Genomic DNA, 72,089 nt, shown 5'->3' with positions numbered 1-72,089 from the left:
ATGGGGTGCCACCATAGCATGGCTTGAGGAGCCGTGCGTAGGTCCACGTCCAGGAGCCGAACCCACGAACCCCTGGCAGCCAAAGTGGAATGCCTGAACTTAACCACTATACCACTGGGCCGGTCCCCTCACTTTTGATTTTCAAAAACCTGGATCCTTGTTGAAATAGGAAGGGCTCAAAGCAAAGACAAAATATTTTGGAGAATGTTTTATTAAGAGCAAACTTTCTTTCTGCCCACTCTAAGAAAAAAGAGAGCTAAAGAAGAATTCAACAGTGGTGGGTCCCACAGAGAGGATATCTGTGCCATCTTCATTGGCTGATTGCTGGACAGGTGGGGTAGAGTGGCAGAAAATCTTGAAATAGGTTTATGTCCCAATGCCCGGATAGATACTACAGAAACAGCAAGTTCCAAAAATAAAAATGCTTTGTTTTGTCTAGGTCTTCTATTTCTCCATCGAATTTCCCATATCTTAGCATTATGTTATAGGAGCAACAGAATAATCTCCATGTGCGCAAGAATGCTACTCAAGGGTAGGTAGAAAGGAAGAGAGCTACCAGACATGAATGGACCGTGCGTATGAAATTGACTTATATGACCTTGGTAACCTGTGCGGACCAATGATGGAGACCCCAACAGGACTATGGATGTCTCTGCAGATGATCAGTGTGGGCAAAAGACTCAATGGTCCAGATGCCTGTGGCTTTGCACATTTGCTTCATTGTCCAATGAGACTGCTCAAACGTGAGCTATCACACTTGCTTTCTAGCCAGTAGGAAAAAGGTATACCTTTTCTAAGTTCCACATCCATCGTTTCCTTATGTCTCATCAGCCAAAAGAGCCATATAGTCATACCTAGCTGAAAAGTGGGCCAGGAAATATAGTGTTTAGCTGGGTGACAATGTGTCTGGTCATTAAAAATTAGAGTTCTTATTAAGGAGTTCTTTTTGAGGGTTCTTGTTAAGGAATTCTCTTTCTGTGCAGTTCTCTCCTCTCCAATACTCTTTCCTGAGAACCCTAGACATCTTCTCCCCAGACTGTCAACTCCATCTTCTCAACTCCAGGAGTATACTGCGCTCACCCTCCCTGCATTACAACCTAGACTTCTTCTCAAGTCAGTAAGCTGGGGCAATTGTAGGGCTCATCTTGTTTGTTTCCCATCTTGAAAGAGACACTTTCCTTCATTGTCTGATATCCAGTGTCTGAAAACCTTTGTTTCATATATTTTCCTTTTGTTTTTTTTTTCCTGTCTGTGTTTCAGGTAGGAAGGGTTAATCAGGTCCCTGTTATTTGTCTTGGCTAGGAGTGGAAGTTCCTTACCCAATTCACTTTTTTCCTCTATTTATTATTATAGTCATCTCTCTCATCCACCTGGGGCTGCTTTGTAAAGTATTTTGGTATTCTTTGCAATTTGCTGGGATGTAAGTGAAGTTGGCATATACACATTACTTCTTACCAGAGATAAAAGTGCTTTTGAATGGTCCCATCTCCAGCTATGCCTCCTGCCCACAGAATTTGAACCTGGGGATGCAGAGGGGGATTACCTCAAAAAGAGAATGTGTCTGAAAAGTAAAACAGTGTGGACCCAGGAAAACAATAAACAACATCCTGAACAAGACTGCTTTGTAGAAATGACCAAAGCCAGGGTGTGTAATGAGCAGATTAGACTGGAGTACTTATTGGATAACACTCCTGCTGACTACTGCCTGATCCAAATTAGCAACAGTTTTTGTATAAGTTTTAGCAATTAATGCTTTATGATAGAAAAGGTGCTGAATTGAGGGGATAGGCAGTCAGATAATTCAGGTCAGGGCTTAGTTATGAATGGCTTCATTTTTTGGCATAAATATTTTCAAGGTAGATAATCTCTCATCTCTAAACCTTTGTTTCCTTTTCTTGTATATGGAAGGGAATAAACTACTTGATCTTTATATGCTAAATTTCTATGTTTTTGTGTAAGGTTTTCTGGTTTAGATGAACCATATTAAAGTTTCTGCAGACATCAGAGAGCCACTTTATCCCTGAGCTTTCCCCTCTCCCAGTCCTTACAATTCCTGCTTACATTGAATTTTCCATATAAAATTTCCATTGTAAACCCCAGGATTTGTGTACTCTGGAAAGTTAAAAGAATCACATTTTGGTGAGTATTTGGTTTGTTGCACTTTCTTCTCTCCTACAACACAATTTTTTTGATAAAACAACTACAAAAAAAAACCCACCAAAAATTGTCACATAATAGAATAAGGTGCCCATGATCGAAATGCAGAAGATTTCAGGATATGAATTGAATTAAATATAATGACTAGATACTTTCTGTTGACAAATTATTCTTTATAAATTTTGGGGGGGGGGATGTGCTTGAGTGTTTAATCTTAAGGGTACACAACAGTTTTGTAGATATGAATTCTATTATTGCATTTTTGTTTCTAACACATTTTACAGAAGCAAAATGTCTTCGTACCACTAAACAACATCTACTTGCAAGTGAAGAGGGAACAAAAGCTCATAAAACTGCAATAAAATATTTATTTGTCTTCAGCAATAGGATTAATTTTATCACTGTGGATTTATGACCCCAGAAATTCGTTGCTGGATATTTAATATATCAAAATAGCAGAACAAGGAGCTTGTATTAAGAAATGTGCTGTGAAACTTGTGATCTACCAGAGAGAACAGATTTCTTTTTTTTTCATAGGATTTAATAAAACAGCAGCAAAATTGAATTAGCTTGGCATAAAGTTTAATTGCGTGATGAAAAAATTTGATATTGCTATTGCATTACTGTTTGTGTACAACATATATTGGACTTGTGGATCATCACCCTCCCAGACCTTCAGACTGACGGGGGGAGACAATGATGGCAATAGGATTGTAGTGTTAGTGTCTGGGAGTCTTCCTTTTGGTTGCCTTTTCTTATCATAAAGGAGGAGAAGTTCACTGTACTGACCTTTCCAGAAGGGAAACAGGGCTTTATAACTTGCTGCTCCCCCAATGCAATTCTTTTGTTGAGTATCTATCTCTGCAGGAATTCCATAGTTCTTCCATGCTGTAGTACCTTGAGATAGTGTGCCTTAGTGACACTCAGTTTATGCATCTGGGAGCTTTTTTTATGATGGAAATGGTCTGATAGCAGAAAGTCATAAAAGAATATAGTAAATCTACCACCTTCAAATTTTCTCTATTTTGAATTGTGGCTATAGCTATGAATTACTCTCTTTCGACTCACATTTTTTTTTTCGTATCTTTTGAGCTCCAATAAGAATTAGGTACACACTTAGGAGAAAACACAGTCTCTTGAGATTATCATGTGGAAGCTAGACATCTTCATGTTCAGAAAGGTTAGAGGAATATGGTCTGGCAGAGGCAGAACAACTTCAGTCCCCATAATTCAGCTAGCACAGAATTTGAGAATAGAGCCACTAAATCAATGAAGTGGCCATAGAGTTTACAACCAGAGACCATCGCAGTTCTTATCCATAAAACTTATAATAGCTAACCTTGTTGGAGATTGCTTTGTGAATTTACAATCAGAAGGACAGTCCCCAGAGGGTGGCTAAGTCTGGATCATTGTCATAGAAAGTAATTGAGTGAGTGAAAATACGTATCATGCAGGGGAAAAAAGCCAACAGTTTCCTTTTAGTTCAATTTGAATGAGAAAAAAAAATGGATTATTTTCTTCTATCCTAGTGTCTCCCAGGGTCTTGATAATTCATGTTTCTAAAATGCATCATTAAGAAAACCATTTGCTTTCCCTTCACACTTTTGATTTGCTCTCTTGTCCCACTGCATGCTCTTGGTAGTAGAAACATATGTAAATTGATAGAGTCTTCAGGAGGCCAGCATTTTCAAGCTTTCAGGCCAAGTCATATCCAGTGACCTTATTTCCACCCCATCTCTGTTTATTGATTATTTAGCCAGAGAAGATGCTAAAGATAACACAAAATATAAACCTGACTGATTGACAACTAACCATTAGGCTTCTATCTGTAAATCTTACTGGAAATGATTCATCAAAAACCAATGATGAGATTTTCGTCTAGGAAATTCCACTCAAGGGTTAAAAAAAAGATTAAATCCATGAAACCTGCATGAGTTTATGGCGAAAAATAGGTTATCTATTAACTTCAAGGTAACAGTTATATGAGTGCCAGTGCCTCTCTTTCTGCCTCTCAGATCCTGATTAAAATGACCAAATAAATTTAATAATAGAGAAAAACTCACGTCAACATCTCTTACTAAAAGAAAAGATTATGAAACTGTACCATATAAAAGAAAAATAAAATTATATACTGTTGAAAAAAGTATTCACAAAAGTTAAAAGCAAAAGATGAGAAAAAATATACAACACTCATTTAAATAAAAAGAAAGTAGGGGCAACAACATTAATGCCAAACAAGGTAGACTTCAATGCCAAACATATTAAATGCATCAACAATATTGTATTATTGATGAAGGGCACAGTATTCAAAGAAAACATAAAATCCTGTATCCCTTGCATAAAAATAGCTAACATGAAATTACATAAAATAATCAAAATATGCAGTTGGTAGAAATCCAAGAGAAGTTGAAAGAAATACAATACTAATGGAAGATGAAAATATTTTCTATGGTCCTGGAGATATCAAGACCACACAAACAAATTAATAAATTAACCAGCATCCTATAGAGAGTTAACATTTCTGTCTCAACACTCATAAAACACTTGTAAAAAGTTGGTTATATATTGAGCAACAATGGCAGCTCTAAAACCTTGCAAAATCCTGCCATTGTAAACGATACATTCTCTGACCATAATACAATACAAGAAGAAAGTAATAACAAAATAAAATGAACAATATTCAATACCTTGATCCTCTCCTGAGTTTTGCAGGATTGTGTTATGACTCTCCTTTCCATTTGTATACAAGTATTTCTTTTATATTCTCTCAGAGAATTTCTTAGTCTAAAGCCATTCTCTGTGGCCATCTCATTGACATCATTCAGTAGTTTTCTATGTGGTTAATAACCTCTGTACTGTGATTCTTTCTGGCCACCATATATCCAAATCGCTCTAACTATGGTAGCACAAGACACAGCCTGTCACGCTTGCATTAAATAGCATGTGCCATTTTCAGGACTAAAATGCCACTGAATTGTGCTCCCTTATTTATTCTTATCCATATCCCTATTTTCTAAGCCTTTTTCATTTTCCAATATTTAAAAATTAAACTGACAACTTTCCTAAATAATTCTTAGACAAAGAGGAAATATAAATGTAAATCATATAATATGTAGAAAAATGTCAGCAATAAGAACCTTACATATCAAAATTTATGAAAGATTTACAAAGTTGCACTCAGAGGAAAGTAAATGTCTTTAAATGCCTTAAATATTAAAGAAAAAAGGGAAAAATTTCATTTAAGAAGTTACAAAAAGAATATCTAAAATAAAGCAGGGGTTAGCAAACTATAGTCTGGGGGCCAATTTCAGCTCACCATCTGTTTTTGTAAATAAGGTTTTATTGGAATATAGCCATGCTCATTCATTTATGAGTTGTCTATGGCTGCTTTTTTGCTACAATGGCAGAGTTGAGTAGTTGTGATAGAGACCATTTGGTCCACAAAGCCATACAGCTCCTTATTGTATGGCCCTTTACAGAAAAAGTTTGCTGGTCCTTAACTTAAGGTATGCAGAGAAAAGAATTGTTGAAAATAAAACTATAAACTAATAATTTGAAAAACAGGAAACAATATAATTGATAGATATATCACTTGCTGTTTTAGAACATAAAAAACTGTGCAATTTATAAATCTTATTTTGTTAGCATTGTCTAATGCTAAAACATTGAGTAAAAAGCATAATGAAAAAAATACAGATAAATTTCTCACATACAGCTGAAAAATTATAAGTAAATATTAGTAAATCTAATTCAGCAGTATATTTAACTATTAATAACCTGCAGCCAAGTTAAGATTTATTCCAGGGATGTGTAAATTATTTACTATAAGGAAATATGTTAATATACCTAATCACATAAAATAGGTCAAAACAGAGAAACTGTATATTAATTTCAATAGATAAAGAAAAAAAGTTGGATTTTTTTATGATAGAAGGATATTAGACTAGGAATAGGAAGGTATAATCTTAGTATAACACCAACAGCCAGTGTTATTCTCACAGTTGAGAACATCAAAGATAATCTCATTAAAGTCATAAGAAATATAAGAATGCCTTCTATTTTCATGACTGTTAAAGAAAAAACAAAACTAAAATTTCTAGCCAGTGGAATAAGACATGAAAAATAAAAAGGGGGAAAACACGAAATTACTATTTTCAGATTATATGATTGTATTTCCTGAAAACAAACAAAATCAGGAAATTACCTATGATCTGATTTTTGGACCCCAATCAAATTTCTTCAATTGGCAAAAAGATCCTATTCAGTTTTACATGTTGCATTTACTTATCGTGTCTCTTTATTTTCTTTCAGTCTGGTACAGTTCCTCATTCTTTCCTTGCATTTCATACCTTGACACTTTGAAAATTATAGACCAATTATTTCACAGAATATCTCTTAATTTGGGTGTGTCTGACATTTCCTCATATTAGATTCCACTTACACATCTTGGGCTGGAATATTTCAGAAATACTATTGTGTTCTCATTACACCCTCATTCTATCAGATGTGCATATTTTTCCCTTTGTTCTGTTACTAGTAATGTTTACCTTTGATCAGTTGATTAAAATGGTGTTGGACCGCTTATTCCATCCTAAAGTTACTACTTTTTCCTTTTTAATTGATCAGTATTATATGTGGAGATACTTTAAAACTATAAAAATATCTTGCTCCTTATTAAACTTTCTACTTATTCATTTATTTATTTATATCAGTATGGATTCATGGCTCTCTCTTTTATTCAATGATTACAACTTGTTTTTATATTTAATTTAATGCTCAAATTGTCCCAGATTAGCCAGTGGGAGCCCCTTCAGTCTGACTCCTGCAGCTCTTTGATGTGTCCCTATCATTCTTTGGGCCCTTTTTAACTTTCTGACACAACGATGTATTCTGAGCTCATCTTGTACTTTTCCTTCCTCAGCTGTGGAATCAACTTTTTTCTAAGGTATCTGGGTTCCTTTTAGTAGAATCAAGACCTAGGTGCTAGGTGCCCTCTTTACTGTTAGGTTATTCCTGCTTTTAATCTCTTTCTCTCAGTGGAAAGAGCTGCAAGGATTTTTATCTCTGTATTCACATACATCACCTACATCTATATTTATTTCTCTATCGATCTATATGAAAACCATGAGTGCATACTGACACCTCCAAGACAATCCACCAGTGCAGAACTCATAATAGTTTCTCCCTGTCTATATTTATAACTCCTTTCTCTAATAATGAGATAACTGACCCCCATTACCCTTAATTTGTTGATATGATCAATCCCTTAATTTGTTGACATGTAACAAATCTCCCAATGCTGCTGCCATCCCCTCCCTTACAGACTTTTCTTCACCCCACCAGGGTGCATCTCTCCACCTCTGCACTCTGCATCTGGCTGCCACCTTCCTCACCTTGCTGCACTTTGATGCCCCACACACAGCTATCCCATCATGTGAACCCTCTTTACCCATACTGGCTCCAACACTCTATGGTGAGCAGCTCATCTATATAGTCACTTTCCTCACCCCAGTGGCACTCTGCCTGACCAAACCAGGCTGCCCTTGGACAGAGGTAGCCTTCTTTCCTGCTCCGGCTCTGCCACCCTGCTCTGGGAAGCCCTTCTGCATGTTCACCGTGTTCATTCTTCTTGGGCTTAGGTACCCTGCTGGAGCTGTTGGGGCTTCCAGCTCATACCCCCACTCCACAGCAGATGCCTACCTTTCATGACACCATCAATATCTTTATGTCAGAAAAGGAAGGAGAATGAAAGAGGAAGAGGAAAATGATACTATCTTCCTTGAGAAAGAATCAAATAAATGAAAATGGAATAATCAATTTCTCACATATGTCAAGAAAAACATTTCAATGGTTTTGAGAGCCTAATGTTAAAGAAAAATCGTAATTATAAAATACAAAAAAAGTGAACATTTTCCCTACATTAGGGTGTTAAAGGTGTTGAACCAGAGAGCAAACATTCAAAATCATGACAAGTAAAAATCAAAAGGAAAGAGATTATTTATAACAACATATATTGCATAAAATTGTCATTACTATAATTATATGAAGCATTCTTACAAATCAATAAAAAATAACTTCATGGTAAAACAAGCATAGGTTATGAATGGAAATTCACACACATTAAAAAGTACAAACTACCAATGATGTGAAAGAAATGTGCAACCTCTCTAGCAAAAAAAAATTTAAATAAGAGTGATAATAAACCATTTTTCCTTTCCAAATGACATACTGAAATGAGAAACAATTAGAATGGTTGGAAAATATGGATAATCTAATGCACTACTTGACAACATGCAAATTGGAAAACCATTTTTGAAGCGAAATTTTGTATCAAATGTATTAAAAATATACATAGCCTTTGAACTAGTAACTCTACTGCTAGGAATTAACTTTAGCAAATAATCAGATGTGGACAAAGATTTATGATGATGTTTATGTCAATATTATTTAATATAGGCATAAAGTAATATGACAGATATATAAACATATATATTTAATATAGAATTTTTTTAAAAAACAGCCATTCATTTACAATAAGGAATTGGTTAAGTGAATTATACTATATAAATGGATAGAATATCTTGTAGTAAAATTAATGATTTTTGAAAATCATAAAATAATTATATTGCATGAAGAAAGCACAATATAAGATGATCAAATAGAGTGTGATTCTGTGTGTGTGCATATGTGTATTTTGTGTTTGTATGTACAGATGGATTTACATGTCGACACGGATGTATTTAAGAGAAAATACACAAACATGTTAACTATAATTTGCTTATGGTTTATTTCTATTTTCTTCTTTACATCTTTCCCAGATTTTCTATCATGAACATAAATTGCTCTTATATTAGTTTCTTATAGCCGCTGTAACAAATTACCACAAACTTAGTGGCTTAAACAAACACAAATTTATCTCTTACAGTTCTGGAGGCCAAAAGTCCAAAATCAGTTTCACTGGCTGAAACCAAGGTGTGGGCAGGGCTGGTTCCTTTTGGAGGTCCTGAGGGAGAATCTGTTTCCTTGCCTTTTTGACTCCTAGTGGCCACCTGTATTCCTTGGTTGGTGCCATCTGTACTCCTCCATCTTGAAAAGAGCATCACTCATGACATCACCTTCTTCTCTGACTCTGACCCTCCTGTGTTCCTCATATAAGGACTGTTGTGATTATATCACCCCGGATTGTCCAGCCCGGGGGATAATCCAAGAGAACCTTCCATCTGAAGATTGGTAGCTCAATCAGACCTGAAAGTTTGTTTTGTCAAATAAGATAGCATTCACGGGCTCCTGGAATTAGGACAGGGTTCGGATATATTTGGGGCCACTATTCAGCCTACCTCAACTGTTACTTACTGCTATTAAATTATTCTTGTAGAGACATAAGCTTCACTATGGCAATCCTTGATGAGGATTTTATTTTCTTTTAAATGTTCTGGAACATAATACGTGTCACTAGAAGATACAGGTGAGGAAGAGGGAAAAATATATTCTGAGGAGCTCACTATATGTTTTGGAGTTCAATAGGGGGAGAGTTACAGAAAAAGGACACACATAGGAATTCATGACTGAGGAGAGAGATTTGGGAATTCCAACCAGTAACCTCTGAAATAACTGCCACCTCCAAGGAGAAAACTTTGGGGACTAGGGCTAGCATCTCATTCAGGCACTGAGGCCTACCACACTGATGCCTACTAAACACCCAATGATACTTTTTATTCAGTAATATATATCTGCTTCCAGGAAAACGATCCCTGAGACAGCTACTGAAAACCTGTCAGATGGCCAGTATCTGCACTAAATATGTAAAGACATTCCCTATTCAAAAATACCAGAATATATTATTTTCTGGCAACGATTTATACGTAGTGGTATCTAGAGCAATGTTATATATAACCACAAAAAACTGGAAACATCTCACTGCACAACGTTAGAAGAATTAACAAAAATTTCTCTATCATCATGTATAGTGGACTGTTGTATGCTATTATGTTACTCATTACATCAGAAAACGCTTGTTATAATAAGAAAGGAAGCGAACTGACTGGATGCAAAATTGCATATATTATGATCTCAGACATGTTGAATAATAAAAAGAAGCTAGAGGGAGTAGAAATGATATTAAAATATATATATAGTAGATCCTTTGAATGGTGGAGTTATGAGTGACTATTATTTTTTGGAGTTTCCAAATTTTTCATTGGACATACTATGCTTTTATAATCAGAAATTTAAAAAAAAAAACAATAAAAAGCATTGAATCAACTTCCCACAAATATTGATTCAGTTATTGGCTATGGAAAGTTTTATTACCTGGGCTTTTCCCACTGTGCATCACTCCACAGGAGAAAAAGTGTGTCAGCTTTTTGTTTATGGGGACTGGGCAGGAGGGTGCACCCTTAAGTCTACTAAGGGGAGATAACGATCATTATCTGCTAGGTGACCTGGAAATGGTGGAGATCCAGTAACGCAGCAACTCTGGATATATCTACTACACAAACATTAAAAGAAATCTGTCCTCATGTCCTAGGTGGGAAATACGGCCCCGAAAAAGGTGTTAGATCTAAACAGAGAGAAATATGCAGCATAAACAACAAAAAATAAAAGGCCTATATGTTACAAGTTCATTACTCTAAAAAAGATACAAGACAGTATGTTCCTCTCCTATGTACTGTATTTATGGGGTCATTCACGCTTGCCATAAACAAACAGTAGATGCAAAATTGTCTTATTCTTTCTCTTCTAGTGTTAACATAATATGATCCTCTATTGAGCTTGTACTAAAAATTGGTATAGCAGGGCCGGCCCAGTGGTGTAGTGGTTAAATTTGCATGCTCTGCTTCAGCAACCAGGGGTTCACGAGTTCAGATCCTGGGCGTGGACCTACACACCCTTTATCAAGCCATGCTGTGGCAGCATCCCACATAGAAGAACTAGCAGGACTTGCAATTAGGATATACAATTATGGACTGAGGCTTTGGAGAGAAAAAAAAAATTGGTATAGTAATTCATTATTCATTTACCTGATTTTAATTTTCTTTGGATCTGATCAGGATGACAATACTTAGTGCTTGAGAACTCACAATGAAAATTATGAAACCTCAAGACATAGCTACTTATTCACAATTAAATAAATCAACCTTTTAATCCTTTAATCTACTCCAGAAACTGAGTAATTGAGCTAAAACAGGGATTGTTCCATCTGATTCAAAACATTTGGAGGTCAGAGTCTCAGAAGAGAGATTTTTCACATGTTTATTTGCTCTAATTCTCATAATTGGTACATTAAAATGAACAAATTAGAAACAAGCAACCAGAGGGTGCTGGATTAGCAGGAGTCTTAAAAGCTTTGCAGCTTCTTCATATAATTATTGAGGAGGCACGTTTAATTAGTATAGCGCACATTAGTAACAATTAAACATAGCCAAGGTCAGGAAATTAACCCTTTTACAATTTAAAGTTGGCATTTTAATTTTATAGTACTCTCAGCCCTGCAGAAATGTTAATTTATTTCAGTGTAATATTCTGATGCTGTTATAACATTAAAAGTCACTCTTTCTGATATCACTCTAGTACACTAATTTACAGGTAGGAAATCAAGACTTTAGTTTCTAGAGATATCTCTATAAGACTCTCATAAATGTGAAAGTTCAGTACTCAAAGGAATGAAGATGCACATACAATTTCAAGTGACTATGCTTTGCTAGCTGGACTCTTTCTGAGCAGAGTGAAAAATAGAATGAGGAGACTTAAATAGTTGCTCCATTTCCTAATCCCACATCTTGTACCTCAATTGAAAGGGGTTAAGAGCCCATTAAATTCTCTTCTTGGTCCATAAGCTTCTTTTCAGTACCTTTCCCAGGTTGTGAAGAACATTTCCTGGAGGTTAGCCGTTAAAGATTACTACACTCCTGAAAATCCTTGACTTATATCTTGAAACATGGGGTCATTTTAATTATCTATGGATGAAAGACAGTGGTTTGACTCCAACTGACTTTAGGTGTCTCTTATGATGTATAACATTTAAGGTTCTGCAACACTGACTCCCTTATTACAACATGAGAAATGCTGTATTTTCTCAGCTTTGAGTTTTTATTTCTACCCCGTGTAGTTGGTTACTTCTAATGCATCAATTCTAACTTCTATGGATAACGGAATGAGAAAAAGAAAACAACTACAAATCTGAAAAGTAGAGCATACGGATGTTGTCTTTATAGTTTCCATAGTGAAGGTATGCTCTCTTGGGTTAAAGCCGTCAAAGTTACTCTCACAAACTATTACAAGAACCAGAGGATAAAGAAGGTGATGGAGATATGAAAGTACTTTGTAATCATTAATGTTTATGAAATTTTTCATTTGAATGGTGATATCTGATTTATTTTCTCAAGCTTTTTTAAAGACAGTTTTCAGATGAAAGAGAGATCATGCATTTCTATTAATTACATAAGTAAGACATTTAATATGTATGAAATATATGTTTATTACAGAGTTGTCCTATGTCGATTGTGATTAATACTTGGTCTTTACTTTAGAAGCTTAAAATAAGAAATCAAGGTAAGATGAGTGTGTGGGGGCATATGAGCAAAAGAAGACTTCCTTTCCTCTGAGGCTGGTATCTGTCACCTGGACGAATTTCCCAAAGCCCAGAGTCTTTCCTTCAGTTCTGGGTCTTGGAAATATGAAAATTTTAGGATGCTGAATACAATTTCTTTTCTCAGGGTAAGACTCACATTAAGTCAGCAAACAGAAATAATGGATGACAACAGAAGGTCAAGTTATGGATGTAATGATAAATAAAAAATAAAGAAACCACAATATTTCATATCTCTTTAAACTGTACTTTCTCTCCCTTTAGGCTGGCTAATCTAGATGTCAAAAGTAATCAGGATTTATGAACTTTTCTGTATGTATATTATACCTCAACACAATTGACAAAAACAAAGTGAGAAGATGAGTATGAAATCAGAAAAGAACAAATCCAATGTTTGATGAGGACAGACTAATATAAATGGTGGCTTACCCATTCATTCATTCAAGAAATATTTTGTGTGTGTGTGGTCATTAGGTACCAGGCTCTGTGTTAGTCCCCAGAGTAACCTATGGTGAGCCAAATGGATGTCACCTTTCAGAAGACAAATAAAAGCAAAGTCGACCACAAAAATATGTATTTTCAAAGTATTAAGGTAAAACAAACTGGATGCTAAGATGAAAAATAACATTGATTTGGGCACCTGATTTTGATTTCAAGGAAATTTTCAGTGAGGAGATAGCATCCAGCCAAGGCAAGAAAGATGCAAAGCAGCCCGCATGTGAAGAGGCTGGGCCAGGAAACAGAGCTGGAAGAAGTTCTGCGTGGCTAGAGTGTGCATTGTATGAGCAGGAGAGTGGTCTGTCTTTTCAAAGTAAATTCTACTTCCTTTTTATAAATTTATGACCCTTCCCCTCTACCCCCTAGTCTCAGAAAAGAGCGTGTCTCAAAGGTTCCCCACTTATTTCCAAGACAGTCTCAAGGTACCTCCTTATGTGTGCCCAGGAACAATTCTGGTGACTTCCTTTTACTCAGCCACTTGGCACTGCCACCACACTACAGCGATCGGTTCTAGAAAGACTTCTGAGATCCCTCCACTGGGGTTGGCTGACTCTCTCCAGTGACAGCTATTGTAACAGATTCTCCCCTGCCCTGCTTGGCTCTATGTGTGAGCATGGGCTTTCTCATGGTTCCCCTCAGGTAGCTGAGATCAGACTAGTCAATTTAAATGTGACTTGACTGAAGCTTAGGGATAATGGAAGAGATTCCAAACTATTGCATAACCTCAGATCACCCTAGGACCTCTTACCAGGCTCTGGCTCCTGACTTGTCACCATTTGTCCAGGGACAGACAATTTACCCCTCAGTATCAGATACCAGATCTGCTGTAGAACCTTTCATGTCTTGGACTTCAAGCCAAATTTGTTCCTAGCTCCAAACACAAATGGTGTCCCCAATCCTATTGTAAGGCCTAATTCCCCTAAGTCTTAATTCTCTATTGTAGGATTAATCTCTTGTTAGGATGATTAATAGTAGAAATATCCATTGCACAGATGTGGTCTAGCTCCATAGTCCTTATTAAACCAGATATCACAAAATAATCTTATATTTTTAATATAGTTCCCAAAGTCTGAGTTTTTCAGTACTGTCAACACTTGCCTTTTATGTTATGACAGCCAAAGTGGTGTGGCCAAAGGAAGGAGAAAACTGAAATCCACTGGCCAGTTTAACTCTCACCTGGCCAGTACTTAGATGTGCACCGCCAACTTTCCTCTCTAGTTCTCTATTTTTCCTACATTTTTAGAGATGACTAACTCTCTATTTTTGAGTGGCATCTTCTTTTCTTATATATGGTAATAAAATAACTTGGTTGATTAATCAGATTACAGTCAAAATGTACATCCCTGAGAGTCCTTTCTCATTCAGGAGACAAAGTCTTTTGTCTTGTCTTTCTCTACTCGATTAAAAAAATGTGATCTCATAGTTTAACTCTTAATTCTCTCTCCTTTCAAGTCCTTGGGAGATATCTCCTTGTTACTGCCATGGACTAACACTCTTTCCTTCATACACCAAAGCCAATATCCTACAGAAAGTTCCTTGGTAGTAATAAAATCCCCTGACTTATACCTGGAGATGAGAAAGACGTCCAAGGGTCAAGAGAATCGCGCAACTAACTAGCACCCACCACCCTTCACATTAAGCTTTTTTAATTTCTGAAATAAGAACATTGAACCAAATGGTTTTAATTAACCATACATCCTGCTCTAAATCTAAAAAGCCATAGGAAAATATTTTAGTCTTTGTGTATCCATTTGTAATTATTTGGGAAAAGTTTGAATGTCAGGACAATTACCATGTTCATCAAGTTTCGATAGGGATAGCCTCAGTCTTTTGTGGTTCTATGTTGCAGAAAGGATCAAATCATGCTTATTTTTCTCATTACATGTGATGCTATATTTAGAAAAATCCATAAAATCTCTGAAACCTAGGGGCCAGAGATCTACATAGTAAACAATAAGAGCAATGCATTTCTCCTGGAACTTTGGGTGCCTGTTTCTAAGGACAAACGGCAACAGCCATAGCAGTTGTCAGTCATGATTTGGAATTTTAATTTCAGAATCATAGATGCATATGTTTGAAAGGAACTTTAGAAGTTTAGATAAGTGGCCCAAGAAGATCTTTCGTTTCTGAGTAGTGAGGGTGACCCTCTAACGATTTATGGTTTTTCTGGCAGTTGCCTGAGGTAAACTTTCTCACTTCATTTGGCAAAACATTTACTGGTCTTTCTTCTAAACCAGAGGTCAAGATCTAACTCCTCCAAAACTTCCCCAGTGATTTCTATTTATTCCAAATCTCCTTGACTCTACTAACCTCTCTTACTCAGAACATCTCAAAATAATTGTAGTTTAAACTTGGACTTGTAGTTCTCTGAAAACTTGACTCATGTATTATCTTGCTGGACTATCAGCTCTTGGAAACTCCAAAGTATTGAGCAACTGGTCCTGGTCATTTAGAACTACTCTATTGCTTCTCAGTTGTGTGATCATGGGCAAGTTGTGAAACTTCGCTAAGCTTTAGCTTCCTTATCTGTAAAGTCAGGAAGTTAGCACCAACATGTTATTATAAGAATTAGGTGAGATGTGTGTGCAGTGACTGTCATAAGCCTTTAGTAACAGAAACAACAGCTTGATCTCTGTCCTTTAGTACTGTCTTATAGATGTACAATCAATTGAACTGACACCTCTGTGGGATGATGAGGTTCTCAGATAACAAAGAATCAAGTCTCAGCTGGTTAATTCTCATTCTCTCCATAATTTTGCTTTGGGATAAGAGAAGGGAGATTCAGAATGAAGCAGGGATAAACCACAAGAAAACTGTCCTCAGAACCTGTCCACATTTGATCAGGTTTGCTGTGTGTCCCAGAGAATGTGGAATAAGACTCCTGCAACTCTGGTGTAACTGTGATGTTAGTATATTTCCACCTAACGTTAACCAGAGGCTCTGTTTTAAATGCATATCTCTGTTTTCCTTCATTGTTATTCTTCTCTCTTTTTAATGAATTATCAACCTCCTTTCGTTTTGTTTTTTTCTCTAGAATTTGTTAAAGAAAGTATGGATTTAGGTATCAAATGTATTCATTCAAATCCCTGCCCTGCCACTGGCTGGCAGTTATTCAACCTTTCTGCAGGTCAACGTACTCATTTGGAAAATAGAATATTAATAATACCTACCTCATTGGGCTGTTTTGAAGATTAAAAATGGGATAATACATGTGAAGTACTGACATATTATAATCAAAAACAATTATTGTCTTCAACCACAAATTTTACAATGCTCAAAATATCAACATTCCACAAACACTTAGTGAATTCAGGCCAATCATGGTATTGTCTTTGTGCTCCCCACTTCTTTTCTTTCAACTCCTTTTCTTTCTTCTTTATCTCTTTTGCACCTTTCTCTTGACTTCTCCTTCTTCCTATCTTTTATTCTACTGTCTTTCTTTTTTTCTAAGTCATCTGCTTTCAAGAAGATCTCCTCTATGGAGACTGTTCTGATCCCATAGGCAAGATTTAATCTAAAAACCCCCTTTACTCTCCCATACACTTCAGTGAATACTTTTATCTTGGCATTTATCTCACTTTAATGAAAATTTCCATTTATACAGGTCTTCGAAACACACACTGCAAACTGTTGGAGGGTAACAACTATGGCCATGGTTGGCACATTTTAAATGTATGTCATGTTAATATTTGAGTGTCTCCTGGCCTTCCTTCCCTTTTCCCTGTTTCTTTGTTTCTTTAATCCAATTTTCTCCCTCCTTTTCTTCCCCAACCTTGTCTCATTTTTCTGCTTTCCTTTTTGCTGCTTTATTATTGCTTTCTCTTTCCCAGTACATCTACCATTCTTCATCTTATTCTCCTTCTGACTCCATTATTAAGGCCAAGCAAAACCATCTCCAGTACTCCTGTGATCTCCGCTTTCCTTGACCTCTTCACTGCCACCCATAAACTCTTACAAAATGTTCTTGTTGACTCTCTCACCTCCTAGCATATCCATGTACTTCATGATCATTTTAGAACATTTGAAAGTTAATTGGGAATTTAAAAAATATATAATTTCAATCAGTTTTTTTTCACCTCAAGCATAAGACTTTTCTTCCTCAGCCTGACCTTGCTTAAATTGAGAAGTACTCAAATTCATTGGTCCTCCTTCCCCCATATCCAGGCAAAAAACTTGTGAAATCTTAGCCCTGTTTGATACTTGAATTTGTCAAAACATAGCAACAGTAATTCTGCCCAAGGTAACCAGAGAAGAATAGAGATGCTATGGACAGAGATTTAGTCCAATTTTATGATGGACTCCAAGTACCTAGTTAGGTGCTAAGTAACCATTAACTACTTGATCATGATATAAGTGCGAGCCCATGGAACAAACTGACATGTTAATTCTTTAGAAACTTAAATTCATCATTTCCCAATGTAGCCAATAAACTGCATCCAATTAGCTTAAACAACATGAATGATGGATTTTCCTTGGCATATAAATCGGGGATTTCTAAGTTTTTCTTTTTTCTTTGAACAACTCCTGACTACCACCTCTCTTAGTCACTGTACTGAAAAAGGATGAATAAAAAACACATTGTCTCAGTATCAGTGGAGATAATGTCCTGGTATTCTACAAAATTTCTGAATTCTTAATCTAAAAGATCTGTCAGTATCTTATTTCCTTATCTTTTACCAATATAAACTATCCAATCTCTGAAAGTGTTAATATCTTATTTCCTTATCTTTTGTCAATATAAACTACCTAATCTATGAAGGTCTCAATTTCCTCATCTGGGATATGAGGTGGATAGATTTGCTAATATCTTGAGGTCATTCCAACTTTAATATTCCCTAAGTATGAGAGATGAGCCAAACACAATGGCTTCTTTAATAATTAACCTGGGTCATGAAAGTTACCAGCAAGATCTACCTGTGGGAAATCAAACATATTTGCATATGCATTTATATATATATATATAGCACATTGACTTTTACAGTTCTCAGAGTAACACAATATAGAATAAGGTCACACTCACAGAATAAGGTCACTATGGTACAGTTTTAGGATTCTCTTTTTTCCTAGGCAGGGAATGTAGATCAATGGATTTCTTTCTCTGCTTTTTTAGTAATATAAGCCTTTCTTTATCTCTCAGATCCTCAGAGATGGGTAGAGTTTTGGCAAGTGGAGGTTAGGAGAGGCATTCCAGGTGGCAGGGACAACATGAGCAAAGGCAAAAGGAAGAAGGGATTTTGAAAATGGTGTATGATTTTATGTGGTGAGAGCATCATTTCAGAGCCTTTGTCCAACAGAACACTGGTCTTAGATGATGTTAATGTAGTTCTGAGGCAAAATTATTTGGGAAAAGCGGTACATCATGTCCCTTTATGAGATTCAACTTACATATTGTTGCACTATAGTCTCAGAAGTTTTGGGGGAAGTAGTTGATTTAACTTTGTTTAATTCAGTCTTACTTAAATTTGCTTGATAACTGAACCCTTTTCTCAGAGCAAACCTTTAATCAGCTGATGGAACTGTATTTTGTAGAAGGCCAATTTGAGAAATGCTGGGGTGGAGCTTAAGATATTTCTATGTTGGGACAAGCACGTAATTATTTTTTCTTATAACTCTTCACTAATTCATGCCCTAACATTTGTTACCTTCCAGGACTCAGCTTTTAGCCTTCTGCTTTTATTTTATCCTTTATGTGCCCTAAGGAGCTCAACAATTCTGGTGGCTTTATCTTACATGTGGTTGTTGAGAGCTCCCAAGAATGTTTCATGGGTCCTGGCACTCTTTGTTCATTTCCACTTGATTTCTTTTTCTGACTTCAAACTTCTTATGAATATGAGCTAATTGTTTTTTCAACCTTTAGTGTCAAAACCAGCTGCCTCTCTCATCTTCACTTTCTCAGTATCAAGATGCAATCGTAAATAAGTTTACACGTGTATAAACACAGCTTAGGGATTGACAAGCATATGCTTAATAAAATTGTATTTCCTTTCTCTCTTTGTTCAAAGGTATCCAAACACTGCCAAAGCTCTTAAATTGAAAGTAGAGTCATCTAATTTATCCAGCTCATTCAACCATCAAAATTGGTCTTTTTTCTTAGTCATATTGCCCCTTATTTCCAATAGTAACATTCTCGTCCACAGCAACACATTATAAGTTGCTACTGCATGAACACATGGGCTATTCTTTGACTAAAATTTCATTTGTACAATTGACAGCCTCATTATCCTAACGTATTTTTAAAGGTATACATACAAACAATAAACACCAATTGCACTGATCGTAAATGAATTTTTACATCTTTATACATCCATGGGTTCAACACCAGATCAAGATATTATAAACATTTCTAGCACACTAAAATGTTCTCTGTTACCTCTTCCTACTCCATATTCCTCAGAGGTAACTCCTGTACTGATATCTATTGCCATATATCATACACATGGAAACACACGATGTGTATTCACTTGTGTCTGGCATCTTGGTACGTATCAAGCATATTACTAGTTTGTTTCTTTTGTTGTGTCCCCCTGATTATTTTAAAGTAGACATTCATATAGTGTCAAAGAACCACAGATTCTTAATAGTATCATGCTGATCTACGTCTCCAGGGGATTTCCACAGTCTCTGCCTGTCTTTCCATCCACTTCCTCTTGAATCTAATTCTATTTTATTGAACCAACCTCAGACAGCCTCATTCCCATTATTTCGCAACACATACCACTCCTCTGTTCAGCCAGTTTTGCTCCTTATTCAACAAATCCTCTGTGCTCATTTCTGACATTGTGCCTGTTGCCTGCCTTGAAGGTCGTTTGTTCTCCTTCCTACCTATCCATTTAAGACTCAACTCAAATCCCACCTCTCCTAAGAGGTATTCTCAGAAGAAGCCAGCGCTATTTGAAATTTTTCTTTAATGAACTCCCATAGTAAGTCTACTCTGTGTTCCCTGATCTGGTAATTAATTATCCATTTTTCACATCGTTTAGTGTTTATTTTCCTTGTGTTATGATTGTTTACACAAGCAGATTACAATGACGTGCACCAAGAATCAGTCATTTTCTTTTTCATTTCAATGCAAGGCTCTGTGATACTAAATTAGATTAAATTGCTTTTCCCTCACTTCTCATTTGCCCTGAGCGCTTGTTAAACAAAAAGCACAAATGAAACCCATTGGTTAGTAGGTTTTCTAGTCCTTGCTTCTGGTCCCTAGGACTACCCTGCACTTCTGTAGTGTTAATTTGACTGCTTTCTTATCATCACACAACTTAGGAATTAGCTAAATCATTATAAATTTAGAAACATAGAAGATATAAGAAAATCAAATGAGTACCACAACTTAGGCCAAGGGGAGAGGTGTTGTGTGAAACCTAGGTTGATGGGGCTCATACTCAATGATTTGCTCTTCCAAGTAATTAAGGAAGGAATATGTAAATATATTATTATTTAACAGTGTTGATAAGAGAAAGAGAGAGAGAGAGTGAGGGAGAAGGTACTTTGAGGATGTTTTGGAATTTACGACCAAATATGATGGGATGAGGATAAAGAAAAAACAAGAACCACCGGCCAACAAATGAGCTCAGGAAAGAGAGAAGACCTCATCTGGTATGCAAGTAGAGAGGTTTGACCTGCAGAATCTTAGAAAACTTCAATAATTTGAGCAGTGTTGGCAGGAAGCAAATTAAAGGGCTTTGGGAAATGCTACAAAACCCTCACACAGAAAAATTTGGCATGATGCTCATGATGGAGCCATTCCTGACAGGCAGACATTTATTTGAGTAAAGTCAGATCTTTGCCATAGCAGGTTCCTTATTTGGACAACTGGGTCAAATCAAGAAAGACCAACTTAGGCTGCCAGAATCAATAAGGAGAAGAAAAATAAAAAGAACAAGATCTATCACTCATCAGTGATTTCCCCGATATATGTAGCCTTCCAGATAACACCTTACCTGCCTCCTACTGGTAATGCAGGAACTAGATTGAACAATCAAGTAAGAAGTTTCTATAGAAAGTGAGTTCATATAGAGAATCAAAAATAATTTAAACATAAAAGTCTAAATTTTGTTTCCAGGGAAAACTGAGGTGATAGTTCAATAATAAAATAAGATCAAGTGGGGGCTGAGAAATATTAGAAAAGCTGGACGAAGTAAGAAAACGTCTGTTTGAAGGCATCAGAATGTTAGAAAGACGGAACGACATGTGGGCCAAGTTCTGGAGAGAAGAGAAACACAGACATGAGCTTGACATTTGGCACAGCTTTTCTCCTTGGAACATTTGCTGATTCGAAACTTACAGCTGAGGGGCTGAGAAGCCAAGGAATTGAAAGGACTGTAAGCACAGAAGCCAAGTGGCAAGAGCTCAAGCAAAAAGCAACTAAGAGGCTGACAACCTAAGCATATCCTTTAATCGTCTCGTAGGCTGGGGGAACGATGACATTTAAAGCCCAACAAGTAAAATGGTACTTGGGTACGGAGTAAATCTAGACTTTCAAATGGTAATCCCAAAGGCAACATCCTAAGGGTAAGGACAAGCCAGAAAGAGACCAGACTTCACAAAGACTGTTGACCAGCTTTGAAGGAACTCAAACTAAGGACGGACAAAGGTTATCAGTCCCTATAATAACCCTATGGAATAAGCAAAAGTAAATCTTCTCAAAGAAAGATAACAACATCCAAAATGTAAAAGTAACTCTACAGTTTTCCGAAGTAAATTACACTCAGTATTCAATAACAACAAAAATTACTTGACATACCAGGAAAAAGACTAAATAATCAAAAACCAAGAAGTTAAAAAGGCAATAAATAAAGACACAAGAGGATGAGATGTGGGAGTTAGGAACTGGATTGAAAAAAACCGAAAAACTGTGATTTAACAAAGGAAATATACAGATGGCAAATAAGCTTTTGGAAAGATATTACACATCATATGTCATAAGGGATTTTAAAATGAAAACAATAAGGAGATACCACTACACATCTATTCGAATGGCTAAAACCTCAAAACTGAAATAGCAAAGCCAGTGGGGATGTAGAACAATAGGGACTCCCATTCACGGCTAGTGGGAATGCAAAATGGTACAGCCACTCTGAAAGACGTTGGAAGTTTCTTACAAAACTAAACATTTTCTTGCTACATGATGCGGTCACGACCTTTGATATTTGCCCAAAGCTAACTCCTAAGTTGTGTAGTATTTACCTGAAGGAGTTGAAAAGTTATGTCTGCATAAACACAGGCATGTCGATGTTTACAGCAGCGTTTTTCATAATTGTCAAAAGTTGGAATGAAGCAAGGTGTGTTTCCATAGTTGAATGGTTAAACAAACTGTGGTAAATCCATACAAAGGAATAAAAAAGAAAAAGCTATCAAGTCCTGAAATGACATGGAAAAAACTTCCATGCATATTGCTAAGTGAGAGAAGTCAATCTACAAAGCCTACATATTGTATCATTCCAATCATACGAAATTCAGGAAAAGGCAAAACCATGGAGACAGTAAAAAGATCAGTGGTTGTCAGAAGTTTGGAGGAGGGAGAGAGTGATTAGTAGGTATAGCACGAGGGATTTTTAGGGCAGCAAAACTATTGTGTATGATACTGTAATGGTGGATGCATGTCATTACACATTTGTCAAAAACCATATAATGTACAAAACAAAGAGTGAACTCTAGAGTAAACTATAGACTTTAGTTAATAATAATGTATCAATATAACTGTAACAAACATTATTACACTAATGTAGGAGGTAATAATAGGGGAAACTGGGTAGGGAGGTATGTGGGTATATGGGAACTCTCTGTACTTTCTGCTTAATTTTTCTGTACCCAAAACTGCTCAAAAAACAGTCTACTAATTTTTTAAAAAATAGTGAGACCTGCACACAAAAACTTGCATACAAATACAACCATAGCAGCATTATTCGTAATAGTCAAAAAGTGTAAATAACCCAAATGTCCACTAACTGATGAATGGATAAATAAAACATGGTATGTCTTTACCATGGAATATTATTCAACCATAAAAAGAAATGAAGTACTGGTACATGCTAAAACATGGATGAACCTTGAAGACATGTGAAGTAAAAGAAGTCAGTGACAAAAATCCACATATTTTGTGATTCCCTTTGTGTGAAATGTCCAGAATAGGCAAATCTATAGAGACAGAAAATATACTGGTGATTGCCTAGAGTTGGGGTAATGGAGAGGAAGTGACTGCTAATAAGTTTCTTTTTCTTTTGTGGGGGCGTGAATTAAATGTCTAGTATTGATTTTGGCAATAGATATACAAAACATTAAACTGCACACTTATTTATTTTTTATTCTTTTTTTACTGCAGTAACAGTGGTCTATAACATTATATAAATTTCAGGTGTACATTGTTATATATTTCAGTTTCTCTGTAGATTACAAAATGTGCACCACACAAAGACTAATTACAATCTATCACCACACACGTGTGCCTAATTACCCCTTTCACCCTCCTGCCTCCCCCCTTCCCCTCTGGTAACCACCAATTTAATCTCTGTTTCTATGTGTTTGTCATTGTTTTTATCTTCTACTTATGAGTAAGATCATACTGTATTTGACTTTCTCCCTCTGATTTATTTCACTTAGTATAATGCCCTCAAGATCCATCCATGTTGTCACAAATGGCCAGACTTCATCATTTCTTATGGCTGAGTAGCATTCCATTGTGTATATATACTACATCTTCTTTATCCCTTCATCCCTTGATGGGAACCTGGGTTGCTTCCAATTCTTGGCTATTGTGAATAATGCTGCGATGAACATAGGGGTGCATGTATCTTTAGGCATTCATATTTTCATGTTCTTTGGGTAAATACCCAGTAGTGGAATAGCTGGTTCATATGGTAGATATCTATTTTTAATTTTTTAAGGAATCTCCCTACTGTTTTCCATAGCGTCTGCACCAGTTTGCACTCCCACTAGCAGTGTATGAGGGTTCCCTTCCCTCCACATCCTCTCTAACACTTAATTGTTTCCTAACTTGTTAATTATAGCCATTCTAATAGGAATGAAGTGATATCTCCTTGTAGTTTTGATTTGCATTTCCCTGATAGTTAGTGATGTTGAACATTATTTCATGTGCCTGTTGCCTATCTGAATATCTTCTTTGGAGAAATGTCTGTTCAGATCTTTTGCCCATTTTTTAATTGGGTTGTTAGTTTTTTTGTTGTTGAGATATATGAGTTCTTTATATATTTTGGATATTAACCCCTTATAAGATATATGGTTTGAAAATATCTTCTCCCAGTTGTTAGGTTGTCTTTTCATTTTGTCAGTGGTTTCCTTTGATGTGCAGAAGGTTTCAGTTTGATGTAGTCCCATTTGTTTATGTTTTCTATTGTTTCCCTTGCCCAGTCAGATATGGTACTTGAAAATATACTGCTAAGACTGATGCTGAAGAGCATACTGCCTATGTTTTCGTCTAGAAGTTTCATGGTTCCAGGTCTTACATTCAAGTCTTTAATCCATTTTGAGGTAATTTTTGCATATGGTGTAAGGTAGTGGGCTAGTTTCATTCTTTTGCATGTGGCTATCCATAAACTGTACACTTTAAATTGTATGGAAAATAAATTATATCTCAATGAAGCTACTATTTAAAAACTACGATTAATGTATTCACAGCAGTAAAGGACAACATAGACAATTTAGGCAAAAAGTATCTATGAAAAGCAATTAAAGGAAAACTCTAGAATTAAAAAGCAACAGCTGAAATTAAGCACTCAGTAGACTGGTTTAACATTACAGTAGTCAAAAACAAGAAAGGACTATTAAAGTCAATACAAAAATAACCAGACTAAAATCCAGAGGAAAAAAATGATGTAAAATAAAGAAATAAGGATGTAAGCAAGACATATGGAGTATACATAGAATACTGTGATTGGCCGGTCCTAGGTTATGGGGGTAGGGAGGGGACAGACAACCTACCTGAATCACAGGGACTTCTCCAAAGGAAATATGAGGGCCTGGTGCCGGAAGTGGAAGGAATGAATTACAAAGAGAAAAAAACAATGGTGAACTATAATCTAGATGCACCAGTAAACACACAGCCTCCATGCAGGTTATGATCTTGTACAAACAAGAAGAAAATGATGCAACTCACGGTAAAGGCTGCTAGACATGCTGAGGAAAAATGTCCTCGGGTGGAAGAGTTTATTTACTTATTTAACTTTTTTAGAGTCCATGTATAAGTGATACCGTGCAGTATTTATCTTTGTCTGGTTTATTTCACTTGGCATAATGCCATCCAAGTTCATCTATGTTGTAGCAAATGACAGGATTTCCTTCTTTCTTAAGCTGGAACAATATTCCACTGTACGTATAGCACATTTTCTTTATCCATTCACCTGTTGAGGCACACTCAGGTTGTTTCCATACCTGGGCTATTGTGAATAATGCTGCAATGAATAGAAGAGTGCAGATATCTCTTCAAATAATGATTATGTTTCCTTTGGATATATACCCAGAAGTAGGAAGGAGAAAGAGTTTATGACACAAACTGACCATGCTTAAAAGATGTTGTAGGAATGGAAAACTCTGGACACCTAGAAAGGGAGTTCATGGAGTGTTTGAAAGGACCCTTGTTCAAGGTTATACATAGTTTAAAATCATGACCTCTCAGTGAGCCTGTGTAAATGAAGTCTTGCTTATTTTTCTGGATTTGAATAGAGTGTAAAGGAGTCTTGCTAAGTTTTTGATCAATACCAAAAAAAAAAAAAAAGAATGGAAAGATTTTTTTCTTTTTTATGAACCTGGAGGAAAGGCAAGTCTTATAAGCAGCATGAAGACCCACTAGAATTTTCCTTGATGACAGTGCTAATTCAGGAGAATAAGAAGAGTCTAGGGTCACAGAAAAATTCTGAAAACAAAATAAGGTTGCTGAGTCTTCACCCAGTATATGAGATTAAGTTTTAATGGTATATGATAAAGTGGCCATGACACAGCTGGCAGAGCTGGTTGAGTTGTTGAAAATGGCTCTCCAAGCTACAGGAATTGGACAGGGGACACAGAAAAAGAATGAGGTAAACCCAAAAGAGTAGAAGCATGAATAACAAAGAGAAAAGCCAAACCAGAGAAGAAAAGCAGCAAACTTGACAATAAAACTAAAAGCTTGCTCTTTAAAAAGACCATTAAAATAAGCAATATTTGGCAAATGTGACTCGCTACAAAGTAGAGATTTTTTTTAATTGCAAAAGAATACTAACTTTATACCAGCACATTTGAAAATCTAGACAAAATTGATGATTATTGAATTACATGCAGCCAATATTGACTCATATTTTGAATAGAAAATACAAATAGCTTTATGAAATTAAAAAAATACAATAAAAAATCTACACCTTAGAAAGACAGCAGTTGCTTTCCAATTTATTAAAAAAGCTTGAAGATGGGGCCAGGCCAGTGGCGTAATGGTTAAGTTCACACACTGCTTTGGTAACCCAGGTTTCACAAGTTTGGATCCTGGGCATGGACCCACATACTGCTCATCAAGCCGTGGCTGCATCCCACAAATAAAATAGAGGAAGATTGGTACCGATGTTAGCTCAGGGACAATCTTCCTCAAGCAAAAAGAGGAAGATTGGCAATGGATGTTAACTCAGGGCCAATCTTCCTCACCAAAATAAAAAGAAAAAAAAGAAAGAAAAAAAAAAGCTAGAAGAGCCCTAATACAAAAATCTGATATGGAAAATATACCAAAAAAGGAACTAGAGGCACATTTCTCTTAAGATCCTAGGTTTTAATTAATATTAGTAAATGGATTCCAGCAGCACATTAAAAAAGCAAGTCATTACGGTTAAGTATGATTTCTCATCATACAGCAAGCAGATTTGTAAAAATAGAATAGCAGTTGGAATGAGGACAGAAATATACATATCCAATATCAAAATACACTCCAAAGTTTCAGTAGTTTTAAAAGTCTAATAAGCTGTATCAGTACATCAATATATGATTGAACCAGAGGAGGAACCCATGTATACATGGAAAATAAAACATAGGATAAATAAAGTACAGGCTTTCCTCACTTGTGGAACTGCAAAAATGATCATGCAAGCTGCACTGTGCAAAGTGATCTTAATGATCAGCGAGAAAAATATGATTGTTTCATGACCTTAAAAATGTTCTGACAGGGGCTGGCCCCATGGCCGAGTGGTTTAGTCCGCGCGCTCTGCTGCCGGCCGCCCAGTGTTTCGTTGGTTCGAATCCTGGGCGCGGACATGGCACTGCTCATCAAACCACGCTAAGGCAGCATCCCACATGCCACAACTAGAAGGACCCACAACGAAGAATATACAACTATGTACCAGGGGGCTTTGGGGAGAAAAAGGAAAAAATAAAATCTTTAAAAAAAAAAAAATGTTCTGACAAAACATTAGAAACTCTCTTCCTGTTGGTTATAAAGGTATAGATAAGTTTAAAAATAGTAAACCTTATATGCAGTTAATACACTGCAATCTAAAACATTAGAAATATTGAGAATTAACATGTTTTATTACATTGTAAAAAGACTTATGAGGCTTCCAGTTTCCAGTCCATCATGTAGGGAGCTTGGAAGTTGCCACGCCATCCTAACAACAAGGAAAAAGCTGAACAAACTGAAAAATCAACAACTCTTCTTAGATTCATGAGAGAAGTGAGATCACAGGGCAAATCGCTGTCCCCAGAATTGGAGACACAGACTGGCAGAAATGGAGAACAAGTTACCAGAGCAGATATCTCTGTGGAAACTAGTACCAAGGTGGGAACACCTGAACTGTAATTGATGACTTGCTGGAGGCTTGTTGTGGAAAAGTCTGTGAGTTAAAGACTCCAGGGAAGCTCCCAAACTTTTGTGTTTTATCTCTTGGAATTATTGCAGGTTGTCACTGTGAAAATCAGAGAAAAATCCCATTAGGGTTCTGGTGGGGGGCGGGGGGTGTGGAAACGAACAATTTTGAAATACACTAGAACATTTCGTTATTCTTAATGAGGCCTGCCCTCAAGAGAAACTATTTTACCAGAGGCCTAATCTAATGGCGGTTTTTCAGAGCTTAACTAACCGCAGGGAAGGTAAATACCCAACTCCAGCCGCTTCCAGCCATTCTGTCCCACCTAAGGTCTGGAAAAAACTGAGAGGCACTTCTAAAGTTCATAGCTGAGGATCCTGAGACCTAATCAGAAGACTACAGAGTGCTTCCACTCCTCCGCCATCACCATAACACCACATCACTAAAGGCCTGTTTCCTGCAGTTAACTTCATCCTGTACATCATGTCTGGATTTTCAAGGGAGTGAAAATGGAATCATATAAAATTGATTAAAACTACAAATGGGGAGCCGGCCCAGTGGCATAGTGGTTAAGTTGAGGACCTGAGGGCCCGGGGTTCGCAGGTTCTGATCCCGGGCGTGGACATAGCATCATTTGTCACCCCACTCTGTGGCAACATCCCACATAAAAAAGTAGAGGAAGACTGGCACAGATGTTAGCTCAGCGACAATCTTCCTCACAAAACAAAAACAAAAAACTACAGTGGCAGAAAAAGGGTGGAATACAAAAATAGGAACAAAGAACAGTGGCAACAAATACAAAACAGTAACAAACATGGTAAATATTAATCCAATTATATCAATAATCACTTTAAATGCCAATGGTCTAAATACATGAATTAAAATATGGAGATTGTCAGAGAGGATCAAAAAATAAGACTAACTATAAGAAATCTACTTTAAATATAAAGGCACACATAGATTACAAGTAAAGGCATGGCAAAAGATATACCATGCTAGCACTAATCAAGAGAAAATTTGAGCATCTATATTAGTTTCAGATAGAGCAGACTTCAGAACAAGGAAAATTATCAGGCACAAGGAAGGGCATTACATAACGATAAAGGGGTCAATTCTCCAAGAAGATATAACAATTCTTAATGTGTACCTGCCTAACAACAAAGCATCAAAATTCATGGGACAAAAACTGATAGAACTGCAAGGAGAAAGAGATGACTACACTATCATAGTTGGAGATTTCTACATCCATCTATCGTAAATGGATAGATCCAGCAGGCAGAAATTGGGAAGAACATAGCTGAATTCAACACCACCATCAACCAAATGCATATAATAAACATCTACAGACTACATCAAAACAGCCGAATACACATTGTCTCAAGCTCACATACAATATACACCAAGATAGACCACAATATGGACCATGAAACACATCCTAATAAATTTAAAACAACAGAAATCATATAATGTCTTTTCGCAGACCATATTGGAATTAAACTAGAAATCGATAACAAAAAGAAAACTAAAAAAATCACAAAATACTTGGAGATTAAACAACATACTTCTAAATAATACGTGGATCAAAGAAAAAAACCTCAAGAAAAATTTTTATAAATTTTGAACTAAATCAAAATGAGAACATGTCAAAACTTATGGGACATGGCAAAAGCAGTGCTTAGAAGGAAATTTATATCATTGAATGCATACATTAGAAAAGAAGACAGATCTAAAATCAATTATCTAAGCTTCTACCTTAGGAAACTAGAAAATATGGGTCAAATTCAATCCAAAGTAAGCAGAAGAAAAGAAATAGTAAAAATTAGAGCAAAAATCAAAGACATGGAAAATAGGAAATCAATAGAGAAAAAATCAACAAAACCAAAAGCTGACTCTTTGAAAAGATCAATAAAATTCAAAAGCTTCTAGCTAGGCTAACTAAAAAAAAGGAAAGAGAGAAATGACAAATTGCTGATATCAGAAAGCAAAGAGAGGCCATCGTTGCAGACCCTATGGACATTAAAAGAATAATAAAGGAATACTATGAACAACTTTATGCCCACAAAATTGAGAACCTAGATGAAATGGACCAATTCCTTGAAAGACACGATCTGCAAGAACTCACACAAAGAGAAATAGACAATCTGAGTAAGCCTATATCAATTAAAGAAATTGAATCAATAATAACTTTTCAAAACAGAAAGCACCAGGCCCAGACATGTGCACTGGTGAATTCCACCATTTACGGAAGAAGTCATACTAATTCTCTAGAATCTTTTTCGGAGGATAGAAGCAGAGGAAATGATTCCTAACCCATTCTATGAGGCCAGCATTACCCAAACATTATACTTAACGGTGAGAATCTAGAATCTTTCCACTAAGATAAGAAATAAGGCAAGAATGTCCCCTCCTAGCACTTTCTTTCAACATTGTACTGGAAATCCTAATGCAATCAGATGAGAAAAGGCAATAAAAAGTGTACAGATTGGAAACAAGAAAATAAAACTGTCTTTGTTTGCAGATGACATGATTGTCTATGTAGAAAATCCTAAAGAATCAACGAAAAACCCATCCTGGAACTAATAAGCAATTATAGCAAACTTGCTACATATCTATTAGAATGGCCAGAACCCAGAACACTGAGAAACTCTCATTCATTGCTGATGTGAATGCAAAATTGTACAGCTACTTTGGAAGATAGTTTGGTGGTTTCTCATAAAACTAAACATACTCTAGCCATACAGTCTAGCAACTGAACTTCCTGGTATTGACCTAAAGGAGCTGAAAACTTATGTCCACAAAAAACCTGCACAAGGATGCTTATAGCAGCTTTAATTGCCAACACTTGATAGCAACCAAGATACTCTTCAGCAGGTAAATGGATAAATAAACTGTGGTACATCCAGACACTGGAATATTATTCAGTGTTGAAATGAGCTATCAAGCCAGAAAGAGACATGGAGGAAACTTAAATGCATATTGCTAAGTGAAAGAAGACAATCAGAAAAGGCTACACACTGTATGATTCCAACTCTATGACATTCTGGAAAAGGTAAATGTATGGAGACAATAAAAAGGACAGTGGTTGTCAGGGATTAGGGGCAAGGGAGGGAAGAATAGGGCAGTGAAACTACTCTGTATGATATTGTATTGGTAGGTATATGTCATTACACATTTGTCCAAACCCATAGAATGAACACCTCCAAGAGTGAACCCTAGGGTGAACTATGAGGTCTGAGTGATAATAATGTGTCAATGTAGGAGCATCAATTGTAACAAATACTCCACTCTGGTGTAGGAGGTTGATAGTAGAGAGGCTGTGCTCATGTCCGGCAGGAGATTTGTGGGAACTCTTTGTACTTCCTGCTCAATTTTGCTGCGAACCTAAAACGCTCTAAAAAATAAAGCCTATGTGAAAGGGGAAAAGAAAAAACTTATCAAGAGTAGTTTGCACAGTGCCGTCCTCCTCTTGTCGTATAGCTTACAATAAGGAGCAAGAATCTCTTCTGTGCTTGGCAAAATCTCATTCTCCATTCTAAGTTTGTATCTTTTTGCTTTCAATGTCATGAAATATATCTGAGAGTACATTTAAAGTGAAGTTTTTTGTTACTGTCACTTACTCTGGCACATCTTCATCCTTTTGTCCCCACCACTTTCTTCAGTTACATTGCTTTGGCCTTTACTAAGTTCCTTTGGCTGCATGTTTAGTCTCTTTAATGTCTGCAGATTGAACGTTCCCACAGTAGGCTGTTTCCTCTACAACTCCATTTACTTCTATTAGAACTTCACTTCCAGCTTAATCACTTTCTGCTTCTTTGCTGCCCTTTTGTCTTCATTGTCTCTCCTTCCCTCTTTCGAACATCCAGTCTTGTGAAATGTGAGGTAGATATTCTCTAGGAGACAAGGAGGCAGCACAAGGACACGTTTTGCTGTCGGTGTGTGAACTGAATAACGTGCACAGCAACCAAGCACTGCCAGACATGAAAGAAGTGGCCTGACTGGTCCCGGATCATGACGCACATCTGTCATGGACGTGATGACTTGCGGACTGAAGACCTGGCTGTGAAGTTTGCGCTTCATGTGCTTTCCTAGAATTAACATGTGGTGGAAACCGAAACTTGACTTGTGTCATTGGGAGGCTGGGATTATTTAACTAAATCATGGTAACCGAAATTCATGCCTGGGAGACCTGACAGAGCAAGGAGTGCCTGTGGAGCATACGTGATATTCCATTGTAAGGAAAAAGACCTAGAAGAATGTGAAATAGGAGCAGAAATCATATTTTTGTTATAAAGAAGTCTTTCCCTAAGCGGAACATGACACTGAGATATCACAAAGAAAAAGACAGTAGATTTGAGGTCATAAAAATTAAAGAATTCCACGTGGCAAACGCAATCTAAAGAGAGTTAAAAGATAAATGTCAAACTAGGAAATATAATATAAACAGGTGACCAAGGATTTGGCCAACAATTCTTTCCTCCACAACAGTACTCGGAGGGGAAATCTCGGTGAGTCGAACCTCATGAATCAGGAGATGAGCGATTAAGCTGAATTTCTCATATGGTGTGGACTTCATTCTATGGAATGTGAAGTACCTTCCAGCAGAAGAGGTGGCGTATTGCCAGTCTAACCCAGGTCCTTTGCGTGGAGACACGTTGCACTTGGAGAAACGTTGAGTAACTGTGATGGATGAATCTCCTTTCGGTTCTGTAAGAAAAGGAGAACAATTAACAGAATGCCTGTTTCTCTGGGGCAGAATTCCAACATTATCTCTGCACCACTGAGCTTTGCAAAACATGGAAACATACAGTCTCCCGCAAATCCCTCCAGCAATCAAGAGGGAAAGAAATGGAAAGGCTGCCGAACTTGGAATTACCTTTGTAGCCCCGACTCCTGAAAATCGTGATGATGGGAAACGTCGGAGCCAGCTCCCTGAACCTTAGAGGGCGCAAAGATCCAAACGAAGCAGAGTAGGAAGAACGCCTCTGATAACCCGCCTAGTTGAATTATCTATAGTCTCAGCTGGGAAATGTTGATTAGGAATGAGAGGCTACAAGCTGGAGCAGCTCCTGAAATTGTGCCTAAATACCTCCAATATTCCTAAGGAATCGGCGGACAACTGTGTCAGAGAGGAGCTGACAAATGGAGGATAATAGCACAGAGATCACGCCCTTGTCAGCCGGCAGACGGAGAGCATTACTGATCCTCAGCAAATCATTACTGATCCTCAGAAAAATGTACTGTGACTGGGGCTAAGACCTGACTGGAATTTTCCATAGACGTGCGATACTGGAGCGGGGCGCGCAGCTGCACTTGCCAAACCACCTTTGCAAAGCACAGGAGGTCACAGCGGGAGGAGCAAAGGCTGCTCTGCTCTTTCTCAAGCAGAAAAGGATTTTCAAAGTGCCAGTTCCCTCCCACGCAGGATGGGGACGGCGGATACGGAGTAGCGATCAGTACAAGTATCGGCTCGTTCCCAGCTCGAAGCTGGGGTGCAAGGTCTCAGGTGCTGGGTGGTCACTCACAGTCACTGAACAGGTGCTTCCTCGGGACTGGAAAGGAGGACTCCGGGCCCGGGCATCTGGCATCGGATACCGGCTCTTCCTCTGACCTCCAGGCCGGCTTTAGATGAGCCCCGACACCTTTGCATCTATAGCTTTTGGTTGTTGCTGTTGGTTCTTTGTTTAAACATATGAAGTGGTGATAACACTACTTGGTGGGTATTCTGTTAAAACACCCTCCATTACCAAGAGCAAACCAAACAGGAAACCCTCCCTCTTGGTGAGCCTGCGTAACTGCGTCTGAGCTCTTCCACCCGGGCGAGGCTCAGAAACAAGAGGAGAACAGCGTGAAAGAGGAGGCCGTGCAGAGCCTTGATCCGCGGGGTCTTCATACCCACGTGCGACCCTCAACCAGGATGTTTGGGGGTTAAGAACACAGGTAACAGTGCTTCAGAGAGTGTCCTAAAGTCAGAGCCCCAGAATTTAAATCTCCACTCAGAAAGATCCTAAGACTTGGGACAAGTTATTTCCCTAATCTTCATTTCCTGCATCTGAGGAAAATAAGAGTATCTACCTTGTGGTGGGCTGAATAATACCCTTGCCCCAAAATGTCCCTGTCCTTAATCCCAGAGCATGAGGTCACCCTAAATGGCAAAAGGGATTTCACAGATGGGATCAAGTCCAGGGCACTGAGGTGGGGGAATTATCCTGGATATCTGGATGGGCCCTAAATGTAGTCACAGGTGATCCTATAAGAGAAAGGCAGAGGGAGATTTTACTGCAGCCTGAGAGGTGATGATGAAGCCGGGATTGGACTGATGCGGCCCAAAGCCAACGAATGCTGGCAGCCACGAGCAGCTGGAAAAGGCAGGGAAGTGGGCTCTCCCTCAGAGCCTGCAGAGGGAGCATGGCCCTGCCCACCCCTGGTTTCAGCCCAGTGACACTGGTTCCGGACCTCTGACCCCCAGAGCTGGAGGAGAGTAGGTGTGTCTGCTTTAAACCACCCAGCTGGTGGTGATCTGTTCCAGCAGCCAGAGCCAACCAAGACGCACCTCACAGGAACTGCCGCCCCAATCAAAATGTGCCCCTGGAAACACACTTAGCGGCGTGTCTACACAGTAGGTGTGCTGTATGTGTATGCTGTCCTCGGAAACTCAAGCTTTGGTTTTGAGGGGTCACTGAAACCAGGACAATGGTCACCGTTCTCCTCCGTGTTCTTCCTGGTAACAAACGCCTAGACATGGTGGAAAGAGCTCTCCCCTCCCCCACAGGCCTCTCTCCTCCTGCTCCTGGGAGGGAAAGGCTACTGCTCGTCACTCAAGTCTCGTTACTCTTTTCCTTTCTATTCATTACTCTTCATCCAACTGGTCTTTCTGAACTTTAAAGAAAACAAAGTCATTTCCGAATGGATTCAGATGCTACCCCAAGTTCATGTTCCCACCACGTCCTTGTTCTTATCTCTAGGTCTCATCACCGGAAATTTCTGAGCTTACACCCTTCCAAGGTTCTGGCATCACTCATTTTCTCATTTCTCCCTTCTGCCTTTAGTTCAGGTTGTTGTCGATTTAGTCTTTTCCCTAAATGTGGCTTATCATAGGTGACACAGCAAAGTGATAAAAGTCTAGACGGTCTGGTTTTAAATCCTGGGTTTTTGCCACCTACTTACAGTGTGACATTGGGCAAGCTATTAAAGCCATCTGGGCCTCAGTTTCCAAAAAAAAAAAAATGGAGTGGATATTAAGAATAATATCTACCTATAAGGTTGTTACTATGAGGATTAAGTGAGTTAATATTTGTAAGCACTTAGAACAGTACTTGTCATAGTGTTCACGCTGCAAATGTTTTTAGGAATTGATCAAGATTGCTTTTTGAACATTTTACCTCAACACACCCCCTAGCCCCCACCTCTTTGCCCATAAATTTTCATGTGTCCTCCAATCCTCTGAAAACCTACTTCTGACAAAGGCTCTGTTGTCACACTTAGCCTGGATTTAAGACACAGGTACTGTTTACCTCTGAGGGACAATTTTTCAGGAGAGCTTGCATTTTGTTTTTCTGCCCCCTCCTCGCCCGGCAGCCTTGGACACATCCCGGAGATCCATGTCATGGCTCCAACCCTTAGCAGCTATTTGATTCCACGAGCCTGTTTTCCTGTCGGGAAGGGGCGTCTGAGGGCAGGGCCCCTGTCCTGGGACGGCCACATCACCGTTTCCAGCTCTGTCCCAGGTGAAGTGTGAACCACTGCTCAAGGGGCCTCGTTACATCACCTCACCCTGGGATTGGCAGTGACTGGTTCAGGGAGGGCCGGGGCAGGCTCAGCCAGGGCAGGGCCAGTTTCTAGGTCTCTGAAATGAATGTATTTAGGGCAAGAAAGACATGCATATGAGCCTGAAATTCTCAAATTTTCTGCAATCATCTACCTTCTAGTTTTCGAGAAATATAAGGAAAGTACCCTGCTTACTAGTAACCAGAGTTTTAGCCCAAAATCCCATACAAGATTTTAAATCTTATGAGATGTATGGTGCCCTTGGTGAGCTCTCACCAAGGCCTAGACCAGTGTTGGGCACAGAAGGGAATGTGGACCATCTGCCTCATGACCCCCTGGAGTGCTGGTTGAAACCCAGATTGCCAGCTTTCCCACAAAGCTAGGAAGTTAGGAAGATGGGGCCAGAATGATTAGCAATTAGTGAGCATTTCCGGCCTGGCCTAGAAGCAGTCTGAGTAGACCCTGGGGCCGCCTTTCTTCCAGGACCATGTGTGTACTTTGGTCTTACAGCTTCCAAACTAACTCGGGAGGGGCAAGTGTTCTGGAAAAGGAAGAGACCCAGCTTAGCAAACAATATTGAGTTATAAAATACAGAAATACTTTATTATGAACAAATAGTGCTAGGAGGAAGAAGAGGGAGGTAACCAAACTTTTAGAAAAAGCAATGAAATCTGTATAAGAAAATAGTAGTTGAAGTAACAAGCAAATTAAAATAAAGCGTGATTTTTAACAATCGATGTTAAATACAGAAATAGGGGCACCATATCTACAGAGAAGAAAGTAGAATCCTATCCTCTAGTTTCCCTAGGACTGAGCAATGCTTAGTCAATACAATTTATTGGTTTTCAACTCTTAGAGGCAGTCTGTGGATAAAATACAGGACACTCTGCTTCAATTGCATGACAAAAAGTAAATGTTAGCAGCACAGATAAACAAAAACAAACACATTATTGACAGAAGGTGAGTTGTTCAAGGAGAGGAAAGGCAGAGGAACTGTGGGGACACAAATAGTTTCACGCAGAGAGAAATTCATGAGATTTGAGTGAAAGTTGATGAAATAAGGCATAAATAATAACAGGTAATATTCCTTGAGAACTTCTGTGTGTGGGACACTACAGGCTGCAAACGCATTATTATTTGCATCATCAGGGGCAACCCCATGAGAAGGGTATTATCCATTTCCTGGGTCTACAGGTGAGGAAACAGAGGCGCAGGAAGGTTGCGTGAATTACTCAGGAATGCAGAGGTAAGAAACTGAAGAACAAGGATTCCAAGCCAGGGGTCCATCTCCAGGACCAGCGCTCTCAGCCCCCGTGCTGCCACTTCCTCGTCACTAAAGGGAGAAAATTGACATGACACCACAAGAGAGAAGCAGCAAATGATGAGATGAATATGACGAACTGAAAAGGGAGGGGGAGGAAAAGCAGCGGGAGAGGGAGTTTGTCCTGCCTCTCGTGTTAGGTGGTAAAAATGTCTAAATGCATCTGTCGTGAGGCAGCAGGATCAGCACAATGTTTAGGATTATGGGGGTAAAATCAAAGTAGAGAGAAACTCTCTGGAGAGGGGAACGGGGGTGAGAAAGGTTGAATTTCAGTATTATTCGAGTTGCTATCGTGTTTGTGTATTTTCATATAAAATATTTCTATTTATTTAGAAATAGCTTCAGCTGTATAAGTGCATCAAAACATGAAATTCAAAATTATCTTTACATCTCTTACACATTTGTTAAACGTTTGCCTTATCAGGATCATTGTTTTCAGCTTGAAGGCGTTTTTCTTTCTTTTAAAAAAAAAAGTCAAGAATATGAATTTTTAAGATTTCTCCCGATGACATTGCAGACGTGACGAGAGAGGGTGCAGGACTCTAGAAGCAAACTGGCTTTCAGCCCTGCCTCTGAGGGGCGGCTTGACTGCAAAGGGTGGGCAATGCTCTGAGCCAGGGAGCAGGGCATGTGGCTCTCTGGACGGTGATTGACAACAGAGTGAGTGACCGGCAGCAGGGGCCTGGAGGGGTCTGGTGGCCTCTCTGGGAGGGTGCGCTTTGCTTTACAGGGCTGCTCTCATCAGGGTGGCGCTAGGCTCAGCTGTGCATTCTTAGGCTGGGTTGTCATATTTTTCCATGTGTTTACTTCATAAAAGTAAGTGCTTTTATGCTTCCTTTACAATGGGGATCTTCTTTTTGAATTGCCTGGTGAAGGCAATCAAAGCACGATTGCTTCAGGAACTCATTAAGTATATATGTATATGCTCTATCTCCATCCATCATCTATGTGTCTGTGTATCTATCGTCTGTCTATCTCCCTGCCTCCCTCCATCCCTACCTGTCTGTACTAGTCTGTTCAGGCTGCTGTAACAAAATATCATAGACTGGGGGGCTTAAACAACAGACATTTATGTCTCACAGTTCTGGAGGCTGGAATTCCAAGATCAAGGCAGAGTCAGCCCCTGGTGAGAGCCTTTTTCTGGCCTGCAGACAGTCACCTCCTTGCTGTGTCCTCACATGGCAGAGAGAGAAAGCTCTGGTGTCTCTTCCTCTTCCTATAACAGCACTAATCCCATCATGGCAGCTCTGCCTCACGGCCTCTTCTAAACCTAATCACCTCCCAAAGGCCCCACCTCCAACCCCATTAGACCCTAGGGGCTTAGGGTGTCAACACATGAATTCAGTCCATAACTCACTCTATCTATGGATCGATCTCTCATCTATCTATCTATCCTTATCTATAGAACAATGACAGTGGCTTATAACTCACATTCCTACATTATTCCTACATTATTTAATCCTTCCAAAAATCTTGTAAGTTAAACAGGCCACAGATAAAGCGCTGAGTTCACTGAGACACTTGAAGTTTGAGTCAACTGTTTGCGATCACATACTGATAAATGGCAGTGCAGAGAATTCAACCCACATGTTTTCTCTCCTTCCTTCCTCCCTCCCTCCCATTTGTGACTCTTCCTGCCATCTGAGTTTACTGACTCTCCCTGAGGACAGTGGGCATCCTTCCTCTGGGCCTTTGCAGTGGTTATTCCCATGATCTGGGATGTTTTTCCCTCAGTCATCTGACTCAGTCGCCTCCCTCGAGGCTGTTCAAGTCCCGCCTTTCCACTGAGGCTCGTCATCCTGTCCACTGTTTAACTCGAAAGCCCTGCCTCTCTGCCCACAGTCTCAGTCCTCCACATGCCGCTTTATTCTCCAGAGCATCTGTCACTGGCTCACCCACCAGATCATGGACATAGGTCTGTTGTTTCTTTTCTCCCCTCCAACTAGAACGTGGGCTCCACACAGTGAGGAGTTTGCCTTTTTTAGGTCTAGTGGAGACCCAGCGGAACTGTAGGGTCAGCCGGAGCTGGGCGCAACTGTGACTCGGGTGATTTGATATTTTAGTGGTTTAGATTAGAGCCAGGCTAGTTATTAAAGTGGATCTTCTCTGATATTTTTACGCAGCATGATAAATTCTAAGTAAGCTTAAATTTTTAATAATTGCAGAACAGGAATAAAGTCTTTCTTCCTTTGTTCTTCCAGATGCAAGAACCTGGATGCCAAATCCATCCTCTCTGGGTGAAGTGGGAATGTGTGAGGACGACAGGTCTAAGTCCAAATTAAATAAAAAGACACACTCACAGAAAAGACACCTAAACATTTTAAAAACTAAAACCATAAAGTGTGGTTTCCTGTCACACACCAGGGACTATCTGGCCTCCAGTGAGTCAGATTTGGGGAGAGAAGAGAGCAGCGTGGAGGGAAGAGGCCAGGCTGAGTCCCATCTCTCCCTCATCTGGACCTTCCTTCCTCCTGGAGTGTCACCTCACACTCAAACCCAGATTCCAGGGGTCAGCACGTGCAGTCATGGAGTGTGGCTGCTTCTGCAACCCAGTCACTGTGACACAGAACATTTTTCATAGTAAGTCTGGCTCAACTCATCACCACTCGTATATGTCCAATCTTCCTCTACAGCTGAGCCAAAGAGTACAACACATGAGCAGAGGCAGATTTATAAGAACAAGGTTTATATATATATATATATATGTACATAATCTGGGGAAAATAAGGGCCCACTGAGGCAAATGGGGAGGCGGGGAGGAAGCCCCTGTAAGCAGCAGTGGGCATCCTGTCAGCGCCCAGACTGGAGAAAATTGGCCCAGAGCCTGGGTCGGCCATGTTAATGGTTAAGCCAAGGATGACACGGTTGATGCTACATGCAGCTTTCTTCTGTTCTCCACGCTGGAGCTTCTCAAGACTGGGGTAGTTCTGAACTGGGCTCCTGAGCCCCTCACCCTCCAACACACACAACAGATACACCCTCCACACACACCCAACAGACATACTCTACACACAAATGCATTCACACTCCTCATACTCATACACCCCCCCCCCACGCCCCCCCCTCCCCCCCCCCACACACACCTCTGGCTGCTGAGGGAAGAGAACAGGTTCAGTTTCGCTTAAGGGGCTGAGACTTTTTCCAGTGGAGCAAAGTCCCTTCCTGTTCACACAGTTTGTGGAGGAAGATCTGCTCCTTGTTTGTTGAGATTCCTGACAGAAGAAACAAATTGGTCGGTGGCTCTTATGAGGCCCTGGCAGGTGCCCCAGAGGTGAGGCTACCACTTCCTGTGCCCTGAGTTGCTTTGACCAAAATCATCTAAACACATGGTGGCTCCTCCAAAGTTAGAGAGGACCCTGATGGAGGGTTGTGGGAGAAGCAGGTGTTTTGACTGAGGGTAGAGGCTTCTCTCTAAAAATGTGTGGTGCTGTCCCCCAACACCCCACCTGTGTTTTGCCCAGGGGGGCCCCCAGGGCTCTGTATGAACGGGGGACCATAAGTGTATCCAGTCATGGCAGGTATAGTTCTGTGCCCCATCACTCCACGTCTGCTCTGAATAGATGGGCTCCAAGTGTTCTGATGGCAGGTGGTGGCACAGGGGCCTCCCATCACAAGTGAGATGTTGTTGCCTCCAACTGCACCACCTGTGTTTTGGCCACATGGGCCCCAATTGTAGTGATGGAAAGTGGGAATACTAGGTCCTTGATCATGGGAATACTGTTGTCTCCTCTCGTTGTACCACCTGGATTCTGAACAGATGGGCCCCAGGTGCTTGGTATGAAGGTGGAACTAGAAGTGTGTCCAAACACAGTGATGGTGCTGGCACTTGCAACTATGATAGATGCAGTGTGGCTGGCCAGGTGAGCCCCAGGTGCTGTGATGGAAACTGGAAACAGACATTTAAATCTTAACACATTTCTTCTCCATGGTGGTGGCTCTTCCAAGTGTAGGAGGTTTCCTATGGCCAGGTGCACCCCAGGTGCAGTGATGGAAAGTGTGAACACTGGGTCCTCCAATGATGGCGATGGTGTTGTCCCCTCCCATCATCACATCACCTGTGGCCCAGACAGGTGGGCCCCAGGTGCTTGGAATGAAGGTGGAACTAGAAGTGTGTGCAAACACAGCGATGGTGCTTGCCCTCCTACTGCAGCAGCCATGCTGTGGCCACATGGATCCCAGGTTATCTGACCAAAAGGAGGACCAGAAGAGGTGCTGGGTGCCCCCTCAGTCCTGGCCCAAAGTTGAGAACACTGGATGCCTGTGACTGAGTGGGGCCTGGGGTGGACATGCTGACCCCAAAGCTCCCACCCTCCATAGGGGCTGCAGGTCCCAGAAAAACAAGTGAGCCTGGAGTGGTGTTGGCAAACAGTGAGCCCAGTACTGGGCATCCTGGTAGCAAGTCCAAAGCCAGTAGTAGTAGATGTGCCAATGAGGAGAATACCTGGATTGTCACCAAGGGCCAGCAAGGTGTTGACAGTGGTGTCAAATGCAGAACCTGGCAATGTCAAACCTGTAAAACCTGATGTGCTTATGCTGTGTCCGGGTGGCTGGGCTGCAGAACAGGTTAGAGCTACAGCTTGTGCTGGGGCTACCAGTTTTCCCAACAGGAAAGAGTTGTTAGGCTGTTGCCCATCACAGGCCAATTTCGGCTGAGAGGTGATTCCCCAGTCAAAGAGAAGGTTGGAAGTTGCGGTCCGTCTGCTGACTGACTGTGTGGGTAAACGGGTGGAGACGTGGGCCGAGGCAGTGCTGCCCCTGGGTGGTGGGTTCTCAGAACCAGGAATTGCCATGTAAAATGGGCAGTGGTTCTCCCTGGAGACAGGGGGTGACTGGAAGATGACAGCCTGGGAAAGAGTCGTGGGATCCAGAGCATCAGCGTCAGAGGCAGGCTTGAGGTTTGCAGAGGTGCTGCCTCCTGGAGCGTCGGGGATGCAGGAGCCACAAGGGGTGGGCCAGTGAAAACAGGAGCACTGGGGAGAGGGGCTCTCTGCTGCTGCCCATCAGGGGCCCCACATGTGGGCTGAGAGGCAGTTTGGGAGCCAAAGGGATAGTTAAAAATTGAGGTGGGGAAGGGGACCATCAAGGAAGGTGGGCTGATGGAGACTAGTCCTTTTGCAGGTGCCTCTGCTCCACACTGCAATGAACTTGGAAAATGGGAGAGATCTCACACTAGAGTTTGGGAGAGACCTGAAAATGACAGCCTGAGAAGGGCGAGCTGTGTGCATGTCAATGGCACCAGGCTGTAAAGTAGGCTGGGAGGTCAGACCTGCAGAGGCCATGGCTGTGATGGTGGAAGGGACAGCCGCAGAAGAGATGGGCTGGCGGGTGAACACAGGGCTCCTGGTAGAAGGGACCAGAAGAGGGGTTGGTATGAAAAAAGGAGGGGAAGATACACACATAGGTGTCAGGGCCTCTTTTTGGTGGGAGGGTGGCTGGAAGGAGAAGACTGAGGTGCTAGGAGGTGTGGGGAGGCCAGAAATAGGAGCCTCTGTAGCTCCGACTGAATGAAAAGGGCCTCCATTCTCACGAAGTGGAATTCCCCAAATGGACTGGATCTAAAAGGAGAAAGAGAATCAGCAGGAACAGGAGGAGAGTTCAGACCGTGTATCTTGTTTCCTGATCAATATTTGGGGTCAGGGAAGGTGGAAGGACAGACAATATTGGGGGTCTGGCAGATAGGTGGACCAAGTCAGTGGGAGGAGCAGGGACCTGTAAAGTGTGGGTGACAGGCGCAGGGATGCTGCAGTCTCCAAGGCAGGTGGGGAGAAGGGAGGAGCAGGCTGAGTGGCCCTGTGGTCTGCCATGACCCCATCTGATCCTCCAAGATCTTGTTCCGCTGACATTCAGTGTTCCTCTCCAAGCTGACGAGGTTTCTCGCAATAGCTATGAAAGGAAGCTGAGGAGGTGGGGGCAGCTCACCTTGGCCCCACAGCAGCGACAGTGACAGTGGCAGCGGCAGGGGCAGCACAGTGGCATGGTGAGTCTCCATTTGCAGGGCCTACTGCTGGGAGATCCCGGTGGACAAGAACTCCTTGATGGGATGTCTGCAGGCTTTTCGTCCTGCATCTCCTTCCCGGACATCAGTGAGCCTGGAGAGCTGCTGGGCCCACGGTCTTCACCCAGCACTTCCTTTGATGACCTCTCAGGCAGCAGGGAGCAGCACGGGGTGGGGTCAGACAGCACTGCTGCATCTGGATCAGGCTTCCACGGAGGTAGGGCATCTCCAGCGGGGCCTTGTGAGGCGGTGATGACATGGCTTTCCCAGGAGGAGCTCATTGGAAACATCTGGGTGTTCTCACTCAAGTTGTCTTCCGGGTGCTTGGGATGGAGGTCTGGAGGCCCAGGACTGCACTTGAGGAAAATGAGGACTCTGTTGGTCTACAGGGTACTAGATGTCAATGGTATATCCCCACTGCTGTGGGGACTCTGTGCCCATCGTCCTGTCCTTTGGATTCTCCGTGATCCTCCTCCTTTGCCATCCCTTTTCTGGGCTCTTCTTGGACCTTCACCTCAATCTCTTTTGGGCGAGGAAATGGGAGATGACTGGATGGTACCTGCTTTATAGCCTTGACAACTTGCTCAGGTGGCCAATCTGTGCCCTGGAGGAGAGATCTTCATGCTTCTCAAGTGTCTGAACGTCATGGAATTATGAGCAAACAGCACGGGCTCATTTGGGGAGTCCCATCAGCTTACCAAGGAGAGGATCCCCGGGGGAGCACCTGGCCTGCTGGGTTGGATACCACCTCTCCCTTATCAGGTAAAGGCACAGGATCATGGTGAGACAGCCTGTGACCAGGGTAGAGGGCAGATGTAGGAGCAGCAGGATGGTCCTGGCCAGGTGGGTCAGCATCACAGGCGGGGGATACCAGCAGGCAACAGTCGGGTGGGGGACAGCAGCAGTGAGGGGGATGAAACTTACAAAGGAAATTGCCCATCCAGAGCCGGTTGTGCTCCAAATATGCCCAGAACAGAGTATGGAACTGAGGGAGCTTCTCCTTAGCTTCCGACTCCTCTCAGGGCCAAGCACACACTGCACTGTTCAGCCTGGTTCCTGTGACGTCTCCTTGCAACACATGACAGAGAAAGGGCTGCCAGGGGCACAGTGCCAGCTCAGCACCTGTGAAGATGGCAGCAAAGGGTGACACCCCAATGGCCACCCCATCTGGACTTTCTGGCACCAGAGACTTGTCACTGAGGGTTTCATGTGTTTGGCACCAGGTGGGCCACCACACAGGGACAATTCAGGCCTGGGAGGCCCCATCCCAAGAGCTCACCCCACCTGGATGCCAGCTCTTCAGGGCCCTCTGCACCTGGGTGAGTGTTGCCAGCCCTTTTCCCCAGGTCCCTGAGGTCAGAGTCTGCTCAAAGTCAATTCAGGAGCCACCCAGATCCTTCCAGGATGTAGCCCAACACCCTGGGGACCCCACAGGTTCTCTAGAGCCAAGTGCACCTTCTCCAGGGCCATCCAGGCCCCCAGTGTCACCAGCCAGGCAGTGAAGTTTCCTGAGGAGGGGATGAGAGCCTGACTTGAGTGGATGCTGCACCCATCACGTCCCTTTCTGGCCAGCAGGTTCTTTGCTCACTTGTTTTTAGAAGTTTGGTCAAACAACATTTGAACCTTAGATGTTCCTCAGGTCACACAGATGATGATGGCTTAGCCGGGATTCACCCCGCCCATGTGGTTCCACAGCTCCTGCTCTGAATGTTTCCTTATCACATATTCATGGTGTTACCATTGTTTTTGTCCTCCTCGGGGTACTTAGCACTGAGCCACACCTATAATGAGCACTTGTCCTGCGCAGGAGGAGGCCTTTAGTTCAACCAATGTATTGATTATGGACCACACTGGGTTCTAGTCTCAGAAGATGGAGGTCAGGGACCACCAGTTGTCAGCATGGCACCATCCCACATTTGTGATTGAGCCTGGCAGCCCAGATTGCCTCTTTGGTCTAGTTTGACGGATCCAAATACGTAAAGATTATATTTTAGATAAATTGCAGCCTATCCTGAAAGAAATTCACCAGTGGATTGTTCCATGTGGATTAGAAGCCAGTTTCCCTTGCCTTCCTGGAATATGTCTAGTAAGGCATCCCATTACTGTCTAGAAAGCAAATACATCATTTATTGCAAGTTAATAGTGGAGCACTGTATTGGATTATAATAAGATCAACACAGTTTGTGAGCACACCAGCTGGGTCCACTCTTCACTACACATTATTGGCACCTAAATGTCTAGAGATTCCTAAACTCAGGAGAGGAGACATGCTCTTGGGTGTCTAGGACAAGGGAAACATGTATTATTGTCCTAGGAGCTGGAAGCTTCAGCTTGACAAGAAAGATTTGAAAAATCCTGGCCTACACATGGCTTGAACTAGTTTGAATCTTGTTTCTTTGGCTTACTTCCCCTGAGTGTTTTTTCTCTCTAGGAGCTGATGTTGTGTATCAGGCATATGACATGCAGAAGTTTCAGAACCAAGAATCATATAGATCAGAAAAATATTTTTATGTATATTTTTAGTTTAGAAATCTATTTAAAAGAACATTGAACATAATTCATGTATTATAAAGTTAGTTTTAGCCCTCTGCTCATGAGTTTCTTTTTGTAGTAAGTCAGAGCAAATTTGGACTTTCATCCCCAACAAACTTTGAGGTTGGTGGGACACAAAAGATTTTGCTCAGACCCAAATTCTGTGTCAACAAAGGAGGAACATAATAAGCTCTTTCTAACCTCTTCAGGAGCAGGAACGATTTACAAGTATGGCATTTAATCATAATTCCTTGATACCATTTGAGAAGAATACAATGTGTAACAATCTCTTGATTTTGTTTGTTCAAACAAAAATAACAAGCTGGTACAAATTTTGGACAAAAGTTTCTTACAGGAACTCTGAAAAACATGATCACAAGTCAGACTTATTTGAAAACAATAAATTATAGTCGTGTTATTTCCATCTTTTTTTTCCCCAAAGAGAAAAATTTCATTACACATATGATGAGTGTTGGGACTTCAGGGCAATAAAAGAATTTGGACAAGGATGTCCCAGAAAAATCTGCCTCTTGGTTTTTCCATGAAATGAAAGTAGATTAACAGGATGCTTTCTTGAAATATAGAATATTCTCTTACTCATCCTTGTAAGGCAATAATTTAAAAGGCAAGTCGTTATTCTGAGATAATTTGTCTCAGCAGAAGTAACCATGTTGAGACAGAATTTGTCAAGGCAAAATATTTTAAAAAAATAATTAATTTAGATGCTGCCCCGGCAACACAGTGGTTAAATTTGCATATTTTGCTTTGGCAGCCCGGGGTTCACTAGTTCGGATCCTGGGTGCGGACCTACGGACTGCTTGTCAAGCCATGCTGTGGCAGGCATCCCACATATAAAGTCGAGGAAGATGGGCACAGATGTAAGCTCAGGGCCAGTCTTCCTCAGCAAAAAGAGTAGGATTGGTGGCAGATGTTAGCTCAGGGCTAATCTTCCTCAAAAAAGAAAAAATGAATTTAATAATGAAATATTTTAATAATAACAGCAGTGTATAGTTGCCAGGTGAGAATACTTTCACTTTGACCATTTGTAAAGCAATCTCCCGTTATATCAAATGAACCTAGCGGTGGGCAGTGTTGGTGGAATCTGTAATAGTGATGATAAACCATAGCTGACAATCTGTGGTTGAACATTCACTTCTTATGTTCTTGTCTTGCTCACCAACAATCCATTGTAATTCATACAGAGTTAATATGGGGAGAGATGGAGTGATCCATGGAGCTCATTGAAAGAACTTTATTCCTAAAATAACTTGGTCTCCTTGTTTTCGGCCCCATTCTCTCTTCTGTCCTTTACTACCATCAGGCCCAGCAGAGGCAGACTGGCCATGTGCAGCCCTTCCTTGGGACAGTCTTTCCTGGATTATTTTACCCATCACTCCTCCATTTTACTTTCTGCCTTCTAGAAATGCATCAAAATCTTTCTGTGGTTGACGACTCCCACAATTTCTTGGCTTTTATCAGTTATTAATTTTAGAATTTCTACAATTTTATTTAGATATGATTTGAGGATGAGCAGAAAGTAAATATGTTTCTCTAGTCTGCCATCTTGAACTGAAAATCCCTGTTGATTTTAGCATCCAATGTTTCCATAGAAAAAACCCAACTGTGGCATTAATAGGTGTAACACTCAAGATTTCAAATTTTCTTGAGCAATCACTGTGGATTTAGGATGTGGTAATTTCTAATGGGAAAATATACCTATCTAATGGAGTTGATTTGAGGATGAAATTAGGTAATGAACATGAAAATATTTTGTAAAGTTTAAAGATCTATAAAAATAATTTTTGTTATTATTTTAGTTGTTGTTATTTCAACTTTACCTGACAGTTATTTATGACATTGCTTATGTGAGAAAATACCTAGGTTTACTGTTTTGAAAACCAAACTGTATTTTTCAATAGCTCAATGGAATTGGCATTGTTTGTGAAGGTTAGGAGTGAAGCCGTAAATGTTTCTTGACACCTATCACTTTACCATATTCTCAGTAACGAATTTACTCCTGTATTCCTCCTTCCAATTTTGTTGAGGACCTCCTACCAGCCAGATGCTTTACATCAGGTGTTGGAAACCATTTTCCAGATTTTAAATATTCTAGGCTTTGTGCGCCATATATAGTTTCTATAGCTTCTTCTCCTTCTTCTTCAACAACCTTTCAGAAATGTAAGAACCATTATTAGCTCACAGGTCATACAAAAACAGGCTGAGCGCCTGATTTTGACCTGTCGGCCATGATTTGCTGATTCCTGCTCTACATCTTCTACTGAGCAGAAGGCACATCTTTGAGTAAATCACTTCTTTGAATCAATTATTGGTCTTCCTGATCTTGCCTTTGCTCTTCTACAGTCTCTAATCAACATGGCATCCAGAGAGGTCCTGTTAAAACATAAGTCAGATCATATCACTCAAATCTCTGCAATGGCTACTGAGAGCAAAAACCAAAGTCCTCCAAATGCCTCCACAGCCCTAGGAGTCTGGGCCTCCATTTCCTTTCTGACTTGATTTCCTTTTCGTCTCCAGTTGGCCCACTTTGTCCTCCCCACACAGAGACCCATTCTGTTTCTTGACTACTCCAGCACGCTCTTGCCTCATTGCCTTTCTATCTGACTGTTCCCTCTGCTTGTAACACTCATTCCCTAGATATGCACATTGCTCTCTCCCACATCCAAATTATGTTCCCTCTTAAATTTCATCTTCCCTATAAAGCCCTAGATGATCACTCAGTTTCAAATTGAAAACTCTTCCTGCTACCTAACACTCTCCATCTCCCTTCCTTGATTCCTACTTCTCTCTAGGACTGACCTGATGCACTAGTTATTTTATCCACTTATTTAATTTTTGTTCGTCTGTTTATACTTATGTTGATATATTAGTTTATTGTTTCCCCCTCCGCAACTAGAGAGTGGGGATATTCATCTGTGTTGCTCACTGATATAGTCCCTGAATATACCTGTAAAACATACCACAGAATAGTGTCTGAAATTTTGTAAGGGAATCAATCAATTTTCTTGACTGAATGAGTAAATGTGTGAATGAATTAATGAACAATTCTCCAAGGTTTCTGAATTGGAGACTGTTGAGAAGAAGGCAAATGGTTGGGTGAGAGCACTGCAAAAGCAGTATTTAGAGTTCTCTAAGATCTATCCTAACATATAGGTTTTGGTTCAGTTAAGTAGATTTAATGAGAGAACTGGGAACTAGTTTAAGGACACACATCATCAAGATTTTTATGGTGCACTCTGTAGAGTTCTTTTTAAGTGTGTACAAATATTGAAAATATATACATGCATATACACCTCTATTACTTTATTTAATGCTTTACAAGAGGCCCTTGTGGTAGGGATAGCAAATATCAGTATCCTTCCTTTATAATGAGCTTAATTTGCTAAAAGTTACATTATAATTTAGTTTTAAATGTGAAACTAGACTCAGTTTTGGAGTAGATCCTCCCTAGAAACCCACGAGCTTAGTAAGAGCCACAAAAATTCATTCAGCTTCCAATGATGCGCACACTACAGACTCCATTATGGGCCATCCATTTTAATGAGGGGAAGAAGAGATTTAGCTAATACAAAGCAAAGAGAATATTACGTTTTGTCCTCCATTAATATTAGTAATGGAAAAATGGACTCCAATATCTTCAAGACTGCTTGAGACCATCATATCTGTGTTATGGGCATGGCAATGTTCAGCCACTATACCTTTCTCTGTCACTCAGAAGAATTCCCATAATATATGATGATACTAATTGAAACAGATAAAGGACATTTGGGTAATTAGGAGTCCTTCAGTGTGATTTTTCCAGAAACCTTGCCTATAAAATGAAGGTAGTTGGTTTGGACACTTCCAGTTGTGAACAATTTGTTTAGATCTTAATTTTCATGGTGAATGAAATAAGCTTATTTCCTCTCTGCAGCCTCCCATATACTTTGTCCAATCTCTGTTTTGTGTTTAGAAAGACTTTTACAAGTTAAAAATCTAGATAAAAAATAAATGACAACTTAAATGACACACAGAATATTTTATTGACTTACATAAGCATGCAGAATTAAATATGACCTAATTCAAATGTTTATTTTATTTTAATGTTGTATGTTGGGGCAGAACTTCCAAGGTGCCAGAAAACAAGAATTCACTCATCTTGTTTGGAACTGCAGCTCAAACACACCCTTCAATGACAAGTTCTGCTCATTCCACAAAATTCTCTTCAGGTACTACTGTTTTCTACATACCTGCTATGTATCTCACTTAGTTTTAAGAATTTCCAAGATATCTCTTAATATGCAGTGCCTCAATTGCAATCTTGCCAAGTCCTGTACCAGTTACACAGAACAGAGGACTTTTATTTCTGTTTGTTTCTCTGTGTTCAAAATCCAATGAAAGAACAATGGAGTAGGACTGAAGGCATCAAGGTTCTTGTCCCTAATCTACCTTAAAATAATTGTGTCCCATTTGGAGAATCATAGTTATTCTGAGCCCCTTTCCTTTTCTTTATTTTGACTGAGTTATACCAGATGACCCAAAATAACATTTGTACTTTTTGCTGTATTAGTTCGGATGTTACTGGTATTCTAAAGCAAACAGAGACAAGGACGCATGAAACTGTGCAACATCTTTGTAACTATGTTTTTAAAGCTGACTCTATTTTACAGATGATAAGATGACAGGGCACAGCAGAAGTAGATGATTTGACCAGAGGCTCCAAAGTAGATGGAACTAAACCTCAAGATTCCTTCCTCTCTGAAGTTCACTCAGTCAAAACATAGGCTGCTGAACGTTAAAGTGTGAAGTAGAATATCAGGACGTTTTAAAGGAGGCTATTCTTTCAGGATTTCCAATTAATGGGAAGTTTTGAAATTCTTAAAAGATCATCTAATCTTGAGACATTTACATCACTATTTTCATGTCAACCGAGTTGTATCAGTGCCAGATAATCATCTGAACTTCTGGATGCTTCTATGAACTAAAATTCTGAACCTCTTGAGGTTTTCTCCTTGCTATCTGAAATTTATGCCAGTTAAGCCTTTTTCTAGAGAGTACATTCTGGCTTTTATATTTTCGTGTAAGAAAGAGACTCAGTGACTTGGGGTGGAGGTTAAGCCTTCATTCCCAGTGTGGTATTCAGCTCCTGGTGAAATATAATTATGAGACAAATTTCCTCACAATAGAAAGTGGTTATCTCTGATTTTTAATACCAAATAAGTATTTATATATGTACCTATAATATCTGCATTTATTGTACTTATGAGGTATATTCTCTTTGGGAAATGCAAAGGTATTTGAGACATAGGCTGTTTGTTTTCCTACAAAGACTGTGACCTTCTGAGCAGGAACTATATTTCACTAACATCTAGAACCAGCACCTAACACGGTGTCTAAGACACAGTTGATAAATATGAAATATGAAAGATGAAAGAACATGTTCTTAAGTAAGGGCCAGGACACAAGCAAATAGAAAATTTAATCTCCAGTCACAAGTGGCAACTGACATATAAATGATACAGACAGCAAGTGCTACAGCAGTTAAAAGAAGGCATAGAAGTTCTTGCAAAGTTTCCATAAGAGAAGCCATTTAAAGAAGGGAGAGATGGCTTTTGAATTAATCAGAGGAGGAGTCACAGAGAAACTAGTATTTGGCCTAAGCTTGAGTTTAACTCAAGATCACACTGCAGTGGTAGTACAGATGAAGATAAAGACATAAACTCACTGTACAGAGACTTGTGGATGTTGTGAGTGTTGTTCAAGATCCAAAAGCAAGTATATTTTGGAATCATAATTTAAATTAAGGCCTAATGAACTAAAAAACAAGGCCCGTTGTATGGCACTATGTTGCCTGTGCCAGTAATTTTTTGGTGGACTGGTAGAAATTGGCCCCAGATTGAGGGTAGAAAATAATGACATTGAAGACTGGTGAAATGCATCTAAATGACGCTTTGGAATAAATAGTCTTCTGACCTGCTATCAATGAATGTAGAGAACCCATCAAAAGTTTAAATGTAAAAGACTAATTGAGGAGAGTGACACCAGCAAAATGGCAGACAAGGAAGCTCCAAGCTCTTGGTTCTCCACAGGGACACCAAAAAAAAGAAAGAAACCCAAAAACACCACAATCAAAAAACCCCACACATACCCAAAAGCAAAAACAAGCAAACAAAAAAACAAAACAGAAACTGGCTGAACTAACATAATAAGATCTCTGGAAGACAGTTAAAAGTTTATAGCAAACAAGCATATGCCCAATCAGCAAAAAACCACATTCAAAATGGTAGAAAGTTTTGTGGCATCTTTACTTGCCCTTAAACCAGATCATTCCCCTCACTCCCCTGGTGCAGCATGGTCTTAGCCTGGAAGAGGTGGTGGCCCAGTTACCAGTTCCCTCCCTCAAACTGGAGAGAGTAAAGAAGACTTTATTTGCAATGTTCTACCTTGTCTGGGGGATGCCTGAAGGACTGGTCTCTGTTTTGCCTTAGATCTCAAGCAGAAAAAAGTTATTGGACACTGTTTGGGAAAGCTATAAGGAGGCTACAGACCTGTAGACACTTAGGGCAAGAGATAACAGGTGGAGACATACAATAGACCATCTTAGGCCCTGAGGAGAAACTGGGGTTAGAATCTTTGAGAAATTAAGACATTCAACAGCAGTCGTGTGTATGGGGGAGTCGAGAAGGCCACATTTAGGCTCAGTGAGATATATGTTCATAAAAGACCTGAAAGGACCTTAGACTTTCATCTTGAATTGATCAATAGGCTTAGAGAAAACCCAGTTTTTTCTACTCCACACAGAACTAGTTCGCAAAAACTGGGAGAGCTGTCTATTTTTCAGATGCCCAATTTTCAATAAAAACAAAGAAACAGGAAAACATGGCCCATTCAAAGGAGCTAAGTAAATTGACAGAAACCATTCTTGAGGAAACCCAGACATTGGACCTATTAGAAAAAAATGTTTAAGACAGTTGTTTTAATTATTCTCATAGAGCTAAAGGAAAGCACAGACAAAGAACTAAAGGAAATCAGAAAAATGATACAGAAAACAAAATGAGAATACCAACAAAGATATAGAAATTATAAAAGAGAGTCATATAGAAATTCTGGAGCTTATACACACGGTAAGTGAATTGGAACACTCACTAGAGGTATTCAACAACAGATTTGAGCAGGCAGAAGAAAGAATCTGCAAACTCAAAGATGGGATATTTAAAATCATCCACTCTGAGGAACATGAAGAAGAAAAAGATGAAGAAAAGTGAGCAAAGCCTAACATATCTATGGGACACCATCAAGAGGACCAATACATGCATTATAGGAGTCTCAAAGAAAGAAAAGAGAGAGAATGGGGCAGAGAGATTATTTGAAGAAATAAAGACTGGAAACTTCCCAAATTTGGAGAAAGATATGAATCTACACATCCAGGAAACTCAATCAACTCCAAGCATGAAAACTCAAAGAAACCCACACCAAACATGTTATTATTAAACTGTCAAAAGAGAAAGACAGAGAGAGAATCTTGAAAGCAGCAAGAAAGAAGTGACTTGTCATGTATAAGGGATCACCAGCAAGATTATAAGTCAATTTCACAAGCAGAAACTTTTGAATCCAGAGTCATTGAAATGATATATTTAAAGTGCTGAGGGGACGGCCCTGTGGCCAAGTGGTTAAGTCCACACACTCCACTTCAGTGGCCCAGGGTTTCGCTGGTTCAGATCCTGGGTGTGGACATGCACCACTCATTAGGCCATGCTGAGGCAGTGTCCTACATGCCACAACGAGAAGGACCCACCACTAAAATATACAACTATGTACTGGGGGAATTTGGGGGAAAAAAGGAGAAAGAAAAAAAACAATATTGGCAACAGTTGTTAGCTCAAGTCTAGTCTTCCTCACCAAAAGAAAAAAACAAGAGAGAGAAAAAAATTAAATCAAATTACTTTAAGTTAAATAAATTAAAAATAGTTACATGTATATTATTTATCATTTTAAAGATCTAACAGAGATAAAAGTTAATGTTGGTGCTGAAAGTTCACCTCTAGTAAATGGTGGTGGTATTTGACTCCATTATAACATATTTTCCACTATTTTATGTCTTCCTACCCTGTATCTCTTCTTTCCATCTATGTCTTTATGACTAATCCGAGAAAAGCAGGTAAGAGGGTCGGGCTAGGCCACAGCCATACTTGGCTGGACTAGCAAAGAAATTGTGTGGATTTTTGGTGAGAAAATCTTGAGACATTCAGGTCTGCCTCCTCCCTTTGAGGCATGGGGAGGGGTCTGCTCCCAAAGAGTTTTATTAGCAGCTAATCAAGTTGTTTTTGCACAAGGCTCCTGATTAGCTATTAATGTACTAAGAGTAAATCAGGTTTAAAGGAGTTCCTGATTTATTTTACATTGTAAATGTGGTTTTTGTTTTTTGTTTTTTGAATGCTGTGGGGGAGAGGGTGGGTTGTGCAGGATTGTTCCTTGCCCACTCCTGAAGTCTCAGTCGGGTCAGGGAGCTCCTTCGGGTAATTTCAACTCTGCTTCTTTACTTACTCTGCCCCTCGGGTGGTCAAGTGACTTATATATAGAAAGTTTGAGAAGAATTAACTGCGCATGATCACCTGGACTAATTCCATTCTCTCTCTTGAGAGTGCAAGTGGGTGTCTGTCTTCTGTTTCTCCAATTCCGTGTATTACTAGTCGGCAATTCTGCCCAATTCTGGAGTTTGATGATGGGGCCATTTCATTCAAGCTGGAGATCTCAAACCTGGGTTATCAACAATAACAGGAATATTTTGACCTCCGTCTTTCCTCTTATTTTATTTCCTAATTTACTCCAAACCCAGATGGAATAAAGGGTTGCGCTTGCTGGAGAACCGTTAAAAGAACATAAGATTTGGTGCATTACCTGGGAACACTGAGAAATAAAAAGAAAGCAGCAGAATTTTGGAGAGTGAAATGTCCAGGTGGACAGTGTTTTGGGACTGCCAGGGAGGTGGTTTTGTGCCTTGGTCTTTAATGTGGGGTAGGATATTGGGACCTTTGACAGTCTGGAAATATTTAGGTTAGGTCCATCAAGTTTGTGCAGGAAGCGGCTAGAGCCTGGAAAAGGTCCAACGCCTGCTGTATTAGTTTCCTGTGCCTGCTGTAACAAATTACTGCCAACCTGATAGGTTAAAGCAACAGAAATTTCCTCTCTCATTGTTCTGGAGGCCAAAAGTCTAAAATCAACGTGTGAACAGGGCCTCAAGCCCTACAGATGCTCTAGCGGAGGATCCATTTCTTGCCTCTTCGCTTCTAGTGGTTGTCAGCATCCTCGGCTTGTAGCCGCATCATTTAGTCTGTCTCTGTCTTCACATCACCTTCTTCTGTGTGTGTCTATATCTTCTTCTCTTCCATCTGCCTCAAATCTCCCCCTGCTCTTCTTGCATAGGGATACTTGTTATTGTATTTAGGACCCACCCGGATAGCATAGGATGAAAACCCCATCTCAAGATCCTTAACTCAATGACACCTGCAAAGACCTTTTTACCCAACGAGGTAACAATCACAGGTTCCACGAATCAGGACATGGAGATATCCTTTTAGGGGGCCATCATTCAACCCACTATACCAGCCATAACATACTTTGATTTTGGCTGATGACTGCAGGTTATGGCATAGGAGAGTGGCTGTTTTTGTAAAGCCACCTAAGTTAAGGTCTGGATTAAAGAAAAAGGGCCTCAGAGAGTTGCAGATGGCTGAGTGAATGACTAGAGCAGAATGAAGAAGGCCCCAGGAGAATCTTTTTTTTTTTTTTTAAATATTTTAATCTGGTTGATTTTCAGTTTGTTTTGGGTATGCTTTTTTTATTTTTTTTGGTGAGGAAGATTGACCCTGCGATAACATCCGTTGCCTATCTTCTTTTTTTTTTTTCCTCCCCAAAGCCCTAGTACATAGTTGTATATCCTAGTTGTAAGTCTTCCAGTTCTTCTGTGTGGGATGCTGCCACAGCATGGCTTGATGTGCGGTGTCTAGGTCTGTCTGTGCCTAGGATCTGAACTAGTGAAACTCGGGCTGTTGAAGTGGAGCACATGAACTTAACCGCTACCCCACAGTATGGTCCCCCACTAGGAGAATTTTTAATATACAGACGCCTTTACCTTGCATGGGATTTTAAGGTGTACAGGACTTCACAGGGCATGAAAGTCTCAGGCAGCTGCCCACTTTAGCTTTTCAGCTACAGCTTTTCCTAAGCAGGCTTGACTGAGGCAAAGACTCAATTGTAGGGAAAATAAATTTTACAGGACTTGTCATTGGCACATATGGCTTGTCATATGTTCAGGTAACTCCCTTTACCATGTGGACCCAAGCTGACTTCGGATTTGTCAATTATGTATGAGAGAAAAATGGTCTCTAAAAGGCAGCCTTCTTTGGTCTATGCAAATTCCACAGCGGGAGGCCGTGAAAATGACCATGGTGGCATAGGACTGTCCAATCTACACATCAGAGACTGGCGATGCAATGTCATTAGGTAGAACTGTAATCTGTTCAGTACTGAGGCGTGAGCAACAGAGTGATCAAAGAGGAAGCGTAAATCAAGAGTCCACGTGTGATAGATGCGCCATGTTGTGCACTGTACACGGCAAAGTCATAGCACCAAATGAACCTCATGTTAAAAGAACCCACCTAGCTCTGAGCTCACAGGTCAAAAGTTTCAGATCAATGGCATAGACAAATGGACCTCCCAGTGAGGCTACAACCAGAGAGACTGTATCTTTCTCTCAAATGCTATTGAGTTTCTGCTATGCTTTTAAGCCACATCCTGTACGGAATTCTAGAAACAAAAGTTTGCTCAGTTTAACTATCCTAGGAATTGGGGTTGGCTTGCTTTCTAGATTTTTTTGGTTGTGAAGCTCATGCTATAAAATCAAAGTGTATCTTATTAGCTCCTTAGAGTTTTCAAAGTATGGTTCATGAGAGACCTGATAAACTGAGCTAACAGCTGAGGCCCTGAGAATGGAAAGCATGGCTTACTGAAGCCGTTAACACCTGCGCTGACTCAGTCATAGAAGCGACCATGAGTGCAGAATTCTGGTGAAGTTGCAATGCATGGGAACCCAGTAAGACTCCAACTGAGTACAAAATGAGCATGTTACGGAAGCCGCATAACAAGCAGGATGAAACTTTAGGAGAATGGGGCCGCAGGAATGGCAGCAGACACACGTCTTTCACATGTCTCCTCTGCTCACGTGCATATTCTGTTGTGCGATCGGCTTCACTTAGAAAACACGAGTTCAAAGATACTTGGTATCATTTCAGTTTTCCTAAATCTGTTAAGACTTGTTTTGTAACCTAACACGTGACCTATCGTGGAGAACATTCCACGTGTGCTTGAGAAGAATGTGTGTTCTGCGCCTGTTGGGTGGAATGTTCTGTATATGTCTGTTAGGTCCGTTTGGTCTATAGTTGTCCAAGTGCTCTGTTTCCTTATTGATCTTCGTATGGCTGTACTATACATTATAGAAAGTGGAGTTTTGAAATCTCTTACCGTGATCGTATTGCTCCAGTTCTCCCTCAGTTCTGTCAATGTATGCTTTATATATTTGGGTGCTCTGACGTTGACGGCATGTATATTTATGATTGTTATATCTTCTTGGTGAATTGAGCCTTTTATCATTTTATTTTTTGTGACAGTTTTTGTTTTTGTTTTTTTTGAGGAAAATTAGCCCTGAGCTGACATCTGCCACCAATCCTCCTCTTTTTGCTGAAGAAGACTGGCCCTGAGCTCACAACCGTGCCCGTCTTCCTCTATTTTATATGTGGGAAGCCTGACACAGCATGGCTTGCCAAGCAGTGCCATGTCCCTACCAGTGATCCGAACCAGTGAACCCGGGGCTGCTGAAGTGGAGCGTGCACACTTAACTGCTGCACCACTGGGCTGGCCGCTTTGTGACAGTTTTTGACTCAGGTCTATTTGTCTGACGTAAGTACGCCTTCCTCCCCATCACCTGTTCTCTTTTTGGGATATCTTTTTTAATCCTTTCACTTTCAGCCTATGTGTATCCTTAAATCTAGGTGACATGTTGACCTCCATCTTTAGGTTTTCATGTTATTTCTCAGCTTATTCAGAGTCTGAGTAGGGTAGTGTGCTCTTTATTGTTTACCACTTTAGAGAATTCAACAGAATATTCTACTGAAGCTGAGACCTCTTTTCTCTCCCACCTCTGACCTTGAATGTCACTTATTACCCACCTCATTCACTTGGAACTTAGCATACAAGCTTTAAATGGTGAGCTTTCTTAAAGGAGCTCAATACGCTTGTGAAACAAGAATTCTGGTATGTGGCTCAGGTCAATAGGAATTATGTTAACTTGTTGGCCGTTAGCATCCCTGGGAAAATTTCTAAAGTGGACTTTAAACCTGACATTCAGATTCATTAGACACTGAAATAAAGATTTTAACAGAAGAAGAGTAGTCTGGTCTGTCTTAGAGTGAAACTTACTCAAGTGCAAGCTTTGGACGACCTGCATCAGGTTCATCCTCATTGAGTCACTGAGTACTCTCTCTCCCCAACTAAATTGTAAACTTCTTATAGACGAAAACTATGGTTTATAGCTCTTGTTTTTTCCCCTAATACCTAATCATGCCTAGTATAGGAGTATAATCATGCCTTCTATGAACATGTGTTAATTTATTTTAAACAACACAAGTATATGTGTGTTTCCATTTTTCTCTAGGAAATGAGGCTACATTCCACAAGATTCGAATATCAAGCTTTTAAATTTCTTGAGCCCCTAGATATATAAATAGTTGGCATTACTGTCCTCCTGTACCACTCTAAGATGATCCTATAGAAGGATGCTCATTAATTGTCTTTTAGTACAAAGAAATAATAAGCAGAGAGAAAGAAATTGCTTCTCAAAAGAACTTCTTCCATCAAAGTAAAAACTAAAGGTCAAAAAGTCAAATTAATATGGAATTTGAGACTATTATAAGTGATAAAGAACACTGACAAAAAATATCACAGCGCTGATTGCTATTATCATCTTTTCACTTTCCATTACAGTTGTTTATGTTATTTTCATGGGAATTCAGTGAAGTTATCAAGGTTTTTATAATAGTCAAATTAAAAAAACAAAATCCCTTGAAATGCCAATACAAAGAAAAATGAGTCAGAACATGAAAAATGTTTCAGACAAGTTGACAACATATATTCTTTGCTCATTTCTCTTTTTGAGAGAAGTTCCATCTTATTCACACCCACATGTACGATACACTGAATAAAATCCAACGAATCACCCTATGGGGATAAAAAAGAAAAGACAAGCTTGTTCCAGAAAACTTTTCTTTATTATTCCTATTATCTCAGTGCATTTGGCTCATAAAAGCATTTTGAAATATCCTCTAAATATTTAACTTTAATTTTATAATGATTTGCTTATTTATGTCAATATAAATTTTAAAAACACTTGTAGAAATATTTTGTTTTGACACTTGGTATTTGAGTATTCCTATCTATTTCCTCCCATTTTTCTTTTGTTTCCTATAATGATCTTTTAAGATAGACCACGCATATCCTTTACATACTCCCCACGCTCTACAGCCCCACACACATGCAAAACAGCTCTTTGGAACAGATTAACATGAATCTGATTGACTTTAGATGGTTGTAGAATACATACTTCTTAAACCTTAACATTTTAAAAGTGCCTTTTGGAAGTAACCCCAGTTTGAGTCCAAGTTCCATTGATTTATAAAATGCATTTCAGATATGCCCAGGTCTGTCTAATAAAATGGTGAAGCTATATGACTGGGAGTCTATTTACATGATCAGCTGAAAAGAAATCAGGGAAGAGTCAGATACAATAGGTCAATCAAATAGAGTGTGGGATCCGAGGTATAGATTCACACATATAGGGACAACTAATTTTCAACAAAGATGAAAATCCAACCAGTGGATAAAGGATAGTCTTTGACAAATAGTGCTGGAAGCACATGGTGGATGGGTATTATGTATAGATAGCTATATGTAAAAGGATGAACTTTGACCCTTACCTCACACCATATAAATAATTGACTCAAAATAGACCAAAACATAAATCTATAAAACTTCCGTATGAAAACATGGGACAAAATCTTTGTAAAGTTTGGCCAAGCAAAGAGTTCTTAGAGATGACACCAAAAACAAGATCCATAAAAGAAAAGAATTATAAACTAGGTAGGTTTCATCAAAATCAAAAGCATCTGCTCTTTGAAACACGTTATTAAGATAACGGAAGGAAAGCCATAGATTGGAAGAAAATATTTGCAAATCATATATCTGAAAAGATTTGTGTCTATAACACACAAAGAACTCTCAAAATTCAGTAACTAAAACAGTGCACAAAAATATTTGAAAAGAGATTTCGCCAAGGAGACATATAGATAACAAATAAGCACATGAAGTTTCTCAACATCATCAGTTATTAGCAAAATGAAAATTAAAACTACTTTAGATACTACTACACACTTGTCAAATGGCTAAAATTAGAAAAGTCTAATCACACCACGTGTCGGTGAGGAAATACAGGGAATGGAGCTCCTGTACTCTGCCAGTGTGAAGGAAAATGGTACAATCACTGCAGAAAACAGTTTGGTATTTTCTATAAAAGTTAAGCATGAACCTACTATATGACCCAGCCCTTCTACTCTTAGTTATTTATCAAAAAAATGAAAAGATATTTTCACACAAAGACTTGTACATGAATGTTCATAGCATCTTTATTTTTGATAGCTAGAAATTGTAACAACCCAAGCATCCACCAGCAGGTGAATGAATAAACATACTGTGGTGCACTCACACAATGGAATACTACTCAGCAAAGCACGGGAATAGACTACTGATACACACAAAAACATGGATTAGTCTCAAAATAATTGTACTGAGTGAAAATGGCCAGAGAAATGAGTCCACACTGCATAAGTCAATTTATATAAATTACTAGAAAATGCAAACACAACTATAGTGACAGAAAGCAGAATAACTGTCACCTGGGGATCCAGAAGAGCAGGAATAGGGAAAGGTGGAAGGGGTTATGAATGAGCATGAAGAAACTTTTGTGGGTGATCAATATGTTCATTGTCTTGATTGTGTTGAAGGTTTCATGGTATATGCATATTTCAGAACTTAAATTGTGTTCTTCAAGTATGTGCAGTTTATTGTAAGTCAATTATTTTTCAATAATGCCATTAAAAAGAGTCAAGAACAGAAGTTTGTCTCAACAAAAATATACCAAAGAACAGAAAGGTCATGTCCAGGAGTATGGCTGTCATTCGAATTTTCCTGTTGTTTATTTCCCTCAAAACATATATCCTGGTTCTTATGAGAGATGGGACTCTTAATAAAAGGAAATAAGGCAATATTCATTGATATCTCAGCAATAGTTTTCGATATCCCTCCAGCATGTCCCAGAAAAGGAGAAAATAAAATTTACCCCACATCTACCCAGAACATATATGGATTTGCTGCGTTTGAGGATCCCAGTCCCACTGTAGCCCATCAAAGGCTCGAGTACACGTCCCTGGTTGCAGTGATAGCCAAGGGCAACAGTGGCACCTGGTGATTAACAGTTTGCCTGTGGCTGCTGCTAACTGTGGTGAGATTCCTTCAAAGCTTCACACACACGGAGACTGTGCAACCATACCCACGACAGGAGCGGAAGAAAATTGGAAGCTCCCTATGGAAACTGAGTCATTTTGTTGGTATCACTTTGGTACACATGACTTCAACACAGAAATTATCATTCTTCAAAGATAAATGCAGTTCTAATGATTGTAGGATACACATGCTTACATGACCCCTAAATTATTGCCATCAAATTTCTTGGATTTATGGAACTTCTCTGTGTTGATTAAAGACAAATCGTTAAGCACTAGGAGAAGGCCATGATGTATAAAATGCTTTCACATCTCATGGGAGAGTCTCTTAATTTTTTATGCTTAGTTGATATTTCCAGTGATTCCAAAAAGAGAGATAAATAAAAGCATCCTCATTCTCAAATAATTAGGAGATTAGGAACCATCCTGGTAATCCCAAACCTTGTATTTGAAATACGTCCAGATTTACGACTTTTGAAGTGTTATGTTTTCTCAACGGCTCTTTAAAAAAAAATTATTATTATTCTTTAATGTTCTTTGAATCACAACTCTCCTACAGGGGATGACGATGCCAAAACAGATAAGAACATCTATTTTCAAAGGGCTTTCTCCTTTAAGTTTAATGGTCTCCTGAAGTTTATGTAACTGAGTCTCAAGCTGCTGCGAAGGTTTGACAAGCACGTTTCTCAGCAGTTCTGGGATTTATGTGAGGTGGCTTTCAGTGAAGATAAAGCAAAGAAAATTTACTGAATTCCTAAATAACCAGTGATGCAGTTCTCATTAATATTCCTAGTGGTGATAAATACTCTTTCTTGCTGTTCTGCCTTAGCTTTCTGCATTTTTTTTTCTTCTTTAGGGGCTACTTGGCCAATTTAAAGACACACCAAGTTTGTTTGTAATCATTAGCATTTGGATTATCACTTTTCCTTTTTTTGACTTACCTTGACATATTTAAGGTTTGTGTATTTGGTAATATCAGACTACACCTTAAGGAAGAACGTGTAATTAAACTAAAGATAATTGTGTGCGCAACAAGCTTAGGCTGTTTAGACACCTGTTTCCAACCACTTTATATATTTTTCTTATATATAGACTCGTCAAAGGTTTGCTAACGTGGTTAAACGTTTACTGAGTGGGATCCTCTGATGGCCTAAAACATTCGCCTGATAATCCTGATTTTCACGGGTAAGGAGAAGGTGCTTATAGGTCCAGCACCAAGCTAACACCACCTGCCCCCATGAAGCAGGGGAGGGCCTCCGAGCTCTACTGCATGAAGCTAGTGTTGAACAGGCACGTGGAGAGTCACATAGATTCCATGCACGTGACTGGTGAGGCTAGGAGAGTTATGACTGCAAGGCACCCCTTCCTGGATGAAGCATGCCTTAATATTCAGTGACAGACGTCAACTATCCTGACCTTCCACACTACATTATCCCTCATTCATGGGCTTACGGTTAAGCGATTTGCCTGTGGATGGGCCCCAAATCCTCCAGAACTCTGCCGCCACAAAAAAAGGTCATATATTCAAGTGCTCCTGTCTCATAGAAAATAATATTTTAGATGAGAACAGCAAAAGAAATAGTTCACATAAACTCTGCAGCTAAGCCTATAAAATACGAGTAAGGAACTGCAAGATATTCTTTAGGGAATATATGTTTTTGAACAGTTTCAAGATGTATCAACCCCTTCTTTCCCCAATTTGAATTATTTTCAGGCAAATGTCAAATTGTATGATAGCTTACAGATTCCATTTTTGAAATTACCCACAATTCCCTCTGCCTCCCTACCCTACCAGCCCCCTCACCCCCGAATGACACATTTTACGGAGCCCGAAAATTCTTGTCTGGTCTCTAATAACCTTCATGCAACAATAGCTACTTCTAAACTCCTCTTCCCAGGAGAGTTCTGGAGTATGTCGTTCTCGGTTTCTTTCTTGATTATTAGTGTTGTGACTTTATAATATGTCTCACCAACTCATGGGGAGGAGCCCAGACTAGCAGTAGTGAACCTGATTCTCTGGCTTCTTAGCTGGGTGAGTCACTTAATATCTCTAGAACCTAGTTTCCTCATCTGTACAATGGGACGGGGAATACCAGGCCTGCCCACCATAGGGGATCATTTTGAAGGTCAAGTGAAACAACGCACCTACAAATATTTTGAAGATGGTTATGTGTTGTGTGACCACACTGTATCATTACAATCACTTTATTACTATTAGTCTTGCTCCTGTTTTTACCACACAGCTAATAATAACACGGGGTGAGGTGCTGTCCAGAAAATACACTTATTATTTTCAGTGAGTCTGACCTGCTTTGCACAAGATATTACATTTCATATGTCTTATTTTCTGTCTGGGAGCCAGTTTCCACTTGAATTTTTATTTATTAATACCTATAAATAACTATGGAATAAAGCCTGATTAGAGAACAAAAGGGGAAAATAGCATTTAAATTGAAGGAGCAAAGAGACACAAAATCAAAAAGACGTATAAATTGCGCAGACCTGCTGTGGGAATTATACATTTTTATTGTCTATTTATATCCGACAATGGTCCTGTATGAGATTAAGTCATTTGATATATGTATTGTGATCCCGACACTCAAAGGGATCAACTCAGCCTCTGTTCATCAGGAAGATAAGGTGCACACTGGGAGAATCCTTTGTGAGGCTCCATCTGTGAAAACCATAACATGGCTCAAACCCTGTGTATACTCAAAATCTCGGTAACACGTTTTGTTAGAAGTAAACAGTTTCCTGGAAATTCTGTGTCTGAAATTTCTGAGCAGCTTGACACTCCTGTTTATCCCTGGAGGGCATTATTAGTCACTCTATTATTTAAAAAAATGCAGAGATAATACGTGTGTCTATATAGTAAGCATGCTGAGTAATAACCACGGGGACGGAATATTTTCACAGGCTGGAAAAGGGGTAGCTTTGCTTCCATGCAGTTCCACATTGGCCACACCTGTGGGCTTTTTGCTCTTCTGCCACTACAGCATCATATATGTGGCCTGGCGGGAAACTCCGCTTCCGCATTTAGCACTTGTTTTCCCAGCCACAGACGATGGGCCTCAGCAGGTGGATTTAATCCAGACAGACACAAAGCTAATGATCAAATAAGTCTGCGCCTGAGCTTATGCAGGAACGGTCAGCTGAGGAGCAGGCAGGGGAAGAGGTAACTAGCTTCAGAGTTAAACTGTGTCAGGGGCTCGAGTCAGCTGAGACCACAACTAGGCCTGTTGGAGGCCACTGCTCAGGCATGACAAGGAAGCAAGACCTTTCTCTAAGAATCAATTAGTGGTTTGTCCCTGTGAGAACCTGTGATTCAAAGCTCTGGGTATAACCGTTCACCCGCTATCTGTAACTAATGCAGTGGATGTAGCTCAACGGACTATTTCCTTTCACATTGTTGGGCAAGAACATGATCTGAGGATCTGTTGTTTTTCTTGCAGAATTAAAAAAAATATTTCATAAAAAGTATTTGGCTTTAAAGAAAATGAAGGGGGCCGGCCCCGTGGCCGAGTGGTTAAGTCCTCGTGCTCTGCTTCAGAGGCCCAGGGTTCCGATCCTGGGCGCGGACATGGCACCGCTCATTAGGCCATGTTGAGGCGGCGTACCACATTCCACAACTAGAAGGACCCACAGCTAAAATATACAACTACGTACTGGGGGGATTTGGGGAGAAAAAAGCAGGAAAAAAAGAAAATGAAGGTAATATTGCTTCCTCTGTATCATGACTTGCTTGAGAATCAAAGAATAACAATGTTTTCTGTATGCGACGCTGACATCTGCAAAGAGCCTCCCGGACTTCAACCCTCATCCCCCAATATACCACCCCCGGTCAGCCCAAAGCTCCACCGGTGCTCTCACACAGGAGCTTTCTCATTACCGCTCCCAGACACCCCATTCCATTATTAAAGAACGCCTTGTTATATTTATCACAGAGGTGGCTGATATTGCTGCCAATTGTTGAATTTCGGTTTCCTGTGGTTGATTTTCATGCATGAGGAACACACAGCAGCTGGGTGGGTGCCAGTGCTCCATCAATCTCTCCAGGCTGCCTCGACCTCAGGATATGGAAGGGTAGCGGATAAATTGGAAGATCAATGACTTGTCCGTCCTGCCGCACCAGCTGCTATTGAGAAATTAATATGAGGATCACTGTAAATAAAAGATAAAAGATGATATGGCTTACGGTGTAAAATATTAAGGTGGACACAATGTGCCAGAGGAATCTAAACCAAAGGCTAAGCAAATTAACCCTGTAAGGGCCTTCCACCACCTTTCTAGAAGTCCAGTTTGAGAAAGAGAGATCATGCTGTGATGTGGTAAGGATCTCTTACTAGATAAAGAACGAGAGTCATGAACATTCATGAAATAGTGTTCCTTCTCTTTTCTGCGTCATAGAGTTTTAGGACTCGAAGAGATTGTACAACTTATGTAGGCCAGACATCCCATTTTACATGAGCAAACTGAGGACCAGATTGTTGAATCGTTCGCTCAAATATTTGCAGCTAGCTGGTGACAGAGCTGCTAATGGACCCCACTTCCAATATTCAATCCTTTTTTTATCAAGCTACCTCCTATCACGGAGACTCTTAATAAAATTCTCGTTTTTGTGCTCTCCAGGGCTTTCCTTAGAAGAGCGTTAATTTGTAATCATGCCAGAAGCAGTAAAAGATGATGGTATTTCTTAATATGCACTTAAGACCGAAGAACTACGTGCAGCCTGATAATAACGTTTGACAGATAACATTTATAGAGCACCTGTGATTCTGAGGCATCACAGAGGACATTATCCATGTCTCTCCTGGGGATGAGGAAATGGAACAGACGATCACACTCAAAGAGATATGCGGAGCCTAAGAAGGAGTTTGGGAAGGAAAAGAAAAAACATACTGGTTGTATTAGAGAACTGGTTGTGGAGAAAATAAGGCCTTAAAGGGAGCAACTTGACCTCGAAATGGGAGCTGAAGTTGAACAGTCATGAGTTAATTTTGTTTGCATCACGTCTAAATTTGGCTGCTTTCTGTGGTGCACACGGATGCGTTAATCTGAATGGCCCAACCCAAAGGGACTCTGAACCCCTGGATTCCCACTTTCAAGTTCCACTCTGCCCCTACTGGCCGCTCGTGACATGAGAAATGAGGCTGCTGCGGTTGCCAGACAGCTGAGTTCTGCGCATACCTTGATTTGCAATTCCTTTTGGCTGCTTCTCAAGACAACTAGATGGGATTTAGATTCCTTAAAACGCAATTATGAATCTATTGGTCTTGACTCTAGGTTCTACTCACAAATTCATTTGTACTTGGCAAGGAGCATTTAATTTCTCTTCTCCTACGTCACTTAAGCCTCTCTTCAGAGCCTCTCTTCACTCTCACCTGTTAATAATCAGAAGTCAGCTACGCGAAACATTCTATTCAGGCTCCGTCTCTTCTGAAGACAAATACACTTTTAAAAAAAACAGTGGGATGCTGATTTTATCTAAAGCCAGGGCACGTACTGGGTGACAAAGGCTGATTCTCTCTTAGCAGGTTAAAAAAATCCCCCATCTCAAACTTTTGCTTTTTCTCCTTAAAAAATGTCCCATTGGTGCTGTTTCTTAAGGGGCAAACAGTATGCATTGCAAAAAGAGGGAGAAGAAAGATGAGTGATCAGTGCCGCTCTCCCTGAAGTACGAGCCTCAGGTGAGAAAAGAATATGAAGATCACTAAAAATAAAGGAGAAAAGATGATAAAGCTTTCGGAGTAAAATGTGAAGCCAGCCACGACGCGAGGGCTCCAGTTTAACCAAATTAACCCCCTGGGATAAACAGGGGCCTGGTTTTTGTTGCATTTGAAAACTGAACTAGTATAAAAAAAAAAAAAAAGAAAAAGCTTATATATGAAAAGAGTCATCCAGGGGCTCAAAAAGGAGAATTCAGTTTCTTTCTCTTAGACACCTGCACAGGACTTGGAAAACACTCTCCCCTGGGCCACAGAATGCAGAGCAATCACTCAGCATTCTGCGAAGGTGCACCAACTTATCTTACTGGTTGATGTGGTAGCTGGAAGCTATGTTTAGGGGACGGGGTTATTTTTTTGCATTTCAATCCACAAGCTTTGCTCAGAAAATATGCTTTCCATTAGGATGTACACAAATCATTTTTCTAATATACCATTCATTAGATTAATGTTAGGATTAGAGAACTCTGTGGAGCACATACGTGTCTTGGGCATTTTTCCAGAAATGCATTATGTAACACAAGGATTTCCAATTCATAATTGCACTGGTTTCAAAGTCTGAGATTCAGCAGAGACTCTAGAAACAGGCTAGCTGCAATGAATTTTTCACTCCCTTGCCTAACTAGGCTTCTCAATTGTGTCTCTTTTCCAGGAAATGAGATAAAAATAAAAATAACACCTTGGTCTACTCGAAGCAATTATTTTGATCTGTTGAGATAGATAGCCAGAGTTTCTCTCTCAGTCTGTTGGATGTAGACTCCTTTTCTTGCATGTTTTGACCTTCTCTCCAACCCTGAAGGAATATGGATGGGTTGGGTGACTCACATTCACTTTTGGAGTAGTGAGCTGAATTATTTAGCATAAGCAATGGGGTAAAGTGTAGGAGTACACGGGGAGAAATAGTTTTAAATTATATCTTTAGCTGGAGGAAAATTGGCCTACCTACATGAGTAAATATGGCGTGTGTGGTGATTCAAATCCTCAAAGATGTCTGTTTTAGCAATAAAGACCCGATCTGGACACAGTCCCTGGCATAGTCAGACATACACCTGCACGTTCACTATATCAAAAGAACCACAGAAGTGTGTTGAAAACTGCTTAAGTGAGAGACATAAACACAACTACAGATGAAAGGACAGGAATTCAAGGCTTGAAACGCTGGACGGCTGGCGAGGCAGTCAGCAGGGTTAGCTCCAGCCAATTTTCAATTGTGAGACACTAGGTTCACACTGCAGACATGCTAGAATGTTTGTTCTCCTCTCCCCAATATTTTAGGGAGGACATTGAACACCCCTGTTAAATGTCCACAAGCGATTGCCAGAGAGGAGCCTTTGAGAACCATGGCTGCGATCTTTAATGGGGTTGTACCTTTGTCAAGAGTCTCACTCAGAATTTCCGGTGTAATTTCACTGGATGATATACTTTTTTTGGATGATATACATGTTAACTCACTGCAAGGAAAAATCCTTTCCATGTATAGTTGAAGATAGAGAGCAGCTGGTGTAACCTAACCTTTCAACTTGTTTTCATTCCTTGATTGTGGTAAAGACTGATCTTGCCTCGGGAGCTTTGCACTTGCTCTTCCTATTTTTCTGGAATATTATTTCCAGAAAATTTTTCCATGAATGACTGCTTTCTATTCTTTGGCACTCAATTCTTGAAGATCTGTTTTCTTGTTTACCTTTCTTATTCCTTCATCTAGGCCACCCTTGGAACAGTGTCTGACATATACCGGTCGCTCAAGGTCTGTTGATTGAGTTTGTAAAGAATATATGAGTAAATGAATGGATTTGGAATTATTTGAGGTCGCTCAATGATGGCTGGGGTTTGTGATTAAATTAAAATTGTAAGTTTTAGAACTGGAAGTAATCTTGTTCACTGTCATAGCCAAGGCAAAACTCTCCCTAGCCTGTGCCTGACTAACTGTATATGAAGGACACTCACTGTGGCGCCCCCTTACCTGCCTTCGGACACATCACAGCCTTCTGTGGGAGTTTGTACAGCTATAATTAGAGAAAATGCTGACTTACCAGAATCTTCTTCTCCCAGCCCTCTCACCTTGTGTTCCTTGTCCTAGTTCCTAGAGAATAGACAGGACAGCGTTCCTCTAAATTACACCCTCTAGGTTTGTATGCCTGCTTAGGACAAAATTAGCACAAGGCTATGGAAAAATTCACCTTGATCGTCTGCCACTTATTACATTTTTTGTTACTATTGAGAAATAATTTGTCTTAATGTTCCACGTTATATCTGAGGGAGTATAGAAATAAAAGTGATCTAGAGGTTAAGTCAGATTCAATCAGACAGATATTTTAACTTACCCTCTTTAATGGATTCGATGCTGCTGCTATGGGGAACTGAGCAGTGTAGTCACAGCATTACTGCCATTGCCTTAAAGTTCATTTATGGTGAAAGATTTTGTAACTCGCAAAGCCCTACCTGACGGGGAATGTGTCAACCACATCTTAGAGCTCTGAGTATTTCTCAAACAGGTGTGATACAAAACATCTCTCCCTTTTCTTTTTTTTGGTATGTTCAACTAGTTAACAGAAAGCATAACTCGTATTCCTGAAATAATGATCATTTATTTGACACCCCTTGGGGTCCGAAAGGGCCAACATCTGTGTGTGACAGTGTAGCGTCACACAGATCCGGGATATTTGGGCCCCACTGAAAGCCCTATGGAGTCGTTGTCCCACATCTGTTCACCAGCGTGTATGAATGGGAGAGACTCAAAGCCCTGGGGTGTGGCTCAAGGTAACCCAAGACTCCTTTCACTTTTGCTGTGACAGACAGGTACGGAGGTATCAGACATCTGTAAACAGCGTCCCAGGGCTTGGTAGACGTCTTAAGTGGGATGTAGAGAACATACAAATAAAAAGAAAAGCAACTCAGTGCTGCTGGGAAGCTTTTTCAAGGACAGCTAACAGAATAATAATAATAGTAACAACAGTAATAAGATCAAATTTAAAAGCCTTCAAAGGGCACGTAGTTCTAAGTGCTCCACACGTGTTAATTCTTCCTGCACTACAGCCGGGTAAGATAGGGGCAGTTATTACCCTTATTTTTCACATGAGGAAACGAGACACAGAGAGGTTAAGGAACAGTCCTGAGGTCCCATCCCTAATAAGTGGTGGAGCTGGGAAAAAGACTCAGGCCAACTAATTTCAGAGCCCACGCTCTTAACCAATAGGTTATACACTATAGCTAAGAGTTGTACATCTTGAAATCACTTTACAAATAACATTTTTACCCCTGACATGCACAGGGAATAACCAGGGAAATTGGCATTGTAGTTATTTTGATTTTTTTTTTTTACCACCAATCTGTTAACTTTCTGCAGTTCAATATTCTTCCCCGACTTCTTAAAAATTCGACCTACAATCCAAAAAATAAGAGCTAAAGAAAGTAAGTTTCTGGAAATTTAGAGTGCTACTAAAAGAATATGGCTCTTGAGGATGTAAAAAAGAAAGCAAAACAAAGGAAAAGACAAGAACCCCAAACCCTATGATCAAGCTTCACGTTCTTAGGTGAAGGGGCGTTTAACGCTTCATTAACACCTTGTCCACAGAGGCTTCACTCTACAGCAGCCAAGGGGTCTCTCCTTAATCGTTGACTCATTGTCTGATGCTAGGAGGGTCCTTCCCTCTTTGAGCCTCTAAGTTTCCATAAAATGAGGGAGTCAGAACACTGTTTGCTCTCACAATCCAGCTCTTGAGTTCTGTACACCTGTGAGTCTAGGTAAGTGCTGACTGTCTTCAATGTCACAGGTTACTTTTTCCTAACCAAGCTTCTTCTCCTAATTTTTATGGAATTTTTCATGCATAGTAGAAAAGAAAAGATATTACACAATGTGTCAGTTACACAAAGTGACTGACACACTAACTCTAACTTTCCATTCCCGTTTCACTGCCAATTCAGCAGAAAGCCTCCTGTAGAATTCTGAGGCAGACCGTGAAAACACACTGCAAGAGTTGTAGAGTCTTTCCCAGACTTGGTTGTCCTTGGTTTTCCACTGGAAGCACTATCTTAGACTGTCATCTACAAATCCATCAAAAAGAAGTTAAATAATAGGAACTCGTATCAAGGCTGTTGGAGAAAGAAATCCTTGAAATTTCTTACCTTGCTGTATGAAATTTCAGCCGTATACAAAATCAACATTAAAGATGTTGACGACATATTCCTGTGAATAGAAGGAAGAACAAAACACAAATAATATACAATTCTAACTTTATGTTCACGTACGTATACACATATGGTCTTGAAATGTATTCAGAGATATTAATTGGATTGAATTTGCGGGCAATAAGAGCATTATTTTTTTTCTCGTTGAGAACATTATTCTTTAAGAGACATCTTCAGACACACATATCTACCCTGCTGGCCCCTCATATATTTAACTGATTCTAATCACTTCCCCAATTCTTTTCCCAATATATTTCTCCATATAATTATTCTAGGACTAGTGATTTGGACAGGAGTTCTTCTCTATAGAAATAGCCATGTCATGACCCCAAAGTACTCAGACTTGTTTTTGGCACCTGGTGGCATCTGGTGGGGAAAGTGACCAGTTGTATGACAGGAGAGTTAAAAGGTGAAACTCAGAATCAGACTTATTCATGGTTCTCAGTTCCAAAGTCAAAGGGAAAGATGACAGTGAAAACCGTTGGAATAAAGCACCTCTCAGAGGAATCAGCATTAGAATATTCGTTCATTACTGGGTGGCCTCAATTTACCAGTTATTTAGGTTATATAGCATGCTTGAGTAACTGCATCGCTCTATGACAGGATCTGCCCAACCATAGCTTTATCTTTCTGGAATTAGTTATGATTACATGGTAATAATATGCATAGAGCATGGAAATTGTGAATCCACATCTCCCCCAAATTGGAGGCACTCATTAAGGTACAGGTTTAACCAAACCTGCAAATGATTTAATTCCATACTATACCAATTGAGACTACATCTTACCATTCTTGTTTGTTAAAGGAGATAACAAGGCTGACTTTGAGTAAAGTAATAGCAGAATATTTACAAAGTATCTTCAGGTTAAGTCTTGCCAACGATGCTCAGTGTTCACCCACAAAAAGCAAATCAACTCATTGAGTGTTGTGGAAAATACCTTCTCACT

This window comes from Equus asinus, chromosome 23 (assembly GCF_041296235.1).
Source record: "Equus asinus isolate D_3611 breed Donkey chromosome 23, EquAss-T2T_v2, whole genome shotgun sequence".
NCBI classification, from domain to species: domain Eukaryota; kingdom Metazoa; phylum Chordata; class Mammalia; order Perissodactyla; family Equidae; genus Equus; species Equus asinus.
The sequence above is the reverse complement of the archived record's forward strand: the minus strand, read 5'-3'. Positions refer to the sequence as shown.